This window comes from Eumetopias jubatus, unplaced genomic scaffold, assembly GCF_037043125.1.
Source record: "Eumetopias jubatus isolate StellerSeaLion01/CBP00866 unplaced genomic scaffold, mEumJub1_p1.0 scaffold_17, whole genome shotgun sequence".
Classification (NCBI taxonomy): Eukaryota; Metazoa; Chordata; class Mammalia; order Carnivora; family Otariidae; genus Eumetopias; species Eumetopias jubatus.
The window spans coordinates 17477327-17548701 of record NW_028274823.1 but is presented as its reverse complement, the minus strand read 5'-3'; the positions used below and the strand labels follow the sequence as shown (position 1 = coordinate 17548701).

General features: G+C 43.9%; 2 protein-coding genes across 4 annotated transcripts in view; both read left to right on the top strand.

The window, feature by feature from the left end:
* CASP7 (caspase 7) overlaps nucleotides 1–21217 on the top strand; it is a 27260-nt gene extending 6043 nt beyond the window's left edge. For all 3 annotated transcript variants that reach the window (XM_028121734.2, XM_028121733.2, XM_028121732.2), the window contains exons 2-7: nucleotides 1–38; nucleotides 16751–16887; nucleotides 17352–17480; nucleotides 18235–18410; nucleotides 18807–18936; nucleotides 19643–21217. The exon at nucleotides 1–38 is cut by the window's left edge and continues 72 nt beyond it. In XM_028121734.2, coding sequence (XP_027977535.1) covers nucleotides 1–38; nucleotides 16751–16887; nucleotides 17352–17480; nucleotides 18235–18410; nucleotides 18807–18936; nucleotides 19643–19866 — 834 coding nt within the window. In that variant the 3' untranslated portion in view covers nucleotides 19867–21217. The remainder of the gene's footprint in view (nucleotides 39–16750; nucleotides 16888–17351; nucleotides 17481–18234; nucleotides 18411–18806; nucleotides 18937–19642) is intronic.
* A 6594-nt stretch (nucleotides 21218–27811) lies between these two features.
* On the top strand, nucleotides 27812–59331 carry PLEKHS1 (pleckstrin homology domain containing S1). The gene is made up of 15 exons (XM_088020062.1): nucleotides 27812–28135; nucleotides 35024–35127; nucleotides 35762–35850; nucleotides 37536–37582; nucleotides 44395–44483; nucleotides 44595–44701; nucleotides 45522–45656; nucleotides 47211–47286; nucleotides 48171–48290; nucleotides 50238–50360; nucleotides 51457–51563; nucleotides 52251–52457; nucleotides 53168–53269; nucleotides 54450–54585; nucleotides 57023–59331. Exons 4-15 carry the CDS (start codon nucleotides 37555–37557, stop codon nucleotides 57200–57202), a joined length of 1410 nt encoding a protein of 469 aa, XP_087876188.1. The 5' UTR covers nucleotides 27812–28135; nucleotides 35024–35127; nucleotides 35762–35850; nucleotides 37536–37554; the 3' UTR covers nucleotides 57203–59331.
* Nucleotides 59332–71375: the final 12044 nt, after the last annotated feature.

Here is a 71375-nt window from a genome sequence, read left to right as displayed (position 1 = left end):
AAGCCAGACCGGTCCTCCTTTGTCCCATCACTCTTCAGGTAAGTTTCCTTCCTTGCCCTGGGCTTCTTCAGCCCACCGTGCCCCTGCTATCACTACACGCACACGGGGAGAGGGACGTTCTGGGCAGGAAGTCTGTGCTGTGCGTGGAAGATTTGCACAGAATCCTGGCAGCTATCTGTGACAACACTAGGATTTCCATGTGCACTGCCTGTCTCTGGGGGCAAGCCCAAAGCTAGCGGCGGGAGGATGGAGTGGTTGGTCTCCTGCTTGGTGGCTGTGCATCTGGGGGCAGCCACCCAGGAGTGAGGAGCTGCCCTCGGCAGAGGTGGTTTGCAGCCGGCCTCCTTTGAGGCAGAGTATATAGGCTGCTGCTGCCAGTTGGGACCAGGTTTGGCTGAAAGGCAGAATCCAGGGACACGGGACAGGAGGTTTTAGGGTAGCACTCCATTGAGGGAAGCATCCTGTCTAGTGGTTCTCATCTTTTCTTGAGTTCACTTCTAAAATTCTAAATTTTGCATTAATAATAATAATAGCTTCATTTATTACATTCTTGTATGCCAGCTCAGTGTTGCATGTAGCCCCCATAATCTTAGGAGATAGTTCTATTGTTATCATCACTTAATAGGTAGGGAAACTGAGGCACAAAGCGGTTTACTAGCTGGCCTCTCTGATAACAGTTTGTAAATGGTGGAACTGAGATCAGAATGTACACGGTACCAGCACCACTCAACAGTTCTGTGCTTTCCATTTAAAAGTGGGGCTGCAAGGACATGGAGGAGCCCCTTATCTCCCTTCAACCTTGGTCATGGAATGGCAGGCAGTAGGGCTTCCTGGCAAGAAGCTGGAGTGCTTTGAGGGTCAGAAGCATCTGACTGTTTGGTATGTCCTAAGCCAAGCCCCACCTGGGAGGGACAGTGACAGAGATAAAAGTTGAGGTTAGGGAGTGCTCCCAAGCAGTGCTCAGGAGGGGAAGAGTGGGTGATGGGGGATAGCCCGGCTCCCTGCAACATCCCAGAGAGACCCTGGGGTCATACCATCCCACACAAGATGAAAAAGTGGGAAGACCCCCAACATCCTGGACCCGAATTCCATTGGCCTTGGTGGCCATTTAGGGTCAAGAATACCCGAGGAAATGATCAGAACATACAGCTCCAACCCCTGAGAACTTCTGAAAGCCATCAGATCAATCGATCTAAGCTAAACCCCTCCTCAGTGCAAGCCCCTTAGAACAGTGGCCATAAAATATTTCGTTCACGTAGCTGCAAAGTGATCTTGTAAAACTACACGTGCACGCATACATTTTAAGGTGACACAGAAATTTGTCAAATAGTTGCAAAGGATGTGAGAATATTTCAGTTTTCCCAACTCTTTGAGTCTTGGGGTAAAGTGAGTTACCTGTTGTGACAGAGAAAAGAGGAACTGTGTAATGGCCATTTCACAAGTCTTTATAAAAGCGTTTTGGTGTAATTCCTAGAAATTATGAAAACCAATGGTTTGTTGTAAACTGTTGACATTTAAAAATCACTTGTTTATATGTATGCAGTGGAATCTAAAGCCACAGGAGTTTGTGGTTTTTTAAAGATTTTATTTATTTATTTGAGAGAGAGAGTGTGAGTGGGGGGCTGGACAGAAGGAAAGGGAGAAGCAGGCTCCCCGCCGAGCAGGGAGCCCGATGCGGGGCTCGATCCCAGGACCCTGGGACCATGACCTGAGCGGAAGGCAGTCGCCTAACCGTCTGAGCCACCCAGGCGCCCCACTGCGGCCACAAGAGTTTTATAACCACATTTCTCCATTAAAAATGGACACGAGCAAGCTGTCTTTAATAGCTAGAATTTTTGTTGTTTCTTTTTTCCTCGAGCTCTTGTTTTTCCATTTATTTCCCCCCCACACACAGTATTTTATTCTGCTGTAATGGGTTTAGTTACTTGAAAGTCTTTTATTGATCACCTCATCGTGCACCTCTGTAACATATAGGTGTGCATGCATGTGTATGCATAAATTGTAAGGCCTTTTTCTAGGTATCAGGAGTATTAAAAGAAATTTCTCCTACATTGAGTTACTAATAATTTCTCCTAGACTAAGTTTATGTCCCACCTATTATTAATTCACAGTTGGTCCAAACAAATGTTGATAAATCATCAGTGCTATTAAATTGCTATTCACCAAAATAATAATGAAATAAAAATTGCATTTAAATTCCAACTTATAATGGGAAAGCAGGCTTTTAAAAAGCTAGTTTACAAATAGATGGACAAATAATAGTCATTGCTAGAATAAGAAAGTTCAATATCACCTCTTTTGCCTATTTGTCATTTTTAGAGGTAGAAGTGCTGAGACACCATGAATAAGTACATGGGATGGCAGCAGTTTTGTTATAATAATGCCACTTAATTCTTTGAATTCCTTCTAAGTTCTGTGCCAAAAACTGACAAAATCAATTAGGTCCATCTGCAATTGTATTGAGAATGATTAGAAATTACCTGACTTACAAAAGGAATTGTTATTCAGCCCTTAGAAACATTTACTTTTTTTCCATCCTGGGAAGTACACTCAAAAGGCTTTATCAAAACTTCTCCCAAAACCGTACATTAAACCTGTTCCTCTTTATTTAGAGGCAACTTATGTAACCCAAAATATTCCCGACAGAGATAAGATAATTAAAATAGCAATGTTAAACTTTTGTCAGTACCCTTTTTTTCCCCTTTTTTGGTAAAATGCTTATTTTAAACTATCTGCTTTTTAAAATATTTCATTGTTAAGACCTTAGAGCTGCAAATGTAACTGGGCATTGGACTCGAATCCTATATTTGTGATGCACAGGCCACCTACCAAGGAGGTAGTCCATTCAAATAAACTTCTACATAATTTGTGATGTACCCTAAAAATTTAGGTTTTTCCTTTCATTTTTATTTACTTAAGTAAGATGGAAGGTTCTTTCATGTGGTTTTAAAATTAACCATGTCTGGGGCGCCTGGGTGGCTCAGTCGGCTAAGCGTCTGCCTTCGGCTCAGGTCATGTGCCCTGGGTCCTGGGATCGAGTCCTGCCTGCTTTTCCTTCTCCCTCCACCCCTCCCCCTCTCATGCTCTGTCTCTCTGTCTCTCGAATAAATAAGTAAAGTCTTTAAATAAATAAATAAAATGTCAGGTGCCATTTTGGGTCACCAATTCATTATTTCAGTCATTCATTAAATATCTATGGAGCAACAGTGAGAAGCTAAGCCCCTTGTACCAAGTCCCATAGTTGATTAGTGAATTTGAACCTGCATTCGCCTGCCTCTCACACCAAGCTCTCAATGAGGACTCTCAGCTGCTGCCTTAATATGCCAGGCTCTGTGTTTGGCCCAGAGCCGCAGCTGGAAACAAGGTCAACAAGATCCACATGACCCTAGCCCCAGACCCTCACATTCCTGCAGTGAAGGCAGGCATGCAACAAACAGGTAACTGAGGTAGGGCAGAGCAGGGCGCTGGGGGAATAAAATTGAAAAGGGGACCCGGACTGGTCTTGGGTGAAGGAAGCTCCCCCCCCCCCCCCGGAGATGTGATGTGTGCTGAGACTTGATGGGGGTGGGGAGGATGGTGAAGGGTGGTGGGTGTGTGAGATCCGGATGATGCATGCTGGCAGCAATGTGGAATGTGGAAGGTACCCCAGAAGAGGAGACAGGAGAAAGGAGCAAAGCCCAGGTTTTAGAAGGACTCGTCTGTAAGTCACATTAAAGATTTGGAATCGATCCTAAGAACAAGGAAGTCATGAAAGAGTTTAAGAAGTACAGTGATTTAGGGGCGCCTGGCTCAGTGGGTTAAGCGATGGGCTCTTGGTTTTCGCTCAGGTCATGATCTCAGAGTCCTGAGTTCAAGCCCCATGTTAGGCTCTGCACTCAGCATGGAGTCCACTAGAGATTCTGTCTCTCTCTCCCTCTCCTTCTGCCCCGCCCCCTCGCCCCCGTGCTCGCTCTCTCTCTCTCTCTCTCTCTCTCTCTCTCTCTCTCGAATAAATCTTAAAAAAAAAGTAGAGTGAATTGATCAACTATAGCTACCAAAAAAAAAAAAAAAAAAAAAAAGACCTGCAGTGCGGGGCAGGCCCTGAAGAGGGGGCTGTTGCAGTTCTCCTGGCCAGATGCCCCTGGAATGTGGCAGGTGGAGCGGAGCTGCTGGATCCCAGAGGTGGCAAGAGGTAGAAGCAACGGGACTCTGTGACCAAAAGGAAGAAGGGCCAGAGAGGGGAGAGACGCTGAGGAAAGTGGCATCTGAACTCCATGGAAGATTGGAGTCATCTGGTGACCCCTGAGTCCTCTGGCTAGAGAAAGAGGTGATGAAATCCTTATTTCTATTGTCATAATGACAGAAGGACACCAGCATTTTGCCACCTTCCATAGCTTCCCTGAACATTCCTGCTGCCTCGACTTTGCTGCCCGAGAGTGCATGACAAGTTTGGGTGATAGGACGAGACTCCAGACAGTGATTTGCTGCAGAGAGTGGGTGTCCACGGTCCCACCTGGTGCGTTGACAGGGTCGACGCCTATGGCTTCAGCTCTGTGTCTTGAGATTCTAGAAGGGATTGTTTATTCTGCTGAATTTAACTCATGGGGGTGACTTGAATACGGCAGAGCAAATCTGGGAGGTGCGGCGGCCCCTCCCGTGGTCCCCTCTGCAGAGTGCGGGACATGAAGTACCCCACATGTCAGGTGTGTGGGTGCACTGCGGGCTACCTCGGGTGCTCCACGCCCCTGACGGCAGGCACCCTACACAGCCTGTCCCGTCCCCAGCTCCCTTCTCCAAGGAGGAGAAGGTAAAGCAGTGGGGGGGACAGTGGTGCCCCCTGCCCATTTCTAACTGATGACACCCGCCTTCCCCTGGGGACCTCAAGGATTCTGGGAAACAAGAAAGAAGTCTCCTCCCCGCTACCCTCCGCCGTCCAGCCTGGGAGGACTCCCTGGCCCCAGGTATTTGTTCCAAGTTCTCAGACTTACCATGGCTTTGTCGCCTCTGTGTCACTAGATGGCATCACATCATCGTTTTATTTCCAACCCGTTGGGCCCTGAGTAAACCCGGCTGTTCTTTAACTTACTTTAAAAAAAAAAAAACAATTTTATTAAAATGTTTTCTAATTTCCTGATTATTGAAGAACATTTGGAAAACACAGGGAACCACAAAGGAAAAATATTCAAGATATTAACTTAAAATGCATAAAAGTGTCTGGACTTGTAAACAGAAAAGACTTAGAAGAAATCAGTATGTGCACCATCGGCATTCGTTATGAACCACAGTTTATGGAACAAGTTCTAGAATCATCTGTGCCTGCAAAGAGGGCTTCCTCTTGAAGTAAAGGTAACCCTAGCACCTGGCACGAGGTACCTGCCGTCCAAGGTCGCAGCCTGGTCCCTGCCCTGGATGTGAACTCAGGTCCTTATTGAATGTCTAGGCATGGCTACGGAAATGACTGCAAAGAGCTCATTGCTGAACTGTAGTGTACTGGGAACTGTGGGAGGCAGGGGCAGGGGAGGAGGCAGAAGGAGGAGAAGAGAGAGCCAGAGGAGTTGGAAGTGGAGTTATCAGGGGACAGGCAGAGCCTGCCTGCCAGGGCCAGGCCACAGTGGAAGTGATGATCAGGCCAGGTCTCCAAGCACAGGTTCTTGGAACAGGGGTGGAGGCCCGTGGACTGCGTGAGTTTGGTATTGGTGGCACCACAGGGATCCACCATAGGTACAAGGCTGGGCCTCACCCAGCAGCCTCCTACATGTCCTCCCTCGGGCACACTTGAGCTGTGAAATCAGAGGCGCCTTTCTCGGTCCTGCTCAAGGTCCCTGTTCAAGGAAATAAAAAGGCAAAGTAGCAAACAGATTTCACACACTCAGATTTCCCCGGGACCTTGGTGGAACCTTCTGCCTCCCTGCAGAGGGGGGGTGTTTATCCTTCCATTTCCCAAGCGAAAGGGGGAGGAGAAAAGCCTCATTTTCAAAACTTGATAAACTCCCAGCTTTTGAGGCACTTGTTCAGAGCCCATGGGCTTTCTGCTCCGTGTCATCTCTGTGCTCCGGACTTTGTGCTCCTCAAGTGTATTTAGTGAAGGCCACTGGCTTCTGATTCTTTCTCCTCCGTTGCTACTCGGGTTTCTCCACCAGCTAAGTGTTATATGTAAACAGATCCCCGTAAAAATATGTGTTCTTTGTATAATTATAAGAAAGATCCAGGCAGCCTGTCTTTTCATTTGGAGGGGAGGGTGTTTCAGAAGCAATGCTTTGGAATTAGAGAAGAGGACAAAGAGAGCAGACCTTCAGCTCATTCCAAAGAATATGTTCCAAATTAAGCAAAAGCTCTTTGATCACACCCATTGATTCAAAGAGCCAGGACCCCCCCAAAAGAAAAGGAATGTTAAAATAAAATCCAGGGAGTTGACTTTTCCATAAAGGAGGTCTTTGAATTCAGGGTATAGAATACTGGATGCTTGTCTCCCAAATTTGTATGTAAACAGTACTCAAGGTTCAGTGCTGTATTTGAGGCGGACGTCCCAGGTTCTGGTCCTGGCCTCCCAGTCACTCGTTGAGGGACTAGCAAGTTCTTTGACTTGTTTGAGCCTCAGTTTTCTCCTCTGCATAATAGGGGTATGAATACCTGTCCATGGGATTGTTTGTGAGACTTGAATAAAGTCTGTCAGCTTGCTGAATAGCCGGATGAGGAAGAAACTGTTACATCCTTCCTGAGGGGGAGGAAATCCTCCTACTGTAATGTTAAAACTGGAAGATTCCTGAAAACGTGATATGTCCCAATTCCTTCCTCTAATAGTCAAGGAAAGTTATGACCAGAGAGGTAAAGTGCTTTCTTTACCCATAGTCACCCAGCAAGACCAGGCCCGAGACCCAGGTCTACCTTGGGGTCCAGTACTCCACCCCTTATATCAAGTGCCGGTCCCGACTGCAGTGGTATGGAGCCTTTCAACCACATTAATCCACCAGCAGAGCGGTTATTCTCTCCTACCCAAGTGGGTCAGCAGATTTAATTCTTCATTGAAATTGCTCCCTTTCTGCTTCACTTCACCTGAGGGATGGACAGTGTTCCAGCAGGGCTGGCAATGGGCTTTCTGATAGAGAGCCAAGGGCCCATTACAGGAGCAGAGAGCCACACCTCTAAAACATGGTCACAGGATCTAGACACTTTGAAGCTCCACACATGCAGAATTCCTCCAGTTATTTTAGGTTATTGCTCTCCTGGAAGGGAAAAAGTGAGCTGGAAGGTTAAAAAAAAAAAAAAAAATGAAGAAGGCAAGTAAATGATCAGGTTTTCATAGTAATAAAAATGTTAAAACACTATTCTAGGGGCGCCTGGGTGGCTCAGTCGGTTAAGCATCTGCCTTCGGCTCAGGTCATGGTCCCAGGGTCCTGGGATCAAGTCCCGCATCGGGCTCCTTGCTCCGCAGGGAACCTGCTTCTCCCTCTGCCTGCCACTCCCCCTGTTTGTGCTCGCTCTCTCTGACAAATAAAAAAAAAAAAACTTTTTTTTAAATAAAATCTTAAAAAATCACTATTCTAGAAGTAAGTCTAGTTGCAGAGAAGTACTGTGAGGAGCGCCTAGGTGGCTCAGTCGATTAAGTGTAAGACTCTTGGTTTACACTCAGGTCATGATCTCGGTCCTGAGATAGAGCCCCACGTCAGGCTCCACACCCAGCAGGGAATCTGCTTGAGATTCTCTGTCTCCCTCTGCCTCTGTTCCTCCCCCCATCTAAAATAAATTAATAAAATCTTAAAAAAAAAAAGAGAGAATGAAAAGTACCATGAAACTAATGCCTGTTTCTCCGGCGCACACATGATCACAAGTGAGATGCACAGTGTGGCCTTGCATGTTCAAACGCCGAGCTTGCTGGAGCTCAGGGTGTTTGGCCTGACACGCTTCTGTTATGGAGCGTCTACCGATCCTCTGAAGGTGGAAAAGATACTTGCAGTGAGTGTGTCAGAGTGCGGGCTGAGCTTGGCCATTCTCAGTTCTGGAGCCTGCAGCCATAATACAGACATCAGTTTTAGGCTATTGAAAGGGAATTCTGTCCTTGATTTACCCCTGGCTGATTTTTTTAGTCTTTTATCAATTTCTTTTTCTTTTTTAGACTGAGAGCACGTGCTTAAGCAGGGGGTGGAGGGGCAAAGTTAGAGGGAGAGAAACCTGAAGCAGGCTCCACACCCAGTACAGAGCCCAACGTGGGGCTCCATCCCACCACCCTGAGATCATGACCTGAGCTGAAGTCAAGAGTCGGCCGCTTAACCACCAGAGCCACCCAGGCGCCCCTTTTATCAATTTTTATTGTCAGAGGTCTATCTCTCTGTTCCGTTGCGCAGGGGGGAAACGTGCATGTGGATAAGCTTGGGGGAAGGACTTTTTCTCCGTAGCCTATTTTAAACCAACTTCGTTTCCCAAAGTAGGTGTATGCTTGCAAATCTGAGTTTCAGAAAATAATGTACAGAGACAGTTTTCCCTTTGTCCACAGACCTGAGGACGGCAAATGGTTCGGTGTGCCCAGGGGTAGCAGGGATTGTAGCTCCACAGTGTCAGCCCCACGTCTTCCGCTGGCCCTGACCTTGAACCAGGAAATTGAGAAAAGCATCCTTGAACCCTTTGCTCAATAAGTGTTTCATTTTTATGTGTTCACATTTTCCTCCTTGCGTTTGGAGGGTGAGGTGGGAAGGGGTAGGAACTCCTGGATCACTCACTTGATTCAAGACCATTGAAAAAGGTTTATCTGCCTCATTTGAAAATTAAAGTATTTGGTCTGCCTCTGTAGTCTTTTATTTGTATTACTACTTAGAATACCTTTATAAGGAGAAAAATAACCTAGAGAATTTGAACTCTGATCCACCACAAGGTCACCTCCTATTTTTGTTCATTGACTTACCTCTAATTTTACATATTTTGCCATTTCTGTGTGTGCTGTTCTGCCACCTTTTGTAGGCTGGCCCTTTGGTGGGTCACCCCCAACTGCATGCTCATCACTTTAAATAGCTGTGTGGTATTTTATTCTACTGACACTCAGTCTCTTGCTTAGCCATCCCCCTGTTTCCATGTTTTCACTCTTAAAAACGGTGCTGCTGGCTGCATCTTTGTGGACCTTTGGGGTTTTTTTTCCCCCCTTTGGATCCCACGCTCCTAGAAAGTCACTTTTTCTCTAGGGAGCTGTCCCGGGGTGGGTAGGATGCAGCAGTGTGGAGCCTGGGCATTTCTGCCGGTCAGCAGAGAAGGGGGAGGCCAGTGTGACTTTCCCAGCCCCAGTGTGAATGGTCCTATGGAAAACTCCAGCGTGCAGTTCACTGCTGATTCAGTCACGGGCCTTCAGGGCCGGGCGGGCTCTGCCAGTCTGCTGTCCCCTGCTGAGCCCCGAGCATGCTGAGTTTTTATTATTACAGAGAAGAAGGAAACTCGCTGCCTGTAGTTGCCGGGCGAAGCCTAGTTCTGATGCACAGGGGGGTGCTTTCGGATGGAGACACGAGGTACCACCTTGACTCTTTCCTTTCCTCTCTACCTCACTCTGTGCCTTGGTATGTCAGGACCGTCGGGGATACCCACCGCCGTTCAAATGTTGAAACCATGAATGAATCATCCCAAAAATATTTAGACAAAGCAGCTACAAAAACCAGAGCTGTAGTTCCGAATGAAACAGCCCTTGGGAAATGTGTGCCTGGCGGTGTGTTTACTTTCCTGCTGATGAATGTCTGCAAACAGATAGAGCTTCTGGGGATCCTATTCATGGAGACGCTTTAGAAAATAAACAGTAGCAGGTTTGCATGTTTCTATCCCCTTCCAAATATAGAAAGGTATAATTCACATCTCGAGCAGTCTAGGGGATCCGTAAGAGGATAAAAACCTGTATTTATCCACTCTGGTGATGGGGAAAATGATACTCACACCCAGAATGGATTGTAAAAATTCATTGTGCACTTTCTAAGGTTTTTTACTTCTTCGTAAAGGAGACAGAGTATTTTTATCCTGTAATGTTTTCTCGTATGAGTTGCTCTAGGCTCTTCAAGGACATCTTTTTATATAAATAACCATTGGAGCTTGGTTGTAATTTTTTGCCCCCTGACTTTGTTGAAATGACTGAGTTGGCCTCGCACTGTGGAATTTGATGTTCCCTAAAAATGGGTCTCTAACCCAAGAAGTTAGGATCATCTAGTTTCTTACTGATAATCAATGCTGTCATGATCTGTGTTCCTAGAAGAGATTTGAGCTTATCTGAATATGTCTGGGAAGAGAAGATATTTGTCCTTGCTCATACTGGTGAGGAAAGGCAACACGGAGAAACAAGAGAGATGGTTAGGAAGCATCATAGTAAATTAACCGCCCATTGCATTTTAGTGCACACTTACGAACACTTGCCAAGTTGTTCTGCCAGGCTGTCCTGGTTAGTGCAGTCTTGCTTATCTGGCCTGAAGAACAATGATTTCATGGCCAGATTTATTTTTTAAAATCTGTAGCCAATTGTGAAACACAGGATCTTTTAAGAGGATTTGGAACTTTTAATTCACTGTTCTGGTTTATCATGAGCCTTGCACTTAATAGCACATTTCAAAACAAGAATCCTGTGTTTCTTCTCAGCATTGTAATCTTGGCCAAAGTCTTCAGAAAGTGAAAAAGGTCAAGATAAAAGCTGGGTTTATCAGCAGAGAATTAGCAGAGGCAGAGGAGAAGGGGTGGGGTGGAGGGGAGCAGGTAGAATGGGAAATACTAGAATCTGACTTTAAAAAAAAATACCATGGCCAGCTTTTATTTGCTGTCTTCCCATGCCTCTCATCTATACTTTGCAGAATAAATGGGATAATGGTTATGAACAAACTTCATAAAAACATAAAACACTACACAAACACTAACAATATTTGTTGCTGGTGACGTAGGGAGATAGGAAGTTGTTCCTCCACCGTTTGCACCGTTCGTCAGATTCAGGAGAAAGGCTGGCTTCCGTTGATCTAGTCCTGAAAGAAGCTCTGTGCACCCTCCCTTTTGGGGTCTGTGTCATAGCCGTGCACATGTGTTCCCGGATCTTCTGCAGAAAAGTCCTATCAACTTAGGACAAGGAGAATGGCCACTTTTAGAAGCTCTTATCTCTGGGGGAGGATCACCAGCTGAAGAAATGTCTAATCTGGATCTCTGAAAGCTTCTTAGTACCCCTCGTTCCCCAGCCCTGGGGGAACGTGCCATGCGATTGGACTGTTGGCATCTTTCTGCAGTGGCTAATTAATGAGCACAATCTCTTTGGAGCCCTTGAAGCTCTTGCCCCTGTCCAATAGCAGTTGTTTATCTGAGGATCGGCTTGGTTCTGGCAATTGGTTTCCAAACAGGCAGTAACTCTTTATGATCTGCTGGTGCTGGGATTGCTAAGCTTCCCACCCCTGACTCTGAGTTACTGCGCCACCAAGGCCGTGCAGGGGACTCTCCAAACACTGCAAATGAGGCAGAAGAGGAGTGACATTTCCTGGAAGCATTTCGGTTGCAGTGTTAAAGTAATTGCAGCCTCCAGTTCTGTTTGCCTGGCACCCCTAGGAGACCTTGCAGGTTTCTCAGTAAGTTGTAAATCACACACACGACCCCACAGACGGTCTCACTGCTGCCGAGGGGCACCTTCCACAGGCCGCACATCCCAAGGTGTATCTGGTTCGACCTTCTGGCCACGAACCAAGGGTCCCAAAGGCTACACTCCTGTGGAAAGTGGTGTTTGACAGGAGAGGGCGAGCTGGCTCTTCTCCCTGGAAAGGGGCTCAGCAGTGGAAGGTTAGAGTCAAGAGGGCCCATGCAGGGGCGCCTGGGTGGCTTTGTCAGTTAAGCATCTGCCTTCGGCTCAGGTCATGATCTCAGGGTCCTGGGATCGAGCCCCACATCGGGCTCCACATTGGGCTCCCTGCTTCAGTGGGAAGTCTGCTTCTCCTTCTTCCTCTGCCCTTGCCCTCCCCCGCTGCTAATGCTTGCTCGCTCTCTCTCAAACAAATAAATAAAATCTTTAAAAAAAAAAAAAAAGAGGGCCCAAGTAGTGGGAGGACAGGCTAGTGCTGAGGGCCTCACACATCAGAGGGTCTGAGTGTCTCCAGGAAAACACCCAGGCCTGGCTCTGATTCTCTAAGTCTAGGGCAAGGCCCTGGAATCTGCATTTTCACAGAGGCAAGAAATGCTGGAATAGGGGACTTGGTGTCAGACCTGTGAGTGGGTCTGGGCTCTCACCCCTGTCTGGCTTTGTGTTCTCGGACAAGCTAATGTCATCTTTTCCTATGAGATGGGGCCAGTGCCCTAGAGAGTTGTTGTAAAGACCTTATGGGGTCATGTGTACAAAGCAGTGAGTGTTCCAAAATGGTACTTACTATGACTGTATTTATTAATGCCGTTGTTATTGACACAAAGAGGAGGAAGAAGCTCAAAAGACTAGGGAATCAAGTCACATGTGAAATCACAGTGAAACACAGAATCAGGAACAGAATCTCTCAGGAACCCTTTCAACGAGTAGCACAAAGAAGTATGACTCCAGTAATCTTCAAAATAGACCAGATAATGAAATCCCTTTGCAGCAGGTGATTTTTAACTACTAAGTAATTTGTATTTTAATCTTTTGAATAACTTATTCACATGTACTAAAAAAGAGATACAGTCACATTCTTCCTCCTTCCTATTGTCCTTGCCCCTGACCCGCTATCACACAGGTGACCACTCATTATGATATGCAACAAATACCATTAGTAATAACATTTATGTGCTATGGACTGCAGGCCACACACTGTTCTAAATGCTTTGTGAATATCAACTTGTTCACAAGCTGTGAAGCAGATGGTGTAATTTTGTCCTTTTTACAAAGGAGGAAGCAAAGCATAGAGAGGTTAAATAACTTGCCTGTGATCACTCAGCTATGTGGTGGGGCCAGGTTTCAAAGACCAGCAGTCCAGCCCTGGAATTAATGGGTTTATCCATTACATCACCCTTCAAGAGTCTTTATGCAAATACAAGGAAATGTGAAGATACAGTATTTTCCCCTCATTTTTTCCCAAAGGGTAGTGTACTGTTCTCATTGTCCTGCCCCCGCTGTTTTCTTTCATGCTTAACCTACCTACTGGAAATCATCCCACATCAGGACACAGAAAACTTCCTCACGCTTTCTTGCAGTACTATGTTATTCGGACTAAAAACCCTCCCCTTCATGGTTTAACCAGGAAGCAGAGGCTGAACTGGATCTTGTACCTGTCCTGCAGGTCCTGACTGGAGTGGCCAGCTGGACAAATTCCTGTCTGCCAGCCAGGTCTTTTCATTGAGGCATGCTATTAAGGTTGACGACCGGAGGGGCACCTGGGTGGCTCAGTTGTTAAGCGTCTGCCTTCGGCTCAGGCCATGATCCCAGGGTCCTGGGATCAAGCCCTGCATCGGGCTCCCTGCTCAGCGGGGAGCCTGCTTCTCCCTCTCCCACTCCCCCTGCTTATGTTCCCTCTCTCGCTGTCTGTCTCTCTGTCAAATAAATAAAATATTTTTTAAAAAAAAGGTTGATGATTGGAAATAAGAGCAGCAGGGGGGAAAGGGAAGAAGACTCGCCAGTCCACCAGCGTTTCCAGATAGCATTAGGTGTCATGCACAAGAGAAATACTTAAGCAAGACACCTGCCCCGTGTGCAGAAGCAGCTGCTAGCAGCTACCCTAAAACAGTCTGCCTCTCGGCACTCATTTCTCTTCCCAGATGTGAGGCTCTCCTACTATCTCTGCAGCAGCCTTGCAGCCAGAATTAACAAAGTGGAAGTGAAGGCACTGCTCTCAATGGGGTCTTGAGGGGAAGGTGGAACAGAAAGGGTGCTAATCCCCAGGAGAGGGTGCTCGGAAGCCTCACAGCTAGTAAGTGGCCGACTCAGATCCCTTGGACTTGGATTATAGCAGAACGTATCTATTATGTCATGGACTTCGGTCCCCTTTTTTTTCTTTCCTGGTGCTTTCTGCATCTTGATGATCATTTCTTCCTTTTGTTTGTCTCTCCAGTTACATGCTTTAGCCTGATCACAGGGGTTATTCCCCCAAAGTTAAGCTACAGATGGAGTTTTCCCAAGGCTGGTGCCTCTTAGGAAGATGAAGTCAATGGGATGGAATGGACCACTCTCTAATACGCATCTGCAGTCTGGGAAGACCTGGGTTTAGCAAAAAGCTCTTTTGGTTAGAAGGAAAAACAAATATTGACTGACTCAAATCCAGAAAGAGGAAGCAGATATTTTATTTCATTTTGAAAAATGAGAGTTGAACTTAGGCTTAGGCTATGTAAGGGAATTCCCTCCCTTTTGAAATATTTACCAGGGATAAGAATCACATTTCATCACATTCAATTTTAAGGTACTTTTTGTAACCATGGAGAGTATTTTCTTTAAAGGGTGTATATCTTTGTTCCCCTTTTGTATTCCTTTAAAAAAAAGTTTACTTCTCAAATCTATTCTAGTAGAAGTGGAGTTCTTTTTTTTTTTTTTCATGTAACTTATAACCAAGTCAGTTTTTCTTATAAAAGATGCTCACCAGTTTTGTTTTGCTCATCATTGTGGATGGGCTAATGGCAGCTTTAAAATATCACAGTGCGTTTCTTACTTGGCTGCTCTTATACAGCCAAGTTTGTTTCAGAATAATTCATATTGCAGAAGGTAGAAGTAGCGTTTTATCTCTTAAAGATCTCCAGCCTGTTAGACTTAATACAAGTCTTATTAGGGTCTTGGAGTGGCCTTCCATTAGCTAAAGACCTGTCCAGAGGCAATGAGAAAATGCAGGGAGAATTTTAACGAGGTCCTCGTCCCTTGTAAGCCCTGACCAATGTTAGTTGTTATTATAACCTATAAAATGCGTATAACAGAGCCACTTCCATCTCTTTCGGAGGCACAGATTGAAGATTTTGTGTGCATGTGAAAGACCACCTGGAGATAATTTTCCACGTGCACAGAGGACGCTGTCGGGATGGGTCATTGTCAGGAAATTCAAAAGTAAATCCTACCCCCCCCCCATGCACGGCATGCCCTTGAACACTACAGAAGCTCGCTTTGTTGATACTCGTCTCCGCTGAGCTTTTCTGGAGGCCCAGGAGAGGGAGAGTATTTACTGCCCAAAAAATTGGCCACGTCATTCTGTGACCGTCGCAGAAGTCTCTGTTTTCCAGGAGAGGAGGTCAGGGCTCTGTGAAGGGTCCCGTGGGCAGATGCCTGGGTCCCAGCCCAGTGCTCGTTTGTGCTGCCTCCCTGGGGAAAGAAGCATGGAGAAAAGCTGGCATCACACCTGTAGACCAGACAGAAAATGTAGGGAGGAAGATTCTGGAGAAGGTGGAGGCTATTTCTCTTTTAAAAATCAGATGATGGGCACCTGGGTGCCTCAGATGGTTAAGCGTCTGCCTTCGGCTTGGGTTATGATCCCAGGGTCCTGGGATTGAGCCCCACATCGTGCTCCCTGCTCAGCGGGAAGCCTGCTTCTCCCTCTCCCTCTGCCTGCTGTTCCCCCCGCTTGTGTTCTCTGGCTGTCTCTGTCAAATAAATAAATAAAATCTTAAAAAAAAAAAAAAGGATTCTCTCCTTCCTCTGCCCCTAAACGCTCATGTGCTGTCTCTCAAAAAAAAAAAAAAAATGCATCTATATTCATAAGGGATATTAGTCTGTAGTTTATAAAAAATATTTATGGAGCAACGTATATGCCAGGCATTGTTCTAGGTATTGGGACTTCAGCAGTTTTTTAGAACAGATCAAAAAACAATCTTTTCTCTCGTGGAGTTTCCATTCCTGTGGATGACCAGCATGGTTGCTTTCCACTCACACTTGACATTGTTTTCTGTGTCCTCTCAATGATGCTGCATGTTCCATCCTCCATGCGAGACTTTTGGTACCTGGATGGTCAGTGTCGGGAGATTGGAAGGGGACTACTTCCTTTTTTAAATTGCTGTTCCTTGGGGCGCCTGGGTGGCTCAGATGGTTAAGCATCTGCCTTCGGCTCAGGTCATGATCCCAGCGTCCTGGGATCGAGCCCCGCTTCGGGCTCCTGGCTCAGTGGGGAGCCTGCTTCTCCCTTTCCCTCTGCTGCTCCCCCTGCTCATGCTCTCTCTCTGTCTCAAATGAATAAACTTAAAAAATAAATAAATAAATAAATTGCTGCTCCCCCCCCCCTTTCTAATGTAACTACTTCTAACCTCAGGTATTTGTGTTCTGAATGTGGGTTCTTTCATTTAATACTATTGTGAGATTGGGTTCCTGTTGTCATGCTTTGTTCATTCTCATTGTTATATAGTTTCTCCTTATATGCATATTCAGCAGTTTATTCACTGCACTGTAAATGGACATTTGGATTATTTGCTGCTTGGGGCTCTTGCTGAACAGCACTGCTGTGCGCATGCATAGATCTGTCCTTTTTGCAAACACCTTTGCTCTGCTCTGGGGTGTATCACCAGGAGTGGAGTTGCTCTGTCATAGGATGCGTTTAAATTTAGTTTGGGTAGATTCTGCCAGTTTTCCACAATGGAAGTACAAAGTAGATTCCCAGCAGCTACGAGTGACAACTTGCAGGTACCGTATGCCACTATAGCCATGCTGCTGGGTGTGTCCGGGTATCACATTGCAGTTTTAGTTTTAGGGCAGGAGATCCTGTTTGTTTTAAATACGACAAACGGAGCCATCTGCCCACCTCGGGCCTTTTCTTACAGAGATTACAGCTTTCTTGGGCACCCCTTCCATGCTAGCAGTAGAATCAGGAGGCCATTCCTGTCCACACATCTTCCACAGCCCCTGACTGGCTTTCTGTTTCCCCAGTAAGAAGAAGAAAAATGACGTGGGGAAATCAATCAAGACCGCCCAGGACCGAGTGCTTACATATCAGTATAACATGAATTTTGAGAAGGTGGGCAAATGCATCATAATAAACAACAAGAACTTCGACCAAAAGACAGGTCAGTGCTGTGGGCCTGGGCTGACCTTTCCTGTCCCCTTCTGTCATCTTCAGCTTGTATCAGACTTTGATTAGAGAAGGGCCGTGCCCATCTGCCGGGGCAGACAGCCGCCCACCCAGTGCTCTTTACGTGCCCAGGAAGAAGGCACGAGGGACATCGGGAGCTTCGAGTCTGAGGTCCCACCACGTGCATTCGCTGATGTGGGACTTGGACCAAAGGGCTACGAATCGAGGGGAGGTCTTTGGTCTCGACTGAAGCAGAGAGTTGCCGTGACAAGGCTCACCTTCTGTGGGCAGACTGAATGACCTCCTTTGAGTTTGCTTCTTATCTCAGTTGCTCATTTCAACTGTGACCTTGGGAGCATTGAGACCAGAGCCCGAAAGGCTACACTTAGCGCCCGACCGGATGCGGCTAGCGGGCAGCACTCAGCCAGGAACTGCTCATCATGGCCTTCATTCCCACAGGTATGAGCGTCCGAAATGGAACAGACAAAGATGCTGAGGCCCTTTTCAAGTGCTTCAGAAATCTGGGCTTTGATGTAGTCGTCCATAATGACTGTTCTTGTGCCAAGATGCAAGATCTGCTGAAGCAAGGTGCGTGCCCGTCTCCTCCCTGCGCCTCCTCCCTGCTCTGGGGAGGGCCAGCACGCCAGCCTTCTCTGGAGGGCACCTTGGCGGGACAGAGCAATTTCAGCCCGGGCAGCCTTTCCTTCCTCTGGGCTACTCTGGCCCAGGCAGAGGCCTTTCAGGAAACTTCCACCTCTCCCTAAAAAGATGAAATCAGCAAGTGATAGGTTTGGTATCTACGGAACAGTCTCCATTTCAGAAAGCTAATTCATAGGGAAGAAACAAGTCTGTATCTTTCTGTCTAGAACGGAGTTGAAGTGTCAACCTTTCCCTGGTGGCAGATAGAGAAAAATAATCTCCCTATATTGCAGATGTTTATGTTTTAAACAGACTTTGCAGATACGGGAACTAAGGCACAAAATGGTGATGTAACTTGCCTGGTGCCACAGGCCTAACAAACAGCAGGGCCTTGCCCATTCAGCGCCCCTGGACGCTGCCTCCCAGCAGCCACCTGAACCCCTCCCACACGGGGAGCACACCTCCTCACAGGGAGAACACCTCCTCACGAGGCAACCCCATCTAGGTTTCAGACTGTGAGAATTCTAGAATCCCCCATCTCTAACTTCTCTGCACTGGTCTTCCTTCTCTCCAGAGAGGTGCTCCTCCCCGTGTACACCTGTCTGACAGTCAGTGGCCACTGCCAGGCCGGGAGGGAGGACCCTCTGGAGGTCCCACAAGACTTACGTCTTAACGTTTCCGTCCTCAAACCGCTTGCTTGCAGCCTCTGAAGAGGACCACAGAAATTCCGCTTGCTTCGCCTGCATCTTACTAAGCCACGGAGAAGAAAATTTCATTTATGGAACAGATGGCGTGACAGCAATAAAGGACTTGACCGCCCATTTTAGGGGGGACAGATGCAGAAGCCTTCTAGAGAAACCCAAACTCTTCTTCATTCAGGTAATCCCTTTTCAAAGCCAGTGCCATTGAACAAGGACAAAGATGACAGAGCGATGACAGAGCAATGACAGAGTGGCTTGGGTTCTATCACCTTTACAGATGTACGTGTTGTTTCAGTTGGGGTTTGCAAATTTAGGTTTTGTTTTTCTCCCCCTCCATGCTTGGCGTCTGTACTTGCATCAGATCAGCCGTTGTGAGGGTTTAAGACACTGTGATATTTTCATTTGCTTTGCTTGCTAATTTGACACAAGCTTTATTCATTATGTATTTATATTTCAAATTCTCGTTGAGCCGCTAATGCATGCCGAGCGCAGCCCTGGGCCCCGGGACGCAGCAGTGAAAACGCACACGTTCCTATTCCTGACTCCATGGAGTGATCTCTGCTTTGGTACTTAGGCTTGCCGGGGGACAGAGCTCGATGATGGGGTCCAGGCTGACTCGGGGCCAATCAATGACACAGATGCCAATCCACGATATAAGATCCCCGTTGAAGCCGACTTTCTCTTCGCCTATTCTACAGTTCCAGGTATCAGATCCATTGCCTGTGAACCGGACCATGCCATTGCACCATCAGAATGCAGGCTTGAGGCTGTATGCATTTCCTGTTGCTGCAGTGATAATTCCCTGAAACGTGGTGGCTTCCGACCTACAAGCTTATTACCTTATGGTTCTGGAGGCCAGAGTTCCAAGTGGGTTGGCAGGGCAACCCAGAATTCCAGAAGGAATATTCTGGAGGCTCTGGGGGGGGATATCCACATCCTTGCTTTTTCCAGCAAGTTAGAATTCCCTGGCTTGTGGTCCCCTGCCTCCAGCTTCAAAGCCAGCAACCTTGAATCTCTGTGACTCTTCTCTCCTGCACATCCCTCTCTTGAGGCTTGGATTAGAAAGTAGCTCTCGCCCCACCAAAGGGCAGTGAGGAGTTCCAGAGTTCTTCTCAAGCATTTCCTTTGGAAAGCTCCATGTGCCCATTTGTCTCCTACACACTTAGGTATTTGATATGTATCCGTGCAGGAACACTGGGCTGGGCATCTTCAGGCAGCCTTCTAAACCTAAGATGTTTGCTCTCTGCTCACACAGCCTAAATCTCATGGGGAACTTGCATGCAAAAAAGAGTAAGATAATTTCAGAGAAGCAGGTGTGAAGGCCCCATACACCGAGAGCTCCTTCTTGGTGGCCCGTGGCGCAGCAGCCAACTCAGCTGATCTGATCTTCTCCTTTCTGTCTTGTTGAAGGCTATTACTCATGGAGGAACCCAGGCAGCGGGTCCTGGTTTGTGCAGGCCTTGTGCTCCACCCTGAACGAGCATGGCAAGAGCCTGGAGATCTTGCATATCCTCACCAGGGTGAACAACAGGGTGGCCAGGCACTTCGAGTCCCAGTCGGATGACCCCCACTTCCACGAGAAGAAGCAGATCCCGTGTGTGGTCTCCATGCTTACCAAGGAGCTCTACTTCTGAAAAATTAACCATTTCAGGGATGCTTTTGAACTGAAAAGCTACGGATCATTTGTTCATGAGTCTTTTTTTTTTTTTTTTTTTTTTTTTGATGCTCTTGAAATACCCAGAAATTCTAAAGGATTTTAATTCAGGAATATTTATTGATTCAACAGGAAAGAAACTTTCTGGTGCTGTCTTATGTTCTTATGTTTTTGGAGACTTTTTTTTTATAATGTTACCTATTTGATGGCTTTGTAATTTCTTCTTAAGACTAATTTTCTGTTTGTATTTTTTCCTTGTTGTCCCACTCGGTACATACAACAGAAACAAGCTCCGCAGACTCTTGGCTGTGTCCATCATGATTGGTGGTGACATGGCAGACAGGGTCTACCTGGCCAAGAGCGTTCCAGTGCTTGGAAAAAAGCAGCCTGTATTCACCTGTATTGCAGAAAGTGGGTATTGAGTGTGATTTGAGTGATTTTTCATTGGCTTAGGGCAGATTCTCATGCAGAACTTCCCAGATAAGTTAGAGGGGGAAAAATGTTAATGATTCTAATATGTCTGTCTGATAGAGAGAAAACAGAAACCATTCTAGGTATTTCAATAGAGGGAATTTCATAGAGGAAATTGACCTACAAATATGGTAAAAGAGAAGCCAAATAAAAGGAATCTGTGACCACCAAGACTATGAAAAGGTATAGTCCCCTTAATCCAGAAGCTGGGGTAGCCCACAGGAGCCAGCAGTGTGGCGGGGGCTGCCTGGTGAGAGCCAGGACCACCGAGGGATTGTGGAAATTGGAGCCATGGCAGAGACAAAGCCCCTGCCTGAGGTGGGGCAAGACCAGCTGGGTCAGATGTGGAGAGATACCTTGGCTTCATCTCTCCTGCCCTCGAGTCTTCCTCCCGCACCTTACCCGGAAGCCAGCTGACAAGGGCCCTGCGAATCGTGATTTCCTACAAATACAGAGCACAGCAAAGCCTAGTGGGGCAGCACAGGAACAAGAAATGGATATCAGAATGGCCCATAATGTGAATATAAGTAATCCTATTCCCTGATGTGCAACGACTCCTCCCTTCAATCATTTATTCATTGAGTTGTCAGATAATCTCTGTATTGCCCACTATGTGCAAAATAATCTTTTTTAGCTTTGAAATCTACCTGGAACTTTTTAGATTATTCCATTCCTGATTCTGAGTAAGTTTTTTGTTACCTCTAATTCTCTATGGGGGAAAAGTTTATGGGGGCAGAGATTTTTGCACTTTGTTTTCAAGGTTACCTTTTGAATTCTCGACCATTTTATTCTGGCTTAATAACTGGTTAACATACAGATGTTCATATTTATTGATTAAAATGCGGTTGCTTAATTCCTAATCTCAGTTTGCTTTCTAAAGTTTTTTATAGCAGTGGAAAAATAACAGAATAAGAATTGACCCCACTGACTTTACCTCCACACAAAATCTAATTCAGGTCTCTTTTGAAGCTGGAACACTAATAGAGCAGTAAGTCAGTCACTTTGGAAGCTGAAATTCTTCACATAAAGGGTTAATTAACTTAAAGCTGTTTGCGATGAGCGACCATTTATTAATTTGGCAACAAAATCAGAGCGAGTAGAAGTATTTTCTTTCAATAAGAAAACTACTTTAGGGCCAGTTTATTAGACCTGTCCCTGGTTTCCTGCCATCTAAAATATACCAAATGTACAAAATTTAAGTGCAGATCGTGAATCAAGAATCAACAAGCATCCTCCCTTCCATTCTCAGAATTCACCAGCTCTTCTTTGGAAAACAGACTACCCTACTAAAGGAAACGCTCATAGAAATAAATGTGCCTAAGTGCATTGTAACTGGAAGTAAAAATTACAGCACTCTAATTATTTCCCTTGTAAGCTTCATTAAAAATCCCAAGTGGCAGGGTTTTGGGTTTCTTTAAAAAGTCTCTGAGCAATCATAGGTACTAAGCTCACAAATAATGAATATTCTTTCATAGACCAGAGATAGAAAGGGCCATTAAGAAAGAGCCTTCACCCTTGAATACTTCTTCACTGGGCGGACACTCTTGTTTATCAAGATCAGAGATCCTATTCCAAGTTGGGTATGTGCTCAGTCACACCTCCATTCTTAAACTCTCTGATCTTTCTATAAACCGAAATTCTGATAAGAACTCAATCCTGGTGAATACACATTCCTGTTAGAACCCAACCTGCCCCTTGCAGGAGTAACAGCCAAAGCCCTGCCTTGGCTCCCGAGAAAGCCAGTGCAGGCGTATGCTATCCTTGCTGGAATCATGGGCTCAAGTCTGGGCTTCTCTTTGTTTTTTCTCATGGTGCCATTAGCCTAGTTTAAGTGTTAGCTGTTAATACATTCACAGTCAGCTTTAGGCTCCGCCCTGAGCCTTTTCTCTGAGCAAATTTCCATAAACCAGCTAAGCTTATTGTGTTTATGAATTGCCCAAAATAGGTCTCAAAGTGCTGGAGTTCAGTGTAGTCACATGGTTTAAAACCTCCAGGAAGGGAAGGCCCTGCTGGGAGAAAGAAGATGATGTCTTCTGGAAGGGCACAGGCCCTACATGACAAATCCTTTATTTTGTCCACTCTTGCAGCCCATTGCCTGAAAATCTTGGCACCGGCTCCTCTGGGAACCAAAGATTGCCTTTGGACTCCCAAGGAGCAGACTCCTCCCTCCTTCTAGCTTTTCATCTTTCATGACCCTTTCCAGCAAATATCTGGCTCAGTGAGAAGCTGCGGTGGTCACCAGGTTAAAGCAGCAATTCATCTCCGTCATTAGCCTGGAGAGAAGTAGCAGCCCAGGTGTCTCTAATTTCTGAAGGAATGGGATCCTTTAGAGTTCTTCAAAGATATGCAGATCAGAAGGTTTGTACATTGTTTGCCTTGTAGATATTTTGTATCTTGCAGCATTGAGTGTGTGAGCGTGTGTGCAGTGACGTCCGCATCCCCAGGGAGCTTGTCGGAAATGCAGGATCCCAGGTTCCGCCCCACACCTGCTCAACACAATCTGCACTGTAACCAGGTCCCCAGGGGATCCAGGTGCACGTTACAGTCTGAGAAGGTCAGTTTTGAGGGCAAGGACCCTTTGTTTACACATTTTTGCTTGCCCTTTGCACTTCTGAACGTGGAGCCGATAATAGGCCTAAAAAGGAATTAGTGAAAGAACAGGTATATTGTGAAGCTTCCACAGAAGATGCGTTTTTAGGCATCTCTTAACTTTAATATCTTCTTGTGAAATGACATGTTGCCCTTAATTTACATGGTAGACTTTTTATGCCCTTCCCCATTTTAAATGACCTTCTGAGCAACATAATAGGATTGCTTATATGTTCTCCAAGTGTCTTCAAATGTGAATTGCAGCCTTTAAAATGTCTTCATAAATAGAATGGGATTAAGGGAACCAATCCTTGCATGTTTTCGTTGGTGCAGGAGCTGTTGTGCATTGAAGCCTCAGAGCTTGTCTCTTCCCACCTATCCTCAGAGCCCAGGTGGACACCAAGCGAATTTTACTTCTCCCTGCCACGGTGCCCTCAGGCCATAGATCACCCTTTGATAGACCTCAGAGCCTTGTTTTGGATCAGATGGCAAGTAGTTCTTTTTGATTTGTAAGTAATTAACAAAAACACACCAAGAACATATTTGGAAGGCCCCAGCTACCACCACAGTAATGATGTGGACATGGAAACCCCATTAGCTTGCAGGTTCATGCATGAATAGCCATTAAAAATTAGTTGGTCAGTAGTCAAAAACACACAAGCCAAATCTGATGAGTCGGCTTTGCTATGAGTTTTGATTTATAAGGCACTATAAACATGTATGGCAAATTTCTAATAAGTTTGTTTTAAGCATTTAAACCCAACCCATATCAAAGATTTAAATTTAGGGACATGGTGTTATAGCTGCAGATAGATCTATAAGGCTGAGCACTTCTTGGGTTTTGATGGTCTAACCAAAGTAGATAGCATGAAGTTCAGGGAGGATTTGGGAAAGAGAGGGAAGTATAAACAGTCTGATAGGTTTGGTCTAAATTGCTGGTTCCAGCTTAAGTGGTTTAAGCATATCTCAACCAGCACAGCATCATACTTACTTCTTAGGATGCAAGGTTAGCAAAGGTGTTTTAACCACTAGTGTTTTGAAATTTGGCTCTGAGTCCCATCTGAGTTCTAATCCCAGCTCAGCCATTTGACCACCTAATATTTATGTGACCTTAGGCAATCTTTCTATTTCCTCATCTACACATGAGGGTAGTAACATCGTGGAGATTAAATGAGATGATGTATGTGAAGTGCTTATTAGCACAATGCCTGGCACAAAACACTCAATAAAAAGGTAGGTATCAAAGATGATGACAATGACACGAAACCTGTAGAAAAGCAAGAAAGGAAGATGCTCCACTGGACCCTCCACTCACTCTTTTCTGCCTCAAGGACTGTTTCTTTGATCATGTCTTCCAGTCTGTGCCTCTCAAAGTGAGGTCTCCCAGAAGTGCCGTGATGACACCAAAGATTTATTTAAGCAGCACCCACTGAAAGAGTCCTACTAAATGCCAGGTGTTGGGTTAGGGGTGGGGCTAAAAAGATGACCAAGAAATGATGCTTTCCCCAGAGGAGGTTAACATCACTCCAGTAAAATAGTGGCTGTAAAGGAGTTGTGCATACATTACTCCAGAATGCAGATGAGGGGGTGTCCCTCTCTGCTTGGGGATTCAGAGAGGTGTTCCCAGAGGAAATACATAATCTTCTTTCATTTTAGCCACCCCAGAAAGGCTGAGAGGAGGCAGTGCAGAAGGGGAAATTAAGGTCAGTAGGTAGAAGATGACATTTTTATTTAAGAGATTCTCAAGCTCTGGGTACTTACCTGAGGATCCTGGGGGATCCGTGTATGAAGCAGATTCCTGCGTCCAGTATTCCTGGGATGGAGACCAGGAATCTGCTCATTTAACAAACCTGCCTGGATATTCTGATGTAGGTGCTTTATACTGATATCAAAAGGTTGGCCTGCAGATCAACATGAGTGGCAACAAAACCTACATTAAACAGCTGGAAAAAGATCACCAAAGGTCCAGCAATGCACTGACTATTTGCACACCTAGCTATTCACAGTCTTAATCGGCTCAGGTTGCTGTAACGTCACCATGAAGTGGACGGCTTAAACAACAAACATGTATTTCTCATAGTTCTGGAGGTTGGGAAGTCCAAGATCAAGGCACTGGCCGACTCCATGTGTGGGGAGAGTTGGCTTCCTGGATCATAGATTTCACCTTTTGCTCTATTCTCACCTGGCAGAGGGCGGGGGTGGGGTGTGTGTGTCTCTTTTATGAGGGACTAATCCATTCATGAGGACTCCACTCTCATGATCTAATCACCCCCCAAAGGCCCCACCTTCACATATCATCATATTTAGGGGCTAGGATTTCAACATAGGAATTTTATTTTATTTTATTTTTTTAAAGGTTTTATTTATTTATTTGAAAGAGAGAGAGAATGGGAGAGAGCACATGAGAGGGGGGAGGGTCAGAGGGAGAAGCAGACGCCCTGCCGAGCAGGGAGCCCAATGCGGGACTTGATCCCGGGACTCCAGGATCATGATCTGAGCCAGAGGCAGTCGCTTAACCAACTGAGCCACCCAGGCGCCCGTCAACAGAGGAATTTTAAGGGGACACAAACATTCAGTCCATAACACCTGGCTAGCCATCTTACCCCAAGATTGAATGGCAAAGGATCAAAGGCACAGATGTGCTCAGGACTCGAGAACACTTGCCCAGGAACTTCAGACGCTGTCCAGGAGCTTCAAGGCCATGGCAACTTGGGAGGAAGCCCACGACGTGTAAGGGAGGAGCAGACAGCACACAGCTTACAGGGGATGGGTCCAGGTGCTCTGCTTCTCCAGCTGGTGTCAGCAGGCCCACTTCTTTCCTCTTCTTCTCCAATCACTTAGGCAATCATTTCTAAACAAGATGTGCCACTCACGTTTTTCCTTCCTCCAATACTTCGTGGGTACCACAATGCAAAACACTCCCTTTGACAACATTACTAACATGTTTAAAGGAACTTTCCTCTACATCACCTTTCATAATTAGTATTAACTGGATTAATGTTAAGTAGGGAAGGGAAAAAATAATTTTCAAGTGAATGTTTTTTATACCAGGGTAAAGGACTAACTCTTTAAAGCTTAGGAAAATTGGCTTCTGCAAATTATCTTTTCTGAAGCTTCCAGCTGTATTAAATGCTGATGGTTTTTAAGCACCGAGATGAAAGAGACAAATTCTTTTTCTTTTGTGTTGCTAATTACAATTTTGCTTAGCATTATGAAGCCTGCTTTCCTCTTGAGACATTTGCCAGCATACATTAATTGTGCAAATATTTACAGACTGCTAAAGCACAGGGGCAGCTTCCACCAAAAAAGATATGGAACACTTGAAAAAAAGCCTCTCTGACACATTACATTTGTGGCCAGCTACCCAGAATCAGTGTAAACTATCTGCCCCTTAGCCTCAGCAAATGTGTTTAAAGAACATTGTCCCTGGGTTGATTTAGTGTTTGCTTGGCTGGCAATGGCCGCTGAAGTCTTTCTTCTAAAGCCTTCTTTTTCTCAGGGTTAAAAATAAGGTTTCCAAAAATGTATATTCATCTTATGGATTGCTATACTGTCAACACTTAATCTCTCAGGCCACCCACATGGCAAGGAAGAGGTCTATCCAGGGGTTGTTCCAAATGCCAGGAGTTTCAGAAAGCTAAACTGAACAAGCTAGAAGATTTGACTAGCTACTCCACAAGGCTCTAGGCTCTTAGAACCACCTTGTTTTCCTAGCACGCTAGTTAAGAACCAGGGCTTTGGGGTCAGACAGCCCTGTTCAACTCCTAGCGTTGGCCACTTCCAAGTTGCATGACCTTGAAGAATCTCTCAACCTCCACAAACCTCGTTTTTCCATCTTAAAATGGAAAGAGTCCTATGTGGGTACCTAGGAAATAGTACCAACCTCCAAGAGCCGTGTAAGGAGTAAATGAAATAATGAATGCAGAGCACTTAGCACAATGCCTGGCACACAGAAAGGACTGAATAAATGTTTGACTGTGTTTTTTAAACCAGCCTGAACTTACAAATAATTTAGGCCACAGACAGGAGAAAGGAAAAGGGGGCGGGGAAAGGAAGGGCGAGTGGATTCTAATATCCAGAAGAGGCTCTTTCTGAGGATAATGGCTACCCATACAGAAGAGAGGAGGAACGTGGGCAGGAGCTCAAGCTGACGAGTTGCTAGGAGATCACAGGAAGGCAAGAGAATGGCAGAGCCACCAGCCTGAGCTTCAGAAGAGGAATGGGCCCTGAGTGTACAGATGCCCAGTACAATTCAGGGTGCCCAGTTAGTTTGAATCTCAGAACAATTTGTTTTAGTATACGTATGTCCCAAATAGTGCATGGAACATACTTACATTAAAAATTATTGTTTACCTGGACTTCCAATTTAACTGGGCATCCTGTTTTTGAGGAGTTTTGTTTTTGTTTGTTTTGCTCTGTTTTGTTATTCTTGTTTTGTTTTTGTTGTTTTTTTAAGATTTATTTATCTGACAGAGAGAGACACTGAGAGAGAGGGAACACAAGCGGGGGGAGTGGGAGAGGGAGAAGCAGGCTTCCCTTGGAGCAGGGAGCCGATGTGGGGCTCCAATCCAGGACCCTGGGATCATGACCCGAGCTGAAGGCAGATGCTCAACGACTGAGACACCCAGGCGCCCCTGTTTTTGTTGTTTTGTTTGTTTGTTTGCTCACTGTGGCCACCCTGGCCCTAACTTCAGACAGCCACTCCTCCAGCTGCCCTCACCTCACCCTGGCCCCAAATTCTCACTTCACGGGGAAGTAGGGAGGAGCCAGGGAAATCATGTGGGGGAAGTGGCTGTGCAAACTCCACAGAACTATAAAATCAAGTAAAGGAGACATTTCTTTTGGTGGGTGTCGTTATGAAAACTCTGAATCATCAAGCAAAAGCCAGGTCTTTGTAAATTTAAGGAGATGTATGGAAAATTCCAAGGAGTTTGGGGAGCTTATTCAGAAGGGGACGTTCTAAAGACCCCAATGAGAGGGACTAGATGTGGTGATTCGCAACTGTGGCTGCACCTGAGTCTCACGTCGAATGTTTTTCCAGTCCCCAGGCAGCACCTAGACCAACTAAACCAGGATCTCTGCAAGTGGGACCAGGAATCCGTGTTGTTAAACCCCTCCATGTGATTCCAGTTTACAGCCAAGCTTGCAAAGCAGTGGTAGAATACACCTGTGAAAGGGAAGTTGAACAGGTCAGAAACCTTGGTCCCTGGGGAGGGTGCTAAGGGACGGTTACACCCTTTAGTGTAAACTTCCCTAAGAAGGTAAGGAGGGAAAAAAGAAAAACAAGTAAGAAAAACAAGGGAGGAGGGACTTTGTAGAGATAGGTATAGTCCATCTGCTTAAAAAAAAAAAATTTTAAACATTTTAAAGTAAGTACCAAGAACAAATGAGAATGGCTACTTTTAAAACCAGGAGATTTGGGCGTGAGCAAAAAGCAGTGGGTTAGATAAGAAAAGCAGGTGAGAATTTTCTACAATTAACCCACCAGCACCTACCAGCCACATAACCATTGGGAACAGTGGTCTCTCTCATTCGAGAGGGCAAAATGATCCGTTTGTGATTGAAAAGGGCTGTGTTGGAGGATTTGTACTTTCCATGAAATCACAGATGGCTCGCAATTTTTCCTCTAACTTCTGACAGGACTTGTGGTAGCTGAGGACCAATTTCTCTTTCAGGCATAAAGATTTAGAAGTTGTGGGTGGTTATGTAAAAATGCAGGAATTCATGTGCTGAGTAAGTCACACCTACATGAGAAGCCAGCACTTGTCTTTGACTAGCTAACCGTGATAGTCACCTACAGGAAAATAACCTTTCATATATATTTTTTTCAATCAACAAATATTTATTGAACTATGTGCTAAGCACTGTTCCTGGCATTGGGGATAGAACAGGTAACCAAACAGTCTCTGTCCTCACTGAATTTATATTTTAGTAGAAAATACAGATAGTTCATATATTTTCATATAGTGAGAAGTGTTATAAAGAAAGATAAAGCAGGATAAGATGACGTAGGAGAAGGGCAAGTTAATTTAGGTAGAAAGCTGGGAAAGCCCTTTCTAATGCCTACATCTGAGCAGAAACTTGAGTAGAGTGAGGGGACGCACCATGTGGATATGTGAAAAAGGATGGTTCTAAGCAGAGCAAGCAGCAAGTGCAAAGGCCCTGAGGCAGCTACCACCTGGCCCTGTTTAAGAAACATCAGGAAAGCCAGTGCTGCAGAGCAGGGTGCTAGGCAATAAGGATGAAAGGCAGGCAGGGCCAGATCATGTAGGGCTTTCAACCATGGTGAGCACCTTGGATTTCATGCTAATGCAATAGGAAGTCATTGGAGGGATTTGAGCAGGGAAGTGGTAGGATCTGATGAAGTACTGTAAAAGACACTGTGAAGACTGGCTTAAAGAGGGAAAGAGCAGAAGCAGGGAGCCCAGGTGGGAAGCCGTTGCTGTAGTTGCCTAGGTGGGGTGATGGCAGGTTGGAGTGGCCACGAGGTTGTGAAAGTGGTCAGGTTTGGGCTTTATTTGGGAGGTAGAGCCAGCAGGATTTGCTGATAGATTTGAAGTGGGATTGTGAGAAATGCCAGAAACTGAGGATGGCTCCCAGGTATACGGCACAAGCAGGTAGATAAATGGTGCCATTTCCTGAAACCGGGAACATGTTTGGTGGGAGGGTTGAAAGTGGTGAAATCAACATTTCTATTTTGCACAAGCTGTGTGAGCTATCGACCAGACCCCTGAAGGACACCCCTCCAGTAACCCATCCGATATCCATCCTCCCTGTATCCGCTTCCAATTGCTGCTATAATAAATGAGCACACATTTAGTGGCTTAAAACAACACTAATTTATTCTCTTAGAGTTCTAGAGGCCAGAAATCTTAAATCAAGGACTTGGTAGAGCTGTGTTCCTTCTGAAGACTTAAGGGGAGAATCTATTTCCTGGCTTTTTCTGGCTTCTAGAGGCTGCCCGCGTTCCTTCCCCCTTGGCCCCTTTCTCTAATCTTCAACCTGGCAGTATAGCGTCTTCTCTCTCCTATGGCCAAATGCCTCCCTCTTACAAGGACCCTTGTGATCACATCAGGTCTGCCTGGCTAAGCCAGGATGACCCTCCCATCTCAAGATCCTTAACTTACATCTGCATGTAAGATTATATAAGGCAATATATTCATAGGTTCTAGGGATTAGGATGTGGACATATTTGAGGGGGGTCATTATTTAGCCTACCCTATGTCATGACTTTCTTATCCTCAAAAATATGATTGAGGTCAAAAGAGTAATGTGCCTAACTAAAACACCACATTTCACAGGAGTATTTGCATGTAAAGGTGACTAGAGCATCTTGCCAACAGAAACTAGCACATGCCGGTGGTGGTCACGCCTAACTCCTTGTGCTCATCACTGTAGTGCAGTGGCTTACTCTCAAGTTCTTTCCCTGAGGAGTCCCTCTGGTCCCTGAGCCCACTTTCTACTTGTGCAACAGGCCAGAAGTGCTCAGAAATTAATGTCCCCCCGATGACTGACAGGAGTTGGTATATAAATAGCCCAACTCCCTCACCCCTGGATGAGATGAAAGGCAGCTCCCAGAGTTTTTCAGTGGGATTCAGCTTCAGTTACCCTCAGTGGTAACTTATCTACTATCAAACCTTTTTTTTTTTTAAGATTTATTCATTTATTTGAGGGGAGGAGGGAGAAAGAGCATGTGAGCATTGGTGGGGAGGGGCAGAGGGAAAGGGAGAGAAATCCTCAAGCAGATTCCCCACTGAGCATGGAGCTCTATGCAGGGCTCAGTCTCAGGACCCTGAGATCATGACCTGAGCCAAAATCAAGAATCGGATGCTCAACTGACTGAACCACCCAGGTGCCCTTGATATCAAACCTTTTATCAGCTAGTTTCCCTTCTTTGTTGTAAAACAGGAAGAATAATATCTGCCTTGCCTCCCTCAAGAGGTTTTTGCATGAACAGAAGGAGACACTGCAAATGCTTCGTAAATGGTAAACTACAGAATCAGTTAAGGCGGCATTATGAGACCCGTAGACTATTAGGGCTGTTAGGTACCTGGCAGTCATCTTGTCACCCCCAACCCCCAGAAGGAGAAAGAAGACAACTCCAAGTTCTTCTAGTGAATTGAAGCAGACCACAGCATAAATTTGGTGTCCCAATTCCAGATCTAGTGGGGTTTGGCTCCATCATGATGTTTGTTACCCGGTTCTCTCTTAGATGATTTCTAAGCCTCCTGGGGCCTCTATTTATTCATGTGAAACATAGAAAGAGTGACCTGGCACCCACACTATCACTATGTGGAGTGTTTTGGAGAGTCTTCAAAATCAGGGAGCTCAGCCCCTCTCATTAGAGGTGGGGCCTATGCACAAACTCAGTTGCAAATTGCAGACACAACGCCATTGATTTATTTGACAAACACTTGTAAAGTACTTAATACCTTCTGAGGACTCTTATAAGCTCTTTACAAATATCTGTTCATTTTGCCTCTTCTTAATGGATGAAGAACTATATAGCTAGTACCATCAGGTACATGAGAGACATAAATTAAAATCTCTCAAGGATGATGTCACCTTAGCCTTCAAATTGTTTTCTACATATGATGTAGAATATTATATCCAGTACCCAAGCAAAGGTAACTAGGCATGCACAGAGATAAAATAGCATCTAACAAAAACGAACAGAGGGGCGCCTAGGTGCCTCAGTCAGTTAGGCTTCCAGCTCTTGATTTTGATTCAGGTCATGATTTCAGGGTCAGGAGATTGAGCCTCAGTGGGACTCTGCACTCAGTTGGGAGTCTGCTTGATTCTCTCTCCCTTTCCCTCTACCCTTCCCCCTGTTCATGCTTACACTTTCTGTCTCTTTCTCTCTCTCTCTCTCTCTGTCAAATAAATAAAAATTTTTAAAAAACATAAATATCTGCTTATTTAATCCTCATCACAACTTTATCAAGTAACTACTATTATCATTCTCACTTTCAAGATGAGGAAACTGAGGCATAGAGAGGTTAAGTGACTTCTGTAAGTTCACAGAGCATAGCAATGAACCTGGAAAGTCTGACTCCATGATCAAAAATTGTATGCTATCACCTTTTTTACCATTCCTTTTTTGTCCTTTGTCTCCCTCCAAACTCCCTGCCCCCATCTCTATCCCTGAGCCAGTTCCTAATATTCAAATCATAACATCTCCCAATCAAAATGATTTCCATTTGCACAAGACCATTTAATGTAAATTGACTTAAAAAGTCAAGGGAATATTAGTTTGTCCTAACCAATAAGTCAGGCATGGTTTGACCCAAAGTTTGCCCGTCGTCAAGAGAAGTGTTCTGCGTCTCTGTGATTCTTCCAGCTCTATTCTTTCCTTGTGTCAGCTTCATTTTCAAGTTGGCTTCCCTCAAGGAAACAAAATGCTCTTTTATCCACACACTGCACCACCCAGAGGAAGAAAGGGAGCCTCTGACCCAGAATCCCACTCACAAGGCAGATTCCCTCTGCCTCTGAACCAGTGGGTGAGGCCAAGGCTGGGATCAAGACAGTGTCTACTATCCAAGGGTCACATGTGCCCCAGGGATAACTGGGGAGTGGGAGGGTGGGGAGGCTTCAAGGCTCAGCTGAGGTGTCACCTCCTCCATGACATCTCCCCTTTGGTTTTATCCCCTTCCGCCTTTGGAAGAACAGGTCCTTCCTCTGAATTCCCATGACTCCTGATTTGCCTTGCTCTGACAGCACTCACCACTTCATATTATTCATTTTGGATTCTTCTTGAATCCTCTTCACTTGCTTCTCCAAAGAACTCTCCACTGTTCTCCATTCTTCTCTGCTATGTTCTGTACCCCAGCAGATGGACCATTTCTCTTTTTAGCCCACTCCCATCAGATTTTCTCCTCTACACCACTCCACTAAAATAGCTCTCGCCAAGATCATGATGGCCTCCATCTTGCCAAATCCAGTGACCAGTTGTCAGTTCTCATCTTGCTCATTCTCTTGGCAGCATTTGGCATGGATGACCCTTCCCTCCTTCCAAAACATTTGCTTCCACTTCCAGATACCACACGCTTCTGTGTTGTCACATACTCCTCTGCTCCTTTCTAATCTCCTTTGCTGGCCTCTCCCCTTCCTGCTCCACCTCTACTTAACCCTACTCTCTCCATGAGGGCCATAGTTTTGAGAGTGGCAACTTTCGCCTTCCTACAACCACTGCTTCTGTGTGGTGGCACCTCACCCACAGCTACCGCTCTCATCAGAATCTGGCAACACTGCTACCTCCTCTTATCCCAGCAGGCCTGGAGGTGGTGAAGACTTCCCACCATTGCTAGACACTGAATGCTTCCCCACCCCTTGTTGGTTCTCTTAATCCAGCCAACACCTCTATAGATAGTCCCTTTAACAAGTCTCTTCCATAAATCCTTGGAGCATGCTATTCCCTGCTAGGACCCTGAGTAACACATTGCTTGGTTTTGTTATGTCACTTAGCTCCCATATTAGCTTATAAGGTCACTAAGAACACTGCCCATGTTTAATTCTTCTTTTATCCCCAATAGTGCTTGCTATCCAGTTGGTACCAATAAATACTGAAATAAAATATTCTTTCTTATTAACTGCCTTCAACTTGAACAGGAAATCAAAGTGATACAAGCATTAAAACACACACACACACACACACACACACACACACACACACCTCCCAGGACAAAAGGCAAAAGAATGAAATAATGGTAAGTGCTGATTTTATGGGTTTTGCCTGATTCCTCAAATTCATAATTTATTCAAAATCCATATGGAACATGCTTTTTCTTCTCCAGGCCCAGACATGAAAGATAGTTACTTTTGTTACAATAGAAATTGAAGTACAAATAAACTGAGAAGCAGGGAAGATCCATTGCTGACCAAGAGGAGGATCTAAGAAACATAGGGTGCCAGGAGTTGCATCATACCTTATGCAGGAGATGGGTTTTTGGGGAAGAAGCTATTCTGTGGGGTCCCAGCTTTTGGGAGTCCCCTTCCTACTTTGCTTGTTTCTCTCTCTTCCTATTATGAGCTATGTTACTACCCCTTCCCTACCACCCTCATCCCACTGCCCCAATGGCAACCAGGTGGGCAATATAAGGACTCAGGGCAATAAAGGGAAAGGTAGAGAAGAAAAAAGAAGCCCCATCGTCTCTCATCTGGCCCCAGTGGTAGTCTTGTTCGCTAACTCCCTAGGCCACAATCTTCAGGCCATCCTCTATCACCTATAGACATCCCCTGTTCCCCAGAAATTGGACCCAAGAATTCTTTCGCAATAAAGAGGATTTTGGCTTCAATCTTCTATGGATCCAAGGGTCCTCTTTTGACATCTGTGTCTGCTTTTGCTTTTACAAGTGAATCCAAGAATAAAAATAGACACTGCTGTGTATGCGTTGAGGGAGGTGGGTAGACGATTACCTTTATTCTCTTTCTCATATTTCAAAAACCATTAGCGAGCCTCAAAAAGCATAAACTGGATGTCCACGTGGATGACCAAACTCCCTACGCTCTCAGTTCCTTGACCTCATCACCAATGACCTTCCTTCTCCACTATAGCAAAGCCACCCACTCCCTACAGCTGCTCTACTTTTCAGATCAGCGGTCAGTCATGCTGACTCCAAGCACTGCTTCTTACCTTTCCAGCCAACTTGCCCATCTTTCTTCAATCTCACCAGTACTTCCTCCCTAGGAGTCCCCTTCTATTCTCTCTCCTCCATATGCCCCTCCGATTCCATGGTTCATCATTTGGGGCAGGCTTTTGCAAATATCCTAAGTTCCCTTGCTCCTTTTTCTATCTGTGGTATCTTCCTGGCAATAAATAAATAAATAAATATTTTTAAAAAACACACCAAAACACCATTAACCTGAAATGAACCGCAACCTTCAGCTTCCCCATCCTGTTCCTGAATAGCTGAATGCCACTAGAGAAAATCACATATCAGTCAGACAGGAATCTTGCTAAATTCAAGGGCACAAATCTCAAGAGACTCTCAACACTCCGAGCATCAAGCAATACTTGCAGAGTGGGCAAATATATAAGGAAGGAACTGGGGATTCTGAAATGAATGCCCTGCTTGCAGGTAGAGGAGCAAGCAAAAAGCCAAAGCAGAAGAGAACCAGATGAGAAGAGTACATTGGAAGCAAAGAGGAGGATTTCAACAAGGCTTGACTGTCATTGCCTCTTGTGAGCAAACCCTTTTTAAAAAAGATTTTATTATTTATTTGAGAGAGAGAGAACACAAGTGGGGTGGGGGCTGGTGAGCAAAACTCTTATTTTTAGGAGTTGTTGGGTGGCCGTACAGGAGAGCCTGCCTTGTGCCACCCTGTTGAGGACAACTCTGTTACGGATGAAGAAGCAAACTGTCCCGGAGATCCTTGGCATGTGCAAGTGTGTTGGAGAAGTCAGGCTTTTGTTTCCTCATCTGGTACAAAGGAATCCCCCCTACCTCCCCCGGGAGGACCTTGGGAGGATACGGATGGGTGGGAAGCAAAGGCATTATTTCAACAGTAATGAGTGTACGAGGTCAAGGCAAGGCTGACACTGTTCTCAATAAGAAGCGTTGTGACTATGAACAAAGGCTAGTGGGAATTTTTTTTTTATTTGTTTGCTTTTATTTTCTGATGCTAGACAGTTGGAATGCCAAGGGCAGTTCTGTGCCAAGCCACAAAAGGAATGAAAGCCCAGAACTTTCCCTAGGACAGCAACTTCCATACGAGCTAAAGGCAAGCATAAAATCTGCCCTAAGGTAGTAACTTAGGAACTTCCTGTTGGTTCACATTTCAAACAGATTGTATTTAATTTTCACCGTACCCCTCAGAGCTCAGAGTGGACAGCCAGCGATCAGGTCAGGAGACCCAGGGACAGGGCACTTGGCTGAGAACTGAAGCAGCGACCCCCTGGTTTCTAGTAAGTACTGCTTGGTTTGAATGTTTTAGGTTCTCAAGGCTGTGGTAATCTGAAATACTAATTGAACAAAATTGCTGTTTTGGGCTCGCGGTTCATAACTGTACAGTCAGAAGGAGATAGGACCTCTTGGTATCGCGCTGATTAAATCCCAAATGACATTAAAATGAACAGGTTATAGGCAATGATAGTGGGTAGATTCCTCTGAATGAGATCAAAGAGAGAAATCTGAAAGGCTTTTTTGTTTGCCGGCAATGACAAGAAATGCAAGTAGAACTATGAAAAGGTTTAATTCTTCTTTCTTAAATAGGAGGAAAAGCAAAGTGGTTCAGACAACTCTCAGGTTAGCATTCTGGCTCTGCTTCTTTTTTAGTTACGTGGTCAAAAGCAAATTGCTTAGTATCTCTGATAACAGGTTCCTCATCTGTAAAATGGGTATTATACCATTGTAAAAGTAGTGTCAGTTTTATGGTATTATATGTAAAAATATATGTGAAATCTATATATTTTATAAATAAAAATATATATGAAATTGAATGAGATTTCATATATAATATATAATTTTGCTTATATAACGTAAGCTTATGCTTTATTTTGCTTATGTTATACAAGCAAAATTTATATAATAGGTTTCATATATAATGGATTTCACATATGTATACATATACTGGATTTCATATATGTAATACAAAATTCATATACATAATATGAAATATATGTTATGTAGGAAGTCCAGTATTTATATACATATACAGTTGAATCTTGAACAACATGGGGGTTAGGGGTGATGACCCCCCCACACAGTTGAAAATCCACGTATAACTTTTGACTCCCCCAAACACTTAACCACAAACATCCCACTATTAACCAGAAGCCTTAGAGTTGGTTGACGCATATTTTGCATGTTATAGGTATTATTTATAACATGCAAAATATGTATAGAAGGCCCTTTGCCTCCTCCCATTTTCCTGGGACTGCCCTGGCACTGCCCTGCTTGATGCTACCCTCTCTTTTGAGAGTTACTCTGATCACCAACACATGCCTGGTTGCAAAGACCTGCCCTGCCCCGAGACCCTTTCCTCTGTGGGATCCCCCTTCTCGCAGGGCCCCACGGTGGTCAAGGGATCCCGGCACAGCTGCCAGGAAAGAGCTCCAGCTCCCCAAGTCAGTTTCACCCCAGAGCCGGGCAGGCACCTGAGACAGCTTAAGAACACGACTATGCCCAGGTCCTTGCTCTTCAGTTTCCCTCTGGAGAAAGCAAGTTCCTGGCATGGAGGAGGGCTTATCCTATGCTTGCTCTTGGCTAGACATGCTTTCTCAGCTGCACTGGGTCCATAGCCTCCTGCCCTCTGCCCTGTTGTTGTCTCTCCTCCTCGGTGCTGTCTCCCCCAGGAGCTTTGTTGTCAGAGCCCCTTACGGAGCAGGAGCAGAGAAAGTCCAGGGAACATGGCTCTTTCCGTCGTGCTAGCAACACCTCCACCGAACTGCCACTTGGTGAACACAAGTTGCTTGTATGTGTCCTTGTTACTCTGGCGACTATCAGCCTTAGGGGCAGAATGGAAAGTGGGAGGCTGATAACCCATCGCAGCAACATTCGCGGGCACCACCCCGATGCTCCACGACTGAGTGGCTAATCAGTGAAGCACACTTGTTTGAGGACTAACTGGCGTTTAACTTCCTTTTGACAGATGAGAACAGCCAGCCATAATGGAACCCAAACCTCAGAAGAGTCCAGGTACCCAGGGGGTATTCTCTCTGAAGTAAAAAACTTTGTTAAAAACGACGAACAATTCTGGTCAAGCTAACCAGGATACAGAAGACAGTTGTAGTGAGACTAAGGCAGAAAATCATTCTGGAACAATGATTCTTGGTATGGAGAGTGTGGTAGGGGCTGTTGGATTCGGTTAATTATTCTGTAAGAGCTCACCTATCCGGAAATTTGACATTTTCTGATTTTCATTAACCAAATGTTCCATCTGTTGCTTGGAGATGGTACTAAAACAGATAATAGCCCAGAAAAGACTGAAGAGTATTTCGTAATTTGGTAGGAAATTCTCACTGAGAAATCGCCTAAATTGTTATTAGAGAGGTAGCTCGAGGTTTATTATTCAAAGGTCCTTGTTCTCGTTGACATAGTTCATTGCAGGTGGGTAGTTAGGAAAGCAGAGGGTAGGATGAAATAATTTAGAAAGCAAATTATCCAATTCAATTTAAAAATAGTTTTGAATATCTATTCAAAGCACCTATTATTAGTAAAGTCACGGTGCTTCATATTGCAGAGAATATACAGATTGAGTTATAGAGTCATTGCTCTCCGTGAGTTTACAAATTTTGTTGGGAAGTTAAGTGAAACACATATGAGTCACTGTATTGAGAAGCTAAGATAAGCACAAATAATCAGGGTTTGATAGGAATCAGAAGTGCAAAATGTTTTGGGAACCTAGGGAAGAGCATACAAGTAGTTGTGGGAATCCAGAGAGATTTTATGGGAAGGCATCTAAGCTGGACCCTAAAAGATGTGTAGGGTTTTAAAAGAGATTGGAAAAGAGCACATCTCAGCAGAGAGGGATGGCATGAACAAAAGCAATGCATGGGTTAGAGGCAAGGTGTGTCAGAGCACAATGCGTGTAGAAAGTAGGGGAGAGTAGAGGATGAAGCCGTGGCACTCTGCTGCGCCCCGTCTTGACCTCACATGACCCAGAATCCTTGAAAAGGCTTTTGAGCAAGAGAAAGGGGTCATTAGATTTGCATTTTAGGCTGGTCATATTTTTTTGAAATAGCTTTGTGCGGTGCACATGACATACAATTAACTGCACAAATGTAAAATGTACAGTCTGGTAAGTTTTGGTATGTGGATATGCCTGGGAAACCATCACCACAATCAAGATAATGAACATATGCATCACTCCCAAAAGTTTTCTGTTACTGATTTCCAATTTGATTCCATTACGTTCTGAAAATATACTTTGTAAACCTTGGATCCTTTCAGATGTATTGAGACTGGTTTTATGGCCCAGAATATGACCTGTTGGGTACATGTTGCATGTGCCCTCGAGAAGCGTGTTCATTCTGCTCTTGTTGAGTGTTCTATAAATGTCAATCAGATCGAGTTTGTTGATAGTGTTGTCCAAGTCCACTGTACCTTTATGATTTTCTGCCTATTTTTTCTATCAGTTATGGAGAGAGGGGTATTGAAATCCCTGACTATAATTATGGATTTGTCTATTTCTCTGTGATGTTCTATCAGTTTTTGCTTCATGTATGTTGAAGCTCTGTTATTAGGTACATAAATGTGTAGGATTGTTATGTCCTCTTGATTAATTGACCCCTTTATCATTATAAAAAGATCCTTATCCCTGGTAATATTTTTTTGCTTTAATTTTAATTATTTTTTGCTTTAATATAGCCAGCCCAGCTTTCTTTGGACTGTTGTTGGCATAGTATGTCCTTTTTCTGACCTTTTATTTATAACCTATTTGTGCCTTTGTATTTGAAATACGTTTCTTGTAAGTATCATACAGTTGGGTCTTGCTTTTTTATCTAATCTGACATCTCTGTCTTTTAATTGGTTTAAGACAATTTATGCTTAATGTGATTATTGATATGATCAGGTTTGAGTCTATCATAGTGTTATTTTCTATTTATCTCATTTTTTTCTTTGTTCACCTTTTTCCTCGTTTTCATCCTTTTTTGAATTAATTGAGTACTTCTATGATACTATTTATCTCCTTTCTTGGCTTATTAATTATAACTATTTGTTCTGTTATTTTAGTGGTTCCCTTAGGGCTAATAGTGTATATCTTTAACATATCAAGTCTATCTTATTACAAGTGATATTATACCAATTCACATATTATAGAAGAATTTTACAAAAGTATACTTCTATTTTCCCTTCCTGGCCTTCATGCATTTTACTTATTGAAATTGTATTTTTCTTACACATATGCTATAATCTGCACAACATATTGTTAGTATTTTTGTTTGAACAATCAATTGAAGTTTTAAATGTTTTAAATAGTAAGAAGACAACTCAAATAAATATTTACCCTTGCAGTTACCATTCAGTGTTCTTCCTTCACTTATATAAATTCAGATTTCCAGGGGCACCTGGGTGGCTCAATCAGTTAAGCATCTGCCTTCAGCTTGGGTCATGATCCTGGGGTCCTGGGATTGAGCCCCACATTGGGCTCCCTGCTCAGTAGAGAGTCAGCTTCTCCCTCTCCCCAGCCCCTGCTCATGCTCTCTCTATCTCTCTCTCTCAAATAAATAAATAAAATCATAAAATAAAATAAAAAACAATCATTACCATAAAAAATATTCAGATTTCCACTGGTATCATTTTTTTTTTCCAGCCAGAGGACTTCCTTTAATGTTTCTTGTAATGCAGGCCTCCTGTTGATGAATGCCTTTAGCTTTTGTATGTCTGAAAAATGTCTTGAAATTGCCTTTATTTTAAAGATATTTTTGCCGCATTTAGAAATCTAGAATGACTGTTTTTCTTTCGGTACTTTTAAATATGTTGTTCCACTGGTTTTTTGCTTGCATTGTTTCTGATGAGAAATCTAATGTCTTACGTATGTTTTTTTTTCCCTTCTGCATACATATTCCAAACACCACCCCCCCACACACACTGGCTGATTTTAAGGTTTTTTCCTTTATCACTGGTTTTGAGCAATTTGATTACGATGTGTTTTAGTGTAGTTTTCTTCATGTACCTTGTGTTTGGGGTTCCTGATCTACTTGGATCTGTGGGTTTATTAATTTTCTTTAAATTTATAAACTTTTCAGCTTAATTTCTTCAGATGTTTTTCTGTCTACCTTCCCCACTTAGGGATTTCATTACTTGTCTAGTAGGCCACTTGAAATTATCCCGTGGTGCCCTGGTGCTCTTTTAATGTTTTTTGATTCTCTTTTCACTCCGCATTTATGTTGATAGTCCCTATTACTTGTCTTCCTGTGCACTAAACCTGCGATTAATGCTATTTACCCTGCGTTTTTGTCTGTTTGTTGCTGAGACATTGTAGTTTTCACCTTTAGACATTCACTTTGGATCTTTTTTATATCATCCATATCACTACCTAATTTCTTCAGTCTATAAAATACAGTTATAGTGACTGTTCCTATGGCTTTCTCTGCTCATTCGAACATCTGTGTCAGTTCTAGGCCCATTTCAATAAATTATCTTCCTAATTATGGGTCATGTTTTTCCTGCCTCTTTGCATGTTTGGTAGTTTTTGATTGGTTACCGGACATTGAAAATTTGACCTTGTTGGGTGCTGCATATTTTTGTATTTCTACAAATCTTGAGCTTTGTTCTGGGATGCAATTAAGTTTTTTGGAAACAATTTGATCCTTTTAAGGCTTTCTTTATGATGTGTTAGGTGGATCTGGAGCAGGCCCTGGCCCAGAGATAATTATCCCTCACTACTGAGGCAAGACCTCTCTGAGTACCCTACCCAGTGTCTTGCCAGTCTTACCAGTCTGGCTGGAAGGAACAGGTAATTCTTCTGGTTCTGTGTGAGTACCAGACATTGTTCCCTCTAATCTTTTCTAATGGTACTTTCTCTGGCCTTGGGTAGTTTCCTCACACTGATATATTGATTAAGACTCTTGAATACTTAAGAAGAACCTTATGCATGTTTCTGTGATTCTTTCTGTGTGCAGTTCTTTCTTCTCTAGCACTCTATCCTATGAACTCTAGTGCCTTGATCTCCCTGAACTCTTAGCTCTGTCTCCTCAACTCGGGAGCCCACCTGGTTCCACCTCAGTTCCCCTTTCCAGTGCTATAGCCTGGAATCTCTCTCAAGGGAATTGTAGGGCCCACCTTGATTGTTTCCTGTCTCTTAGGGATCAGTGACTTTCGTTCCCCATGCTCAGCGTCTTGAAAACCACTATTTTATATATTCTGTCTGGTAAGCCCAGTCCCTGTTATTCTGTCTTTGCCCAAAATGCTAGATCAGTCAGAGTCGGTGTTTAGTCTCAGGGGTATGTCAAGGATGGATTTGAAGATGTCAAGACTGGAATTAGGGGGTCAAACTGGACAGCTACTGAAACAATACAGTGAAAAACATATAGGGGCGCCTGGGTGGCTCAGTTGGTTAAGCGACTGCCTTCCGCTCAGGTCATGATCCTGGAGTCCCGGGATCGAGTCCCACATCGGGCTCCCTGCTCAGCAGGAAGTCTGCTTCTCCCTCTGACCCTCTTCCCTCTCATGCTCTCTATCTCTCATTCTCTCTCTCTCTCAAATAAATAAATAAAATCTTAAAAAAAAAAACATATAAAGGTCTCAAATTCACATGATTTGAAACATACTGAAACGTTTGAAGGTCTTGAAGGCAGTGCAGGTAAGAACAGAGAAATAGGGATGGATCCCAGAAGTATTCGGGAAGTGAAAATAGGCATGATTTAGTCATTGACTGGCCATAAGGCTGGTGGAAGGGTGAGAGTTGAGGTGCTTCCTCAGCATCAGTTCTGGAGAAAACAGTGCCATTGCCACGGTCAACAAACACCGTCAGTTTCTGTGCCTTGGATCTGGTAGTCAGTGTGAATACTGGGGACACCCTGGGAATGCCCAAACTGGGCGACGTCTTCACAGATATTTACTTTACTTTCAGATTATGCTAACTGTAGGGGCACCTGGGTGGCTCAGCCAGTTGAGCATCTGATGCTTGATTTCAGTTCTGGTCATGATCTCAGGGTCATGAGATCGAGTCCCATGCCTGGCTCCATGCTGGGTGTGGACCCTACTTGAGATTCTCTCTCCCTCTCCCTCTGCCCCTCCCCTCTTAAAAAAAAAAGATTCTGCTAATTGTATACAATGTTATCAGAGACTTCTAAGACCACATTTTCATAAAATATCTATGTCTGTTGAACCCTCTAAATTTAATACCACCAAAGAGCACCTATGTTATAGGCAGATGAGAGACTGGTTTATTCTGCAAATGATAAAGGCTAAAATTTCCTCTATTATTAATAATAGCTACTCTTCAGTGAGCCTTACTGTGTGCCGGGCCCAGTCCTGAGAGGTTTCCGTGCATTAACTCCTTCAGTCCTCACCACAAATCTGTAAGATCAGTGCCATTGTCTCCATTTTACGATGAGGAAACAGGGAGACTTAGTGACCCAAGGTGCACTATAAATACTTGTTCAGTAAATAAATCTGTGACTTTTGTCCAAGGCCATGCAGTGGTTTTAAAGAGGAGCTAATGGCAATATTGTTTCCTTCTATTTTTCTTTTCCTTTTCGTGTGTGTGTGTGTGTGTGTGTGTGTGTGTGTGTGTGTGTGTGTGTGTGTGAAGGGATGAGTGGTGGGGAGCAGGCTGATTTGCTGCAGAGGGAGGAGAAGGAGGCAAGGTGAGGACAGCTGCCTAAGAATTACTAGAGTCTAGTAATTACTAGACTCTAGTAAGAAGCTAAAAAAGCGCACCTGGCTGGCTTGGTTGGAAGAGCATGTGACTCTTGATCCCAGGGTCATGAGTTTAAGTTGGATGTAGAGATTACTTAAATAAATAAACTTAAAAAAATGTTAAAAAGGGGGCGCCTGGGTGGCTCAGTTGGTTAAGCATCTGCCTGCAGCTCAGTCATGATCACAGGGTCCTGGGATTGAGTCCCACATCGGGCTCCTTGCTCAACAGGGAGCCTGCTTCTCCCTCTGCCCCTCCCCCCTCTCATGCTCCCACTCCCTCTCACTCTCTCTCTCAAATGAATACCTAAAATCTTAAAAAAAACTATTCTAAAACAATGTTTTAAAAAAAGAATCACTAAAAAACTAATGGTGTATGTATGGTGATTAACATAACAATAAAAAATTTAAAAAAAAAGAATCACTAGATAGACTGCAGCATAATGTCCCCATCAGCTGTGCTACCTAAGCCTGATTCTGGGTTTCCACTTAATAAAAAAGCTCTAACTCTTTAGTAAAGGCTGTCTTTTATAAAACCATGGGCAAACTAGAACTAACAGACTGGATGGGAAAGCAAAACGAAGCTCTTTTTTTTTTAAATAAATTTTATTTTAACAACATTGCATTTTTCTAGATAATGAAAGTAGTGCAGATTTCTTGAAGACATTTTTGAAAATACAGAAAAAAAGCCCCTATAAATTTCCATACTTACTGAGAAGCAGTTAACATTTTGGAAAACTTGTGATTTAACCACTTTGCCACCTCATTTTCAATAGCAGGTGGTTTTGCTTTTGTTTGTTAAGCCAAGGCAAGGCAGAATTATCCTGCTCCACTGGCTGGTTCTTCAGTGAGAGTAGAGACAAACCCTCGCTCACAGCTGGCAAGCCAGCAACATGCCCCTAGATGCTAGAGCTAGACATTAAGGAGCTTCTACATGTCATCTGAAGGAAGGTCCTGACTGTGGACGAAATAAGAACACTCTTGGTCCTTCGGCTTCTTTGTTTTCCTGGCCTATTATAGATGTTCTTTCCCATCACTGAATAAGTTGAAGACCTTTCCAGAAGTAAACAGTGTTTTCCAATTGAAGCAGTTCTTTTCCAAACTTTACAGGGAACAAACTGAGTCTGTTCACTTTCTTTTATTAGGCAAACAATTTACATTTTATTATGAAAATGAAGTCTGCAAACAAGATTACTTTATTAAATCACCACCTCCTCAGCTTTTCTTCTCTGCTGTAAGTATTCACCATGATTTAACAGGCCTCCCACCAGGCTTATGAACATTTTTAAAATCCTTTCTCTTCCTCCGAGATTTAACTAAGATGAAAAATGTTTTCATTTTTCAGTCCTCTTGGAAAAAGCGGTTTTTCATTCTTTCAAAGAGTGGGGAAAGGAGCCTGCGTCTTTCCTACTACAAAGACCAACATCGTCGAGGGTCCATTGAAATTGACCGGTGTGTATCCAATTGAGAAAACGTTTATAGCAGCAAATATTAACAAGGTGCATACAAATAAAAATTTAAATCATTGACTGAAAGAACCAAAGACTTCACACTCAGCAATATCTGTTGCTGAAAAGAAGCTAAAATGAGGAACATTTTTGAGTAAAAACATAGCTAAATACGTGTTTTGTATTGTATACTATAGTTCATAAATTATTAATTAATAAGCATCTAGTTACAAAAGATTTTGATTCACTTCACTTATGGATGAGGGCAGATAAAATCATCATTTCATAAAGCCAAGATGGATTTTTTTTTAAGATTTTATTTATTTATTTGACAGAGAGAGATAGCAAGACCAGGAACACAAGCAGGCGGAGTGGGAGAGGGAGAAGCAGGCTTCCCGCCAAACAGGGAATCAGATGCAGGGCTCGATCCCAGGACCCCGGGATCATGACCTGAGGTGAAGGCAGACGCTTAACGACTGAGCCACACAGGCGCCCCAAAGCCAAGATGGATTTTTAAAAAGTATTTAGATTGGCTCTTTTTGTCTTCTTTTTAAGAAATTACATACAAAAAAGAAAATTAGAAAACATGATACTTTGTAGAACAAAGACTCCAACTGAAAAAAGAATTTTTGAATTAAGTTTGAGGCTGAACAAAGTATTTTCAATCAGTGTTGAACCAGATCTAAACTTATTTTCTAAAATTATCGGACAGTTTCCAAAATATTGATCAAGCAGATCTAAATTTTATTCAGTTTGAATCCTAATATGAAACACTAGTCTTCGTGTTTGAATCTGCTTAATACTTCGTGTTCTATATCTGACAGAAATTCCAGTGTAGAAGTTGGCATAAGTGGCCGTGAAAAAATGCAGTCTGTACATAAGATGTTTAAATGCCGCCCTGATGAGGTGATGTCCATCCGAACCACTAACAGAGAATACTTCCTCATTGCTCAGGACAGGTAAGTCGCAAATTAGCACAGAATGTTTCCCATGTGCACAATAAAAAATAGACACACAGACAAATAAAACATTTTAAACCAATAAACAACATACTTTGAACAGAAGCCCATGGCCACACCCTTCAAGCCCATCTTGATAGTCTTCCTTATTAGTGAAAATATCTTGAAAAATCCCAGTATTTGTTTCCTAGGGTGGCCATATCAAAGTACCCCAAGCTGGGTGTCTTAGAACAACAGAGATGTATTATCTCACTGTTCTGGAGGCTAGGTATCTGAAATCAGGGTATCCCAGGGCCATGCTCCCTCTGAAGTCCTAGGGAAGGTCTGTTCCAGGTCTCTCTCTTTAGCTTCTGGTAGTTCCTGGGCTTGTGGCGGCAGAACTGTAAGGTTCACACAGCATTCTCCCTGGGTACGTGTCTCTACATCCAAACTTTTTGTAAGGACACTTGTTTTATTGGATTAGGAGGCCAGTATGACGTCATCTGAGCTAAGTACATCTACAAAAACCCAGCCCGATTTCTAAGTAAGGTTCCATCCTGGGTACTGGGGGTTGGGCCTTCAACATCCAAATTTTGAGGGGACACAATTCAACCCATAACCCTATCACCATCACCCCAGATGCACTTCATGTAAAAGGACCCAATACACAGGGATGCCTGGGTGGCTCAGTCAGTTCAGCATCTGACTCTTAATTTCGGTCAGGTCGTGATCTCATGGGTTGTGGGAATGAGCTCCCTGCTCAGTGGGGAGTCTGCTTGTCTCCCTCTCCCTCTGCCTCCCCCCCAGCTCTCTCCCTCTCTTAAATAAATAAATAAATCTTAAAAAAAATAATCAATTCACAAACATCTGTACAAGCTACCTATGTTAGGGAGGGGCAGTGCTCATCCCTAAGGGGGGTGTTCAGTTTTTAAGAGGGGCTCCTGGTGCTAGCAAAGTGCCTAATGGATCCTTTATAGATGATTATCTGCTTGGCAGAGAGGCCAAGGTCAGGGGAGGGAGCTGTGAGAGGAGGTAGCGAATGCTAACGCCAAAGTATGAAGAACCTTGATCTGTTGCAGAGGAAGCCCAAGGCAAAAAGCTTTCTTTTTACATTGTCATGAAAAGTCAATAGAAAAGAAGATGTGATTTATATAAATTCATTCAAACCCATTCTTCATAAACACATGCCTTCCCCCAAGGGGTGGCATACCTGGATAGCTCCACAAAAGTGGTGCTGACAGGTTAAGGGGCTCGCTTAAGAACACAAAAGAAATCAGTGTCAAAGCCAAGAGCTCCAAACCCTATGATTATTACTGTTATTTTCCAGTGTTCTTCCCATTTCCCTGAGCTCTCCTCACGGAGGTGGCGTGAATATTAATTCTAGTGTGCAAGTGTGGAGGTGGTGAGGAGCCAGTGGGTCATTTAAGCAACTTCGGGAAAAAAAAAATCGTAATTTCCCTGGTACCTGCTCCCACTGCCTGTTCCAACCTTAATAAAAGAACCCTTCCCTGGTTCAAAAGGAGTACAGGTGCTATTGTGGCCATGCACCAGCTGCCAGTTTATTCCTATCAACAGGGAGAAGATTAAAGACTGGGTCAGCTTCGTGTCATCATTCTGCCACCATGGAGAGCCAGCACGCCACAATCCAGAGGTGACTCTACATCACTAATAAAATAACAGGGCACGCAAGCACACCCTCTTTAACAAGGAAACAATGGTAGCTTTTTCTGTTCCTCCTTAGCAACTGGCACTAATCCAAGGAATAAATACAGGAGAGAATGTACATCCTTGTTATTTCTATGATTAACAATAGGAAAAAAATACTTTTGTGTTTTGCAAGACACCCAAAATACAGACACATCAAATGTTCATTACTGGGGTCAGAGGACTGTGGCATTTTTTCAAGAGTAGCCAAAACTAGAGTATTCTCCATCATTGTTACGCAAGGTGCATAAAACGGCTACCTTTTGAATGATGACGTCTAGGGTGGTTTCTATAAAAATGCTTCTCCTATCTCTTGCATTTTCAATGTAATACCTCTTTAATGTAAAGGCTAGTAGCTTTAAGTTTTTCATTTACTTCCCAAGAACCTTCGCTAATTTACAGAAGTCCTTTCTTAGGGCAGACCTCTTTAAATGAAACTCAGTCTCCAGGTATTGTTTTTGACATGTTTTCTAAGTTGTTCGATGCTGACAAAGAAAGCAGAGGCCAAGGAAGAGGGAAAGCGAGGCATGTCTATGAGTAGATTCAAATGATTAGAGCCAAGGGGCAGGGTGCAGAGGGGTACAGCCTTGAAAAGATGGGTGGAGGGAAACACAGGACCTCTGAAGGCCAGGCGGAGAGTCCGCAAGGGTTTGGAAACAGGTGAGAGGCACAATTACATCAATTACATTGTGTCTTAGTGAGAGAAGGCTGGCTGGGGGTACAAATGTTTGTGGTAAAAGACTGGAGGCAGGAAGCCCAGCCGGGAGGCTGTTGTTTATTTCTAGGTAAGAGATCAATCGTGCCCTGATTGCAATATTCCTTTTCCGTAAGCAGGAGAAATTCAAACTGTGTGGTAAAAGGCCCTCCTCCGAACCCAGCCCTCTCCTTGGTCCTTCCAGCACATCAGAGGCTATCGGCCCCACCACACCAAGAAACAGTCTTCCAGACATGGTAATCAGACTTACATCTCTCTCTCAGGACGCCTTGCCTGGGGGTTAGCTGATGTTTCAAAAGTCTTACCAATGTATCTGACACCTTCCTCTAGGCCTAACCCACCATAAGAATGATTCTTAGCCCTAGTGTTGATCTTAGGTTTAGTCTGTTTCTTATACCACAATGAGCCTTACTGCTTGCCCTGCCTACCTCGAAAGGTGTTCATTCATTCTGGGTGCTCCTCACCCTGCATCCGGGTATGTGGGGTGGAGACCCCTCCAGCTAACTAAAAGCCTGGCTGCCAACCTGTCCTCTCTTTCACACAGAGGGCACAGAGTACCTCTGTAAAAAGATTCCTGAAACACCACTTGGTTTTCTGCCATACCATCTATACAGATTCTGAGGTAAAATCAAGGTTCTTATTAATAAATTTCCTTCATTTACCCAGATCAGTCTTGCTTCCCTGTGTGTGTGTGTGTGTGTGTGTGTGTGTGTGTGTGTGTGTGTGATTCCATCTTTCTTTCTAATGAAATCCATTTGAGGAAAAAAATACATCTGGCCCTTGAAAGTGATTTGTGATTATACTCTCTGGCTGTCTCAGATTTGCAATCTTCCCAAGTTTGGATAAGTGGGCTCAGTAGTTGTTTGTTTGCTTTTTCTTCTGCCATGGATACCATTTTGTCCTTTAGAGATGTAACCATTGACTTTCCCTACTTCCTGTGTACCAAGCACATCTTAATATGGCATAACCTCCTGTTTTATCTAGTTGGGAGCTTTCCAACTATTTTAAAAGCTTTTCTATAGCAGATAAAAATCACAAAGGCCAAACACCTCATTTGGTATTTGTAGGAAATGGGTTGCAAAATATAACTCTTTTCAGTAAATACCTCTTGTTTTTCACTCACGATACACCTTCTCCCTAAAGATAACATTGCTGGTTGTCTTGCCTTTTCACACGCTGTATTCCAATTCAGTTAAGAGTACCACCTGCCTTGTTGGGGTTTGTTGTCGTCAAAATTAAGTGGAAAGCCTTCTTCATCCCCAGCTCAGCATGGTCTGGCTTCATGATCTTGGCGCTAGGGAAATGGACACAGTTGAAAGGATTATGCTTTTTAAAATCACTTTCCTTCAAGGACTTCTTAGAACACATTCAAGATCTTTTCAAAACCCCCTGCTCTCAGGCATTGTTCTTAGAAGAATTAAGTTGTGCTTATAGCAATTTTCCTGCCATGCAAAGCAGCTACTTTAGTAGAGTATCTTGTATCTACCAGGGAGGGAAGGCAGCAATTGGTTGAACCTACATTACCTTGAAGACTGTAATTCATACTATCACATGATCAACATTAGCAAATTGCATTGCTATGGAAACAATAGAAGTATGTGAGCAGAACACAAAAGAAGAACATTGAGCAGGAAGAGGAAAGGTGTGGTGCCTTGACCGTGGGCTAATTACCTTCTCAGATGGCGCTGGGTGAAAACTAGTAGGTGGGGATGGGGGCCTCTGTGGCAGAGCTTAGTGCCTCAGAATACTACCCCCCACCCCCGCCAGAGTGAACCACTTGTTCTGAGTTACAGATCCCAATGGTAGAGAAAAGCCTGAAAGATGGGCTTATATTTTTTTTATATCATCAAGGTGACCCAGACACAACAGGCAAATCCAACTGGTGTGGGCTTCTTCATGTAACCTTGGAAGATCCTCCGATCTTCCGAGCAACCCAATTAATCTATTATGGTTTCCAAGCAACCCAATTAATCTATTATGGCTTCCAGCAACCCAATTAATCTATTATGGCTTTTCCAGAGAGCATATGGTTTAATTCTGTCCCCTGCAAAAAGAAGAAAAAAGAAAGAAAGAAAGAAAGGAAGGAAGGAAGGAAGGAAGGAAGGAAGGAAGGAAGGAAGGAAGGAAGGAAGAAAGGAAGAAAGAAAGAAAAGAATTAATTCTGTCTTCATCTCTTTATTCAGCATTTAATGGAAAAAAATTCTCCAGGACTCAGACAAGCCCATTTACTACGTTATTTCTCGTCAGAGACTACTGAAGATACAGAAGAGAGTCATTATATTAGTCCTCAAAGTATTCTTTTAGAGGTAAGCCCTTCCATCCATTAATCCTTCATTCCTTGTACAAATATTTGCTGGTCCCCAGCTGCATGCTCTTCCTGAGGTACTAGGCTGGGTTTGGTGGAACAGAGCAATGAATCAGGCTCAGGTGATGTGCTCACAGAGTAGACACTTGAATAGGAGGTGCCACAATACCAGACAGAAAGGGTTCCATGCTGAGGAGAGATGCTTACAAAATGCATGGAGTGCATGAGGGAAGGAAGGCAGGGGCGGTAATTCCAAGAGAGAAGACCAACTAAAACGAAACTAGTAAGGCTGATAGAACAAAGCTAAAAGGCCATTGAAAAAAAGACTCTCTCCCCAAATTAAGTGCAAAACTGTGCAGGAGAAGTTCAAAGAAGGAGGAGATTGGGCGAAGGCTGAGGTGGTCAGAGGGGGCTGTGGGACCTCGCAAAGCCTGAACACAGCTTCGTCAAGCCAGAGGGCAAGGGGTACTCCAGGTGAAGCAAGGGCCATGAAAGCTGGCTCTGGAAGACCACCATTCATAGGGGAGCAGCAGAAAGACTGGCTTGACTGGAATGAATTTTTCCAATTATGGGTTCATGATTAATCTGTTAGGCAGGCAGCTAAAAGCCCTCAGGGTTTTTGAGCAACCATTCCCCCAAATGACTTAGTTGTGAGGGGCTAGTGGAGAGCCTCCTGGGGGGCAATATTTTCTAGGACCTTTGCAGCCCTTTGCAGCCACTTGGTTAGCCTGTGAGCAGAGTAGCCTGAGGACAGCTCTGTGTTGTGTGGGAGTCTGACCCAGCCAGGTGACATGATTCTAAAGTAGCACCAGTTGGGAAAAAGTTCATATCATTAAGTGCTTAGTGATGAAACAGAAAAATAAATAGCAATTTAGTCCAATAAAACACTGTATTGGGAGCATGGGGGAATCCAGGAGGTGAAAACAGACTTTGAGTCAGAGAAGCTTTACTGGTTCAGTCTCCTAGAATGAGCACCACTATTCATTCAGTGCTGGATGTACTTACTATTTCAGGACCCAGAACCATCATGGAAGGGGTAAAGAGGCACCTGGCTATTGGTAGACTTGCATTCTTATGTCTATTCCTCTTGTCTATAGTTGGATACTTTTGTTGCTTCCAATGATTCTGGTGAATCTGCTGAAGCTGATAGTCCAGACCAGTTCTCCAAGACAACTGAGGATCACTACATGTCAATGAAATCCTGGTATGTAAAATTGCCATGTTCTTTTTTTTTTTTTTAAGATTTTATTTATTTATTTGTCAGAGAGAGAGACAGAGCACAAGCAGGAGAGCGGCAGGCAGAGGGAGAAGCAGGCTCCCACTGAGCAGGGAGCCCGGTGCAGGACTCGATCCCAGGATCCTGGGATCATGACCTGAGCCAAAGGCAGCCGCTTAACTAACTGAGCCACCCAGGCATCCCAAATTGCCATGTTCTTAAAACTGATTTTTAACTAATGCACTTTTATAGAACAATTACTGTTGATATATTAATTCAAAATTATTACCATAGACCAAGTTCACCATATTATTCCAATAATCTCAAAACAAGAAGTGAGAATGATTTCTCTAACACTTGAAAACCATTTAGTGACTGCCTCAGACCATATTCTGTCTCCTGGGGAACTGATTTTCTATTCTGAATTTATGTCTCACACTCTCCCTTCTGTGTTCCAAGTCCTCCCAATGTAAAGAGTTATTTTGACGCCATTTCCACCTTCAGAAGGAAAGTTTGTCAAATTTGATTCTAAGTGTGATTCTGAGGGTTAGGCATACTTGAAGACCTTGTTAGTATTCACATGGCTCCTAGCTACTGAAATCTGATTCATACACCATAGAAAGTTATACATAGATTTGCTGAAAAAGGGTATTATGTTAATTTCTTATACCATAGTTTTTTCAGAGAGACATCCCACGAGACTGCTGATAGCGAAAAGGAATCCCAGGCCCTTCCAGAGAGCCAGAATAGCGGGCTTCACTTGCAAGAACAAGATTCACAAAGTGACTCTTGTCTTCCACCTGCCAATATGGAAGCACAGACCACGAATGACAAAAAGCGGTCGGCCTCACTTACTGTTGTGCAATTATCTATACTAATCAAGTAAAGTTCTAATTTCTAAACCTCTGTGGGCTCTTAGAGCAAGGCAGCCTTCCTTTTTTACTTAGAATTCAAATTTTAAAGTAGTTCCTAAAAATCTCCAAGTTAGCCAACATTTCGACCAGCTTCCCCTTCTCACTGATGTGGTAGCCAAGGACAGTGAGTAACAGAGCTGGAAGCAAAGTGGTCCCCTGGGCTCTGGGTAGCATTTTCAATTATTGCTAAAAATTCTCCCTTGGCTAGTGTTTCAGGCCCTAGAACTTTGGATCACGCTGAACTAGGTAGTGTGTCCCCCCCATGTCTACAGTTAAAATTATGGTCACACAAGTTGTATGATGTTTGGTTATAGAATAGGAGGGGGACGTTTAGGTTTTAAGTGATGACAAAATATTTGATGAGATTGTTCTCCATTTTCACTCTTTCCATTGTCATCTTCTATGGGATCATTTCCAGTGGAGAAATGAGCAGATGGACGTGATATATAATCAACTTAGTCCATTTTGTACTCACTGTCTGCCATCCACTACCACATTCCAAGAGGCGTGGGGAGGGCATCAGTGAGTAACTTAAATTCATATTCTCCAAATTTGGGGGACAATCTTTAACTGGAAAATACCATCTTAGATGTAGGAGGCCAAAGTCTACTCAGGAAGTCCAGTTCAGAGCCAGAAGCAGTGGCCTGATGTGACTTTTACAAACATTTTATCTCATAGTAACATCCCTGATGAAGGCCAAGTGGAGAAACTAGATGTGTTCCTTTCTCCTTCCGACATCATCAATTATCTTACTCTCATAGAAGCCGCAGGACGGATATGGTAGGTTGAAGATCTGAGGGTTCTTGATTATAAGTGGGGTTGGAAGATAGGGAGACAACAATTTTATCTTGAAACTCTGTATGTGGCAAAACAAAGAGTTTGGACAGTGGTGTTGCTTATATCACCAAAGGTCTTTGGTTGCAGCAGAAATAAGGGTGTAGCTGTTGGAGCATCAGCTGGGAGGTGGGTTGCGGATAGGAGGACCCAAAAGTCCAATAAGCAGCAAGTCTCCGATACTTTGAAGGTAAGGAAAAGCAGGAAGGAATAGGTATGGTCCAAGGAAATCATCCCCAATCACTGAGCAATGACTACTGTATAAATGAATGAAGTTCGTGAAGTCACCAAGAATCTAAGGTCTAAAAGAAAAGGTGGACCAAGGTCAAAGACTTCCAGACACCTCTTGTCAGGGACAGACACAAGAGAGAGAAATTTCTTAAAGTCAGCACTGTTTATTTGGCTCTGTATCCCTTTAAGAACTTTGCAATTTATTTTGGTGGAAGATTACATTTTTACAAGGGAAGGAAGTCCTTTAAGGTAAAGGGATGACAACTTCTGTAAGAGGACAGGAAACACAATCTTCCACTTTTCCAAATTTCCTACAATCCCAGAGATTCAATAAATACTTGACTGAAACTGTAGACTTCTCTGTGCCTGAGTTTGCTCATTCCTCAATTTATTTATTGTTCCTTAGATAGTCATTGTATAATCATCATATGCTCCCTTTCAATAAATAATTATTAAACATCTTCTGTTTACTTGGAGTTGTGTGGCTATAATTTTTTTTGGGGCGGGGGGAAAGGTAGTGCTATACTTCTGGGGTCTCATAGCCTGGTGAAAAAGACAGCCACATAAACAAGCAAATGTAAAATGCATGTGATTTAAATATACCATAAATGGGTGTTCCCACTGTGCAATAGAAGCCCAGGGGCAGGGAGGGTCATTAAAGGAAGAGGAATGAAGGAGGCCCGTGTAGAGACGGTATGATCAGAATTGGTTTTGGAAGAAGGGCTGGGGTCCAACAGTAGTGACAGACGAGAGAATATTCCAACGGAAAATGGAGTTTGTCTGCTTCAGATGCGGTGCAACATAGGTGAAGAAGCTGGTGACAGTAATGAGGGAAGGCCAATGTGTCCTGCGAACACAGTCTCACACTTGTGTTGAATGTTATGTCCCCTTGCAGTGTGGCTCAGTGGCAAGGCCCCCTGCGCCTGGGATGCTTATTCTTTCACGGAGATCATCTTTTGGCCGTGAATGACCTGAAGCCCCACGGCCTGGACGAGGCCTCCTTGTTTCTCAGCCGGTCTGTCCAGAAGGAGGTGAGTCTTGCTGACCGGCCCTAGACAGGAATAAGATCAAGGTCTCCAGAGGAATCTGAACAGTACATGCAAATACATGCAAATAACAGAATGTTGTTTTAGAAGCTTTTCAAAATTGCTTCATATAAAATAGGTATTTGGAGAGGCCCCCGGGGTAGGAGACCAAACATCAGGGTCCAGGACCTCAGACAGAGCATGAGGTGGTGGAAGGAGCTTGCAAGGGAATCACGTTGGCTCAGGGTGTGTGTTGCATTTCCTTTAGACAATCTGTGCCTCAGCTTTCCTTTCTGCAAAATTGGGGGTAACGCTAATATTTGTTGGAGAATTAACTGTGATAATATGTGTCACATTCTTACAAATGGGACTAGGCACTCCTTAGCGTTTATTGCTTTTGCTTCTCCCACTATTGGCTGGGGAACATTGGCCAGGGTCAGCTTTTTTACTCTTTGGACTCCTCATCTCAGAAATTGGCCTCGTCATACCTTCCTCACGGAGTTATTGGAAGAATTAAACAAAACATGTGAGTGTGTATTAACGATGTATGTTTTCAAAGGGCTCTCCACGGCTCTGCCTGTGGGTACCGGCTCAGCGGGGTGAATTCCTTCCCTGGCCTATGTTTATTTCTAACACGCCACATGACCTTGGGAAAATCACTTTCTCTCTGGGCTTCAGCTTTGTCTGTCTACAGTAAGATAGTTGGTTTTCAACCTGTGCTTCTTGAGCCCCCTAAGAGACAGGGACTTGAGGAAGAGGTGAGGAAGGGGACAGTATATGAGACTTCAACAAGAATGATCTACATTTATCATTTATCTGCTTTCTACGTTGGCTCTGTTAGCTCTCCCAGAAGAAATATTTCCTTGGCTTACAATTCCTGAAAACCACTATGCTAGATGATCTCTCCAATTTCTTCCAGCTCTGAGGGTTTATGATTCTATAGGTCTTATCTCTGCATTACATAGTAACCTTGTTGGTTAAACAAATGGTGCTATGCGTATTCTCTAAATGGGGAAAGCCAGCAAGGATGATGAATTGTCTAAGGGACATAACTAGTTAGTGGCAAGGCAAAGACTTTTTCCTTCATTCAGTCATTCATTCACTATTTATTGAACACCTCCTATATGCTGGATCTTGGGCTAAGTCCCAGAGCTACATAAATGGCCTCAGCCCAAGCTTAAGGAGCCCAAATATTATGGATCAAATAGGCATGTTATGTGCTAGTTACGATACAGTGTGTACCCTAAGATGTGAACAGAGGGCCATGGGAACAGACAGAAAAAAGCAGTAAATGTGTATGCGGAAGGCTTGAAAGGTGGCTCAGAGAAGGTAGTGTCTGGCTTGGGTTTTGAAAATCGGGTAGGAGTTTGGAAAAGAAGTAGATGTCAGGGGCTCAGACCAACAATCAGGTGACTATAGTATATATCCTCTGCCAGAAACCTACCCTGGGGCCAGGCGTTCAATATAATCTTCTGAAAGTTACCAAACAACATTCTGACCCAGAGATCCAGGCATTAGCTCTGAAGCCAAAAAAAAAAAAAAAAAAAAAAAGGATTTTTGCCCGGGAGCAAATTCAGGACCTCCCCCTGGGCACTGCTGACTTCGGTGTATCAAGACCACCCTTCTAGACTGTCGAGTCTCTTTCATGGGAGGGGACAATAGCATCTCTCCTGATTCTGCCTGTCCCTTTCTATAGGCTAACAGTTAGGGGTGTTTGCCCACATGGTTATCTGGGAGATCAAAAACTTCTACTTTCCCATTCCCCCACCTCCAATCCTGACTATTGTTTATGTTAAAACGGATGTCCAGTTCTTTTTAAAAATTCAAATAGGGAAAAGAATGTTGGAAGAAGGGAGATATGAACAAAAGGAGGGGCAGCCAAGGGCTCTAATTGTTTTAGAGCGTTTGGACCGATCACATCTACTTTCCCTCCTGTTGCGCCGCAGCTGAGAGACAAGGAGGTTGGCTTGGGAACGGGGAAGGGACAGCGAGAGGAGACCATGTGAGAGTTTAAGAGAAGGGGGAGAAGGGGTGTGTGTTAAAAAAAAAAAAAAAGGAGGAGATGCTAGATGATGACGGGAGAGACACATCAAACTTCAATTTCCCCCTGATCTTGTCCGGGGCTGGTTTTGTATGGTTTCATCCGGATATTCTAGTTTCGAGAGGCTTTTACTTCCTGATACAACTGGGCCCCTCAGGCCTCGTCAGCACTCCCTGGAGGCTACCCTAAAGGCTCAGGCTGGTGGCCGCCAGAGAATAAAAATCCACCCTCCACCTGAAGAAGATACAAGTCATCCTGACTTCCTCTGGCCCAGATTTTGTGGTTCACCATAGGGTTTTTCTTCAAAACCAGCTTCAAAGGGTGTTGATGAGGACAGACTGAGAACAAACAACCGTAAGGATAATCTTTAGTCATTTAGTTTCCCTCATACTTGTGTTTTAGAAAATAAAACTCACCATCGGCCGGATCCCAAATTCAGAGAAATTCCATGCTGTCGCCTGTACATGCCCCTTAAAAGATGAAGGTGTTGTACCTTTTCAAGTGGATAGCTCTGGATCAGGGAAGACACTGAAGAGGAGCCCAGCCATTAGAAAGAATCCGTGCAAAGGAAGTAGAGAGTAACATGCCAGGACCCACTGCAGAGGAGCAAGGATGGCCCTGGACTCTGCAGGGGCTCTGCTTCTCACCACTGTGTGTAGGATGAGGCAAGTCAGCACAGATCTCTGATTTTCTGCATCTACATCTTAATGGTGGGGATAGCTCCCCTCTCTGGCTATTGCATCAGGGATGTTGCGAGGGCCAAGGGTGGTAATGACTATGGAACACACACCTTATTATCTTTGACTTTGTCCCACACAGCACAGAGATCGGGTAAGTCTGTCATATAAAATGCACTGTGTTCTATGAGGTCATGCTCCACACAATCCCTTCTTTGTCAGGGAACATACAGTTGGAAATAAATGCTCATTCCAGGAAGGCAAGTTTCCCGAGAGATGCGATATCATATCAACCCTCCCAAACAACTCCTGCTCCTTGTCATGCCCCTGGTCCAAAATGCTGAGACAGAGCCGCCTCTTGGACTCAATAATTATCTTATTTTCTTAAGACCCAGTAACTATTCTAGAAGTCGAAGCAGTTTTAGGTCATATACAGCAAAGATCTGTTTTCTCTACAAGGAATTAAGGCAACGACTTACCACTTCTAAGTTTGAAAGGTCTTAACTAACTGACGGTAATTCATTGATCCTACAAGGCCAAAAACATCAAATCTTTTTCCATAAACAGGAAAACAGAGGCAGAGAGAGAAAGGACTAATCATATCTGGGAATGGTAGAGCATAAGGAGGCTTCAGAAAATATATCTTACCATGTTGTCATCTTGTGCCAGAAGACATCCAGGCCCCATACGTTTAATACAAACAAAACAGAAACAGACTCATAAAGACAGAGAACAAACTGGTGGTTGCCAGAGAGGAGGGGGTGGGGGGACGGAGAAGGAGATTAAAAGGTACAAACTTCCAGTTATAAAATAAGGAAGTCTCAGGGATGAAAAGTGCAGGATGGGGAATAAAGTCAATAATACCGCAATAACATTGTATCGTGAGTACACTTAACTGTGGTGAGCAGAGCATAATGTACAGGATTGTTGAATCACTCTGTTGTACACCTGAAACTAATAGAACATGATATGTCAAAAAGTAGCAACAGTAATAATATACTTCCTCTGTGGTTCCCAGTTGCATAGCCGTTTAGTGGCAGAACCAAGAATCTAAAACCAGCTCTGAGAAACAGATGTCCTGATCCTCACTTTGTATTTGGACTGAGGTTTGAAAAGACCTTCAGCAGATAGAAGACACATTCAAATACAGATCTGTTATCCAGATTGTCTAAAAATTTTTACCTACTGTTTCTTTTTTTAAGCTGGATTGAAAACTCTGCTTTCTCCCTGGTTTTATTGAAATGTAATTGACATATGGCATTGTATCAGGTCAAAGTATACAATGTAATGATCTGATGTGTGTATAGTCACCTACTGTTTCTACTTCCGGAAATCTGTCCTACAGAAATACTCAACACACAGATTGTTTTGTAATGTTCATTGTAGCATTGTGTAATAAAAAAAAAAATTATTCAGGGATTGTTTAATTATGAGGACTTCATGGGATGGGATGCTCTGCAGATGTTAAATGTTCAGTTAAATGTGCAGTCACAGGAAGATGTTTACAATATAGTGAGAATGACAAAAGCAAGTTGTGGGGGGGCGCCTGGGTGGCTCAGTCGGTTAAGCTTCTGCCTTTCGGCTCAGGTCACAATCTCAGGGTCCTGGGATCGAGCCCCACATCAGGTTCCTGGCTCAGCAGGGAGCCTGCTTCTCCCTCTCCCTCTGCCACTCCCCCTGCTTGTGCTCTCTCTCAAATAAATAAATAAAATCTTTAAAAGAAAAACACAAGTTGCAGAACAGTGGGCATGACATTGTTATATTCTTACAAAAATAAATTATTGGTATTTACATATATGTATGTGTGTATACAAAATTTCCCCAACCCTAATAAGAGAGAAATGCCTACCTCATCAGGTTGTCATGAGGTTTAAATGGGTGATGAACGGACAGCAGCTAGTACGCTGCCTGGTTCATAGTGAGCACTCAGTGCTGGTTATGAAGCTGCCGCTTTGACAATGCTGTTTTGTGCAGTAAGAATCATGAGAAGTAGGAGCAAGAATGAGCCTGTCACTTTTATTAAAAAAAAATACAAGTGTGGGTGATAAATAAATTTTATATATTTATGTAAATTTGTGTTTATTATATATATATACTTATATAAATGTATATTTGTTATATAGATGTTTTATATTTTTATTTATATTTATATTACATTTATTATATAAACACACATTTAAATACATATATTTATAATTTAGATAAATATTTGTTAAAAAAATTTTTTTTTCTTAATCTTTCTAAGTAAGAAACCCAAACCACTTCAGGAAAGGAAATGCAAAACCATCAAGTTAAAACTGTCCAGCAACCAACAATGTGGGTGGATACACTGCTTTGAAGCCCAAAGGTCCTTCCGTTGTTTGGCTCAGAAGTCCACACCACAATGCTAATAGAAGCTAAAATGAGATAGATGGACAGACCTTAGCCACCAGACCCTAAGCCCCTCGTGGGATGAACTAAACCCGTACTGGGCTCGCGGGACCCCTGGCACCCAGCCCAGCCTCTTCTCAGCACTCCAGTGTGAGGGCCGTGGGCCAGCTTCTGGCCGTCCCTCCCCACCTCAGGTTCTGCCTGTTGCTTAATCAGCTGGGGGGCTTGTTAAGCAGGATCCAGCTCTAGGTGCTCCTCCCACTTGAGGGCTTTGCTCCTAAAAGGAACCCTCAGAGCACATTCCAAGATCTCCCCACCCACAACCCAAGCATTCTGATTCCATAGGTCCAGGGTGGGGCCCTGGAATCCACATTCTAATGGCCACTTCCAGATGATTCGATTAGGTGGACAAGGGACACTCGGGGGATATCACCCCCAGGGTCATGGGAAGAGGCACATGTGTCTTCTGAGAGGCTGCAGGACATGGAATGAGCCCACAGTTTTCAGTAATTCTAGAAGAGGCTAATGGCGGCCACCCCTTGCCTCCTCCTCCTAAAAGAACCCTGTTCCAGAGGTAAGAAGCCCACTTTCGTTCCTTGCTCTTGGCCCCTGGGGAGTGTCCTAACCAGGGCTTGCTAGAGGTGTTGCTGTCCCGACTCTGTGCAGCCACAGGCCCTTAGATGCGGCAGGAACCCGGTGCTCGGCTGCAGGTGAAGCCATTCCTGCAGGCCGCTCCTCATCGACAGGCGTCATTCCTCTTTGCCTCCCCTCCCAGAGCTGGGCGCCAGCCACTCTCCCCAGGGATTCAACCTGGGTCCCTGCCCAGCGAGGGGCCTTTCTTCCTCCTAACAAAGGTAGTGACCCCAAGGAAAGCTGCTGACTGAACTGGCCCCAAAGTCCGGTGATCGAGGCGTGTGTCCCAGACCCCAGCTTTTGGAATCCTCTCTGTCCCTGGGCTGAGAGAGCTGGAGGACAGTCTGCTGAGAGGTAGGGGCAGGTCTCCAGGCCAGGCCTCAAAAGACTTGTGCCTCATATAAATATAATTTCCCCAGAGCAGAGAGGATGGGACAGACCTCCTCACAGTGCCCACCCACCCCCAGCCACATCCACACCCGTCCTCAGGGCATAATGCCATCTGTGACCTCTTTCCTTCCAGAGCTGCCTCCGTGTTCGTTCCAGCCCGGTTCCAGGTGGATTAATGTGGGCAAAGGTGGGGCCGGGGACCGCAGAGTGATGGACCCTTGTCCCCATGGGGCGGCCCTGTTCTAGGCATACTTGCGGACGGAAGGCAGTAACAAGAATGGATTATAAGCTATTCTTGGCCATCATTTCTCAGGCCTGGTGCAGCGCTTCCGTCTTGCTGGAGAAGAAACCAGAGCCCAGACATGGAAAGAGGCTGACCTGGGCTCCCCGAGGCCCCAGGCTATGCCTCCAGCTCCCAGGCCAACAGCTTTTCTGCAGGGCCTTTGCCATCTCTCTGGGCGCTCCCTCTTCTTCATGGCCTCGCGCCTCTGGAACCGACACCAGAGGGAGTCTCTATCTTTCCACTCTGTCTCTCTGCTGGGGACACAGATGATTCAGTCAATTCTAAATAGCAGCTGGTGAGATATGCAATGAATGTGTAGGGCCAAACACATCCACCCCTACTTGAAGCTGCTGACATGTTCGCGTGGGTTCCAGGAAGGCATTTGTCGTTAGGTAGAGCGAGCCTCTGCACGCTTACATATATGTACCTGTGTGTTGAGAGAGAGAGAGACAGAGAAGACAGGTGGGAAATAACAATAATTCTTTATTTTTTTAATATATATTTTTTAAGATTTTATTTGTTTATTCATGAGAGACGGGGAGAGAGAGAGAGAGAGAGAGAGAGAGAAGCAGAGGGAGAAACAGGCTCCCAAGGAGCAGGGATCCCGATGCGGGACTCGATCCCAGGACCCCGGGATCGTGACCTGAGCCGAAGGCAGATGCTTAACCATCCGAGCCACCCAGGCGCCCAATAATTCTTTATTTTTTAAAGACTTTATCTATTTTTGTGAGAGAGAGAGAGAGAGGGAGCTGCACACATGAGTGACAGGGGGAGGGGCAGAAGGAGAAGCAGGCTTTCCGCCCAGCAAGGAGCCCGACGCAGGACTCGATCCCAGGACCCCGGGATCATGACCTGAGCCGAACACAGACGCTTAACCCACTGAGCCACCCAGGTGCCCAATAACAATAATTCCTTACTGAGCTGAGAAGCCCAAGCCCACAATGTCCCCCGCCCCCACCTTTCTTTTCAGGGCTGATGCCAAGTAACTTCCTCTTAGGATGATAAGGAGAATTTAAAGTATCATAAACAGGCCCAAAGAGAGAGGCCTTTCAGATTCAGAATGTGACTTAACTCAGAGTTCTTTAGTGAAGTTGAATTTCCAGATATGCAAGAAATGTGTTTTATTGGAAAAACTCTTAAAACATTTGAGTTAATGAATTCTTTGTCTAATGATCAAGGATCAGGAAGGATCTCAGAAGCCATTCTCAATACCAACTCTGGCTAGATGGTTCTGGAAAACTAACAGTTGACATGAATCTTGCACTCACAGTACTAGACTCTGGAGCTGCCTGATTCCATAGCCACTAGCCACGTGTGACTTTTAAAATTTGAACTAATGAAAATTAAATAAAATTTAAATTGCATTTTCCAGTTCCACTAGCCACATTTGAAGTGGTCGGTAGCCCCATGTGGCAAGTGGCTGCAGTATTGAATAGCATGGATAGAGACCATCATCACAGGAAGTCCTGGTGGACATTGGTGCTCTAGAATGTTAAACCCCCAAGAGGGGAGCAATTCACAACTGCCTTGTTCGCCATCATGACCCTAGCTCGTAAATACAGTGCATCGCTCATGACGAGTGCTCAATAGATACATGTTGAAGGAAGGAATCACTAAATTTGGGGTTGCATTATAATTCCGAAGCATTCTGTTTGATGATGTTTTCAAATAAATATTCACATCAGTGATTCTGATAACAAAAATTTTGGGGGGTAGGGGTCAGATCCAAATTAATTGTAAAGTCAAGTTGCACGCCTTTTTAATGTAATCTGTTTTCTCAAGAGTTAACAGGTTTCTCTGAGTAATTGATATGACTTGGGAGCTGTTATAGACACACACACACACACACACAAATACAAGATCTAAAACACTTTCACAAGGGTTTTTATGACATGGTGAAGAAGGGAAAAATGACTTGTGATCTCTGGTTTACCTATTATCATTTGAAGAGGGACTATTCCATAAGTTTAATTTTAAAATTATGTTAATCATCATTTTCCTAAAACTTGTTAGCACCTCCTTGCCTTCTTCAGCTCTTCTTCCTCGGGGCCATGGCTTGGCAGCCTTTCACCACACCCCACGTATTTCCTGAGGAGTACTGAGACCTGGAAGACTATTTCCTCCTCTACCAAGTGATCCGGGACTGCCTGCGTTTATGCTGGGGGCTGGGGAAGCGGATGATGCAACTCATTTTAAAACCTACACAAATAGGCTCTAAGGGTGAGAGGTTTTGTGACTAAAGCCCACTCGTTTCTAGTATGGGGTTCTGTGACATTGATACGGGCTGCTCGGTTCTCTAGACAGCGATGTCTGTGGTGCTGTCATTTGCTGGTCTCTTGGTTTCCAAGTGTGTTCCGGGTAGGTGAGACAACCAGGAAAATGATGGGAAGCCAAGTACAATTACTCTGTCAGAAAAAGTAGAGAACAATGAACTACCAGACTGTGTGGTGACGGAGGAGTTCGGAGAGGCAAGCGGTGCTGGTGGAACGGAGCACTCATGAGGACTTCCACCCAGCGTGGCCATGCTACGGAATCTTACCACAGCTTCCCGAAACCAGAGCTACCGTCATTCCCATGTTTTGGTTGGGGAAGTTAAATAACTTGTTCGTGGCTAGTACACGACAGAGCCAGAAGTTAAACCAGACAGACTGGCTTGGAGGCCGCAAGCCGAACTCTACCCCGTGCTGAAAAACTCCTGGAGGAGGAGGTGGCTCCAGCTCCCGAAGAGGATAATCCCCAAGGCTCAGTGATGTAGACAGTGAGCCTGGAGCGCACTTCCTCAGTGAAAACAGGGAATGTGAGGAATGACTCAGTTTTCTCATCCAGCACTGGTTTCAAGAATATCCATTCATCTTCTGGGCCTCTCGCCCAGGAGAACGTTAAAAGTCCACACCGTATGTTTCAGGAACCAGGAGAATTCTCTGGAGGCTCCTGTCATGACTGTTTAGCATTTTTTACACCTCTCCTTTTAGATGGCCATCTGGCTCCATATAATGTTCAAGTTAACAAGCAATTAATGCACAGCCCCAATGACAAAGGCTGCTAGGCTGGTCCTCTGGACAGAAGATGAGTAATAAAGAATCCTTGACTTTGCAAGCCTTATCCTTGAGTGGGGGTAATACAAACATATACATAGAGAGCTACAAGGCAAGTCCATGATCCTAAATCCTTTGTTAAAGTACAAATTCAGTGTTAAATGAGTAAACAGTTTATTTTTTTAAAAGATTTTCTTTATTTGAGAGAGAGAGAGAGTGAGCGAGAGAGAGCAGGAGCAGGGGGAGAGGGAGAAGCAGGCTCCCCGCTGAGCAAGGAGCCCGATGATGCGGAACTCAATCCCAGAACTCCGGGATCATGACCTGAGCTGAAGGCAGATGCTTAACAGACTGAGCCACCGAGGCGTCACTTAAATGAGTAAACAATTTAAAGACTAATCCTATGTAGTAGGTTTGGGAAAAGCTTCATAGGAAGGGTGACTTTTCTTCTTTTGCAGGTGTGGGGGGGGGGGTGGAATTTTACCTCTGGCCAAACCCTCATCACAATATGCAGCCATCACAATATAATTGTCAGGACCAAAGAAGTTCTCAAAGTCCATAGTACAGAACTCTTTAATCCTTATGCAATTTGAGCCCTTTGAACTGTCGCCATCAGTACTTTTGGAGTACTTCTTGGGTTTAGGGCACAGTGCCAAGCACTGGTGATATTAACAGGAATAAAAGATGGAACCTCAGGGAGGTGATAACCTAATTAAGGATATGGGTGTAAAAATTGCTTAGGGGTAAAAACTTCCCAAATAGAACTGAGGTATATATTCATACAAAAACTTGTCCATAAATATTCATAGCACCATTATTCGTAATAGCCAAAAAGTAGAAATGTCCATCAATTGATGCAGGGATAAATAAAATGTGATATAACCATATGATATGGATAAATATGATTTAGCCATAAAAAGGAGTGAAGTACTGACAAGTGCTACAAATGGATGAACCTCCTAAATGTTATGCTAAGTGAAAGAAGCTAGTCACAATAGGCCACATGTTATATGATCCTCTTTATATGAAATGCCCAGAATACACACGATTGTACAGACAGAAAGTAGATTAAGGGGAGAGGGAGAAATGGGAGGAGGGTGACTGCTCATGGATAATTTCACCCACTCTGTTTGGAAGTGTGAGATATTAATTAAAGAAAAAGTGGGATTTTTCTTTAACCCATGGATGGGGTTTCTTTTTGGGGTGATCAAAAATTTTTGGGATTAGATGGTGGTGATGCTTGTACAACTCCAGGCATACACTAAAAAACCATGGAATTGTACGCTTTAAAAAGGTGAATTTTATGATATGTAAATTATATCTCAACAAAAATATATAAAAATAAATTTCACTCACAGACTCTAAAGTGGGGTAAGGAAATTGGATACCAAGGCATGCCCCCCCAACCTCGGAGATAGACTTCATTTATAGTTGATGAAGAATAAGGGCAGGAGCCGTCTTCCCCATGGACTGATTGAGCAGCCTTTTCTAAAACATTACCTCATGTGAAGATGGTAAGGGCATTCCTGTGTAAGAAACAGCTGATTACCTGATTAATAAAAATCTTTAGCTCTCTTATAGGTAATAATTCTTATTACCATCAGATCTCAAAAGTACCTCGGGGCACCTGGATGGCTCAGTCGGTTAGGCGTCCGACTCCTGATTCTAGCTCAGGTCGTGATCTCAGGGTTGTGAGATCGAGCCCCGCATCGGGCTCGGCACTCAGGGTGGAGTCTGCTTAAGATTCTCTCTCTCCCTCTGCCTCTCCTCCTGCTCTCTCTCTCTCTCTCTCTCTCTAATAAATAAATAAAAATTTTTAAAAAATTTTAAAAATAAATAAAAGTACCTCAAGGACCAAAGAAACTGCTTAAGGACTCATTCATACTAAGGTATAAATAACTATATGAGTCTTAACTTAGAGCAGAAGGATGGCAGGAGAGGACAACAGAGCACTCAGTACCTGCAAGGGTAGGATATGCATTGCCAGACCACAGAAAAAGAGGAAAGATACCAATAAATCATCTAAGGCGCACTATTTCTCAAATTACCAATAGCTAAGTAGCTATTAATACTGTCGAAAGGAGCTAGAAGTTATATTCCCTACTCTAAAGACTTCTACGAACTGTTTCGAAGACATAACTGCTATTTTTGCTCAGCCATATTTAGGACTGGTAGAATTTCTTGTGCTCCAAAGCAAGGTAACTCCTTGATCAAATGCTTTTTGCCTTATATGCTTATCTGATCCTGTTTTCTCATGAACTTATCTTGCCACCAAAGAATAAAACAAAACAAAAAACCCACAAAAAAACCCACGAAAAACCAAACAAACTCGCACAAAATTTAACACTGTAGTCGAAAGGTCTTCCCAGAGCCTAAACAAGGACCAAATCATGAGGACCCAGTTAGGAGAGGAGAAGCTCCAGCAATGAGCAAAGCGGAGAAGGAGTAAGGCTTGAAGTCAAGGGAGAGATTTAGGAAGGAATCAGTCTTAACCAATTACAGATGGCTAGCAAGCTGCTGCCAGCTCAAATCAGCCTGCATGCTGTAATCCCACTTTTTCTTTAATTAATATCTCACACTTCCAAACAGAGTGGGTGAAATTGTAGAGAAGTCTGCCAGGACTCCTCTCAGCTTACATAAGCCAAACTTGAGCTGGGCTGTGGATTTATTAGGCAGTGCTGTGAACATTTTTAATGCAGTATTTATTTACTGAGCTGTATAAATAGACTTGATACTAGTGTCACCATAGTTTAGGAAAGATGCTTCTCTTCGTATATGGTCTGACGGTGGCTGTGAGGCACTTGCCCATTAGTCATTGCTTCAGAGCAGTTCCATATCCACCTCTGCCTCCCGCAATCCTTCCCTCCCATTTTGCTGAATTTGAGAATGGAGACAACAACCCACATCATTAAAACCGTATCAGAACTGCCTGGTTAACTCTCTAGGATTCAGGAATTAATGGGAAAAAATAAGAGTAAAGCCAACCCCCATGCTCCACTTTTAATGGAGGATTTCCTCACTTTTACTCATTTAAACACTTGACCCACAAGGTCTAACCAAATGTCATCCTTCTCTGTCTCTCAGGTAGAATTGATTGCCCATCTGTGTTTCCACATCACTTTGTACCCATTTCCTCTGTGGCACATCAGTCTATTAAGGATGTTTGTCAATATCCATGTTATTCCACAGAAGTCTGGATTCTTTGCAAGCAAGCTGTGTCTCGGTCACTGTTAACATCATTAGGGTTGGGCGCCTGGGTGGCTCAGTTGGTTGGGCGACGGCCTTCGGCTCAGGTCATGATCCTGGAGTCCCTGGATCGAGTCCTGCATCAGGCTCCCTGCGCGGCGGGGAGTCTGCTTCTCCCTCTGACCCCCCTCTCATGTGCTTTCTCTCTCTCTCTCGTTCTCTCTCTCTCAAATAAGTAAATAAAATCTTAAAACACACACACACACACACACACCGTTAGGGTCTCTGAGAGCGCTCAGGCTAATAACAAAAGCATGGTGAATTAAAGTGGAATCCAAGGTTACCATCTCACAATGTGAAGCCTTCCCCAAAGTGCAGCTACCATGCCCACAGGACACAAAGTCTCCACTTGGTTTTGGCTACAAAAATGAGTTCTTAGGGCCCTCCAGGTCAGAGATTCTTGGGATAATAGAGTTTTAACATTCCTCCTTAGCAAATATCCTCCACTTTGCCGAGTCAATAGACAAGTATTTATTCGGTGCTGCTTAATAACAGGCTTGGAGCTTAGAAGCTCTAGAAGGTAACTTCTTTATTCTTAAAGTTATAGAAAGGAATGGAAAGGGTCTGATTTTTTTTTCTTTTTCTTTTTTTGAGTGTCTATTCAACGCTAGGCCCTGAACAGGGGTTTCATGTACATTGTTTCATTTAGCCTTTCAAACAATCCTTCAAGGTAAGTGCTATCATTTCACACAGGAGAAACCTCATTTTGCAGGTGAGGAGAATGAAGCTCACAAAGGTTAAGTAATCATCCCAAGGTCACAGATTCAAACCCAGGTTGGCCTGGCTCCGAAACCCATGTAGCAGTCCCCTGACCTGTCACTTAGTTTGACCTTGGGCCTAGAGCATATACTTCACCTCTTGGGCCTCAACTACAGTTACATCTGTAAAATGGAAATCATACTACCTTCTTGGAGAAATGATAATCCAATCTTTTAAGGAACCCTGATTACCCTCAGGCCTATCATTCTAAATCCACTCATAGAGCTATGACTAATTATCATGAGACAAGTGTATAATATAAGAAAGAATGTATTTAAGTGCTAAAATCTACCATACAAACAGCAAGCGATGTGGGATTTCCGAGGAAGAAGAGGTGCATACAAGCTAATGTCTAAAGCCCCTTGGAACAGACCAGGCTTAAGTTGGGACTGAAAGGGTGAATGATATTTGGACAGATGAGGGAGAAAGCAGGTTGAGCAAAGGGAGGAAGATGAATTTGAAATGAGCATGACAGTGAAAATATCACTGCACATAATGATAATGAAAAATACCATTTTTAAAAAGATTTTATTTATTTGAGAGAGAGTGTGTGTGCATGCATGAGTGGGGGTTGCAGAGGGAGACGAGAGAATCTGAAGCAGTCTCCCCACTGAACGTGGAGCCCGATGGGGGCTCCATCCCACAAGATTATAACCTGAGCCCAAACCAAGAGTCAGATGCGCTTAACCGACTGAGCCACCCAGACACCCCACGAAACATACCATTTATTTTGTGTTTGCTGTACAACAGGAATTGTGCCGAGCACTGCGGTAGCAGAATTTCATTTAATCTTCACACCAATTTTAAGAGGTTACCTACCTCTTTGATTACCTCCATTATACTCATGTGAAAACGAAGGAGCAGAGAGGTGAAATGATTTGCCCAGGGTTAGTTATTAAGTTCTATAGTTATTAAGGTGCAGAATGAGGAGTCTGGCCCCATGCTCTTGACCAACCGGAAAGAGTGCCCATGTTGCAGATTGGTTATGAGAGGGATATGCTAAGGGACCTCTACAAGCACTGAGATGATAGATCTATCTGAGCTGATTGTCCCCACAAAATGTTAAGAAATGCAAAACCTTAGAGATACCTCCCACAAATTCCTAAAACTTGTCCTTCCTTTTGATGAAACAACAAATCCAACTCATCTGACTTGAGCTTTTCTGGGTATTCCCTGTATCATTTCAGTTTTGCCAATGTCAGTAGATTTCATGTTTTGTTTTTATGTCCTGATGTCAACATAAAATCCGGGTGGTTTCCAGTAACTACTTTCCCTTTGGAAAATTATCCTTTCTTCCCCTTTTTAAAGTTAATATCTAAAAACGTTTTTTACTGATTAAATTGTCTATTATTCCATATCGAAAGACAACAATGAGAGGTTGGCTGGTCAATGAATTAGCAGCTTTATTCCTTTAATCCCGTCTGATAGATGGCAGTCACATGAATCACTTTTACAGAGAATCCATCTCTCAGGGATTCTTTAGAGGAAGATAGCTCTTTGTTTAAATTTCTTTGAATTTCATTATGTTTAGCAAAGAGTCCCAAGTTTTATTATTATTATTATTATTATTATTATTATTATTATCTAGATGCATTTATGTGCCTATTGGCATTTTTTTCCTCTTTTTCTCCCAGGCTTTTAACTCTCTGCTATTCTCTTTGAGCTGTTTAACTAAGACAACTCTTTCTATATGTTACTATATCAGAAAATTTCTAGGCTGGAGGCTCTGTTTGGTTCTAGCATGTATTTGGTCCGTGTGCTCCAAGCAATTCAAGAATTTAAAGCTAGACCTCTCATATAGAAATGATGTGATAGAAGTCACGTTCTCACTTCCTTGCACAAAACAGAACAATCAAAGGCTGTGACTTTGGGCTTCAGGGGTCAAGAAGTGATCTGGCTTCACATGAAGCCACCTTCGATCATGGGCCTTTTTGGTTCAGAAGAAAAACCACTATTTATTTTTTCTTTATTTTTTTGCTATGTTCAGTGAGCCACTGTATAGTACATCATTAGTTTTTGATGTAGCGTTCACTCTTTCGATGACCATTACAGTTTGAAGCACCCCTACCTGCTTTTATTCATCCACAGGGGCAAAGATTCAGTCGACCTGTCACTCAACTTCACGGCATAAATGTTGTGCCTTCAAGTTGGAGCTCCCAGCTGTTGGTGGGAGTTTGCGGCCAGAGTGTGTGGCAGGAGCAAATCACTTGAAGACTTAGTGCCCGTCAGGTGAAGTTGTTACTATCACACACTGAGCTTGCATTGACTCTCTCGAGACATCAGTTCTTAAAAACCAAACTGAATACCCAGCAAAACCAAGGGTTTTTTCAGGTGGGAAAATTGGGGAGCCCATGGCCCTAGATGTGAAGATTCCTACCTGGAAAGGAAGTAAAGGGTGTTGAAAGTCAGCATGTAATGATGATCACTGCACCTACTCTGTGGACTATGTATGGACAGGGGGAAAGTGTGTCAGGGAGGTAGGGAAGTGCACTTTCTGTACCCTCTCCTCAGGTGCCCGACGCCCCCTGGCGCCATCCTGTGAAAATTCAGCCACAGGGTCTCACAAGACTCCTTCCTGGTTGGGTGGGGGCGGCATAGAGAAAGTTCAGCCCATTGATGTCAACCATCTGGCCCTTGAGGGGGCCTTGTATTGAAACACTTAACCAGAGCATCTTAATAGAACATAAATCTATTACCAAACCGCATGGAACATTCTACAGATAGCATTTATTTTGAAAATGACTGGCAAGTGCAAAGGAATTGTGCAGCATTTCTCCATATGTTAACTGCTTTTCGTTTCAGGTCTAGAAATAAAACCAAACCTGATCATTGTGGCAGGCCCGAATAACAATATGTCTGTGTGTTCAGTCCTTATGTCGATTCGTTTCCAGGTTAACATTTGCCAAGAAAAATAGTAAGCAACGCTTCAGACATGGGTTGCAACTCTACAAATATGTATTGAATACCTACGGTGTGCAAGACACCCCAAAGAGGAACAGGTGGAGGAAATATAACCCTTCTTTCTATTGTCATCTGGGGCATTGCAAGTCGTCAAGGTGAACACCTCCCTGTAAACATATGGGCTGAAGATATGGAAAATAGAAATCAAAGTCAAAGCTGAAATGCCTTCCTTATTCCCAAATGGATGATCAACCTCAACCCGAATGTGAGACTAAGATCCAAGTATGAAATGCTCTTAAACCTTGGTAAATTCTCCCAAGTTTCCAGTCCTGGCTACTTGTTGGCCAATTTATACCTGGTTAAGAAAAGCCATTGGTTGAACAAGTATTTCCAGCACCTGTTACGTTCCAGGTACTATTTAAGGCACCAAAGCTACAGCAATGAACAAAAGAAGCACAAGTTGC

Excerpts from the sequence above, each read along its gene's own strand:
- PLEKHS1 (XM_088020062.1), top strand. The coding sequence starts at position 37,555 with ATGGAACCCAAACCTCAGAAGAGTCCAG. Across the intron at positions 51,564-52,250 it reads TACATGTCAATGAAATCCTG|TTTTTTCAGAGAGACATCCC; the intron begins GTATGTAAAATT and ends CTTATACCATAG. Across the intron at positions 52,458-53,167 it reads CAATTATCTATACTAATCAA|TAACATCCCTGATGAAGGCC; the intron begins GTAAAGTTCTAA and ends TTTATCTCATAG.